This window comes from Macaca mulatta, chromosome 14, assembly GCF_049350105.2.
Source record: "Macaca mulatta isolate MMU2019108-1 chromosome 14, T2T-MMU8v2.0, whole genome shotgun sequence".
In the NCBI taxonomy this organism is placed as follows: Eukaryota; Metazoa; Chordata; class Mammalia; order Primates; family Cercopithecidae; genus Macaca; species Macaca mulatta.
Window position 1 is genome coordinate 111991512 of NC_133419.1, and position 71821 is coordinate 112063332.

Below are 71821 nucleotides of genomic sequence, written 5' to 3' on the forward strand. Positions count from 1 at the left end.
AATTGATTCTGACGTACTAATAGGATTAGGGACCTCAGCTATACATCATGTATTTATGTTTTAGACATAATAAATAGGCAAACCAATTGTATTAAAGTGACATTAATAGTGATTCCTATTCCTAATTGAAAACATTTTCCTAGAACTTTTATCTCCACCTGAAAGATAAAAATCATGTGCCCATAACCTAAGTATTACAGGCATAGTACCTACTGGCAAATATAGGCTTTTGCATACATACATATAGACATACATATTATTTTTAAAATCTAACTCTAAATTAAAAAGGATGGAAAATTCCATTGTTAATCATAAAAGAAATAAGAGATTCCTTGTTTTCATAATAAACTTTTAAGAGAGTTTGTTCCTAATGGAAACTCATTCGTGGGGAATCAAAATCTTCATGGAAGGGGAAAAGTACCTTCATATATCATCTACATTGAGGATGCAAATTGTAGAGAAACACACACCAAAGGATTTGCATTTAATCAAATCTAGAGCAAGACATTTCAGAAGCATCACTACCGTGTGTAGAAGGCTTTCCCACCAGGGTCAGGCTGAGCTTTCTAGGAGACCAGGACCCCTTACCAAGGAGTGAACACCACTCACAAGAAATTCTGCACTGCTGTTAAGAAGAAAATCCACCAGAAACATCCAGAATGGAAAGTGGTAAGTCAACGTCAAATTATCATAATTTTAAAAAACTTTAATCCTAATTTTTATTTTTGATAACACAAAGCCATAACATAAAACAAAGATTAAGGAGAAATCTCCTAACTCTGGCCTAGAACATATAAAAATATAAAACACAGATCAAGGACTAGCTATTTAGAACTCTTGGTAACATTTTCCTCATTCTAGTTACATTTAATTACTAACTGTTAGATTTTGTTTTGCTTCATAGAGTTTACAGAGATATTCTGAAAGATCAACTCAATTGAACATTATTTTCATAAAATGAGGACTTGAATATCAAAGCATTCTTTTCAATATATAGTGAAATTTTATGTTAACAATTTTCAGTAAGCTCTCAACTATAAAGTGCAGAAGAATAATTCACATTCATATAGAACCTGAAACATCTTTTATTCATGCATCTTGCTTTAGACTTTTAAGACTAAGAAGCAAGGTCATTCTATTTACATATGCTAAGGAAGAGTCTGAGCTGTTATTTCATGAATTCAGACTGCATATAGATCTTTCCCTGGTTGTTCATTCTGGGATACAAATGTGAATGGTCAACAGAGAGCAAAGCCCACCTGTTCAGGAACAAATTTAAGATTGAAAAAGTCAGCTCTTTAAATGTTAACAAATGATGACAGTGGGAACATTTCAAATATGCCTTGTAAAGTACCTTAAAAGAAAAATTAATATTTTTTAAATGCCATAATTCTTCAAAGTCTGAACTCAAAAGATAAGAAGATAGAAAGAGCCCTAAGAGTATGTATCTTCTGCAGCATAAAATTGGTTATTAGCTGTGGCAATTTTTAAAAATTAATAAATTGTATTATGTATACTTGAGATTCACAGCGTTATCATATACACACAGATAGTAAAGATGGTTACTATAGTGAAACAGATGAATACATCTATCATGTCACTTAGTTACTTTTTTGTGACAAGAGCATCTAAAATCTACTTACTTACAAAAATCCCTAATGCACTGCAATGTGGTTAACGATAGTCCTTATGTTGTACATTATATCTCTAGACTTTCATCCTACATATTGGCTACTTTGTATTTTCTGATCTACATCTCATTTCCTCCCCCACCCCAATCCTACCTATGGTGACCAGTTTTATTCTTTATATATTTGACCTTTTTTTCCCCCTAGATTCCACATGCAATATTTTTCTTTCCGTGTCTGGCTTGTTTCACTTAGCATAATGTCCTCCACTTCCAACCAAGTTGTGGCACATAACAGGATCTCCTTCTTTTTAAGTCTGAATTTTATATATTCATACACACACACACACACACACACACACACACACACACACACACAGAGAGAGAGAGAGAGAGACATCATATTTCTTTATTCTTCCATCAACAGATGGCTGTTTAGGTTGTCTCCGTATCTTGGTTATTGTGAATAATGCTGCAACGAACATTGGAGTACAGCTTTTTTTACAAGGTGTTAATCACACCTTCTTTGGGTATTGGATTCAGCTATGAAGGTATATTAGGAGGGGTTTGTGGATACCTATGGTGTGGGCAAATCAAACGTCAAAAAATCCTAATATGTTAACTGATTTGACCTTGCATCTTTAAAAGTTAGTCTTTATTTAAGTTTAAGACTTCATAAATAGGCCGGGTGCGGTGGCTCATGCCTGTAATCTCAGCACTTTGGGAGGCTGAGGTGGGTGGATCATGAGGTCAAGAGAGTGAAAACATCCTGGCCAACATGGTGAAATGCCGTCTCTACTAAAAACACAAAAATTAGGTGTGGTGGCACACGCCTGTAGTCCCAGCTACTTGGGAGGCTGAGGCAGGAGAATCGCTTGAACCCAGGAGGTGGAGGTTGCAGTGAACTGAGATCGTGCCACTGCACTCCAGCCTGGTGACAGAGCTAGATTCCATCTCAAAACAAAGTAAAAACAAAAACAAACCAAAAAAAAAGATTTCATAATGTGTATTATTTTCTGCTTAATAAGGGATGCCCCCAGCACCAGACCTGGTACCTGAGCCAGACGCTGACCCAACACACTATATTGCCATTGCACTGTCCAGGACCTGATTCTTGGCATTTCCCTGACAGGCAGAGAATGGTCAAACATAGATCCATCCACCAATGACCCATTCAGGATTTTAATTCTACTCTGTCTTGAATGACAGTGTAGCTACATTCCAGTGTCACGAGGGACTATAATTCAGAGAGACATTCTCTACCATCTTAATTATGTCATTGTCCATCACGTAACTCAGAATATAAATTTTTTATTTCTAAAGTTATGGGATGATTTTGCTTTTTCTTTCTTTTTCTTTGTTTGAACTATCTCTTTATTCCTTTACACAAAGTCACAAACTCCTACTTAAAAATATTAAATAATTTAAAAACAGTAACAGGTACCTCAGAGAATGTCATCAAAAACAGTAAAATAAGAAGGTGCCTTAAGTTCCATAAGTGTATTTGATAATTAATAACTAAAACAGTTTAAAAATCACCTGCATTTTAAATGATAAATTGATTTCAGAATATGTGTTTGATTTGATGGAGAAAATGTTTAATTTTGAAAAACAATCTTAAGGTAACATCACCATTAAATCTACTATGGACCAAATTCTTCATCATTAAAGTAAATGAGAAGAAGGAGATGACGTGACTGAGACAATTTGCTGCATGGACACAAACACAGTCCTACACTGCAAAAAAACAAAAACAAAAACATCCTTTTCCAAATTCTGAAGGATGAGTTGATTCCTATTAAATTTGCCTGTGCTTTCTTTCCGGAAGCACATGTCTTTGTTTTCTTAACAACTGACCTGAATGTAAGTTTGTATCTAGAGTATTTGAATAAAAACTCTTAAGCTCTCCTGGTGTATGCAGGTGTGGATTCTTTAAATAGACACAATGCAGAAGGGAAAAAAATGTTTCGAAGTAGGAATCCTGGTAAAATTTTTAAACTCTAAATATCATTCCTCTCCAAAAAAAAAAAAAAAAGGTGGGAGGTAGGATAGATTATGAAACTTTCAGAATTCTCAAAAACATGAAGAATACTCAGCATGATATTTTAAAGAATTTGTACCAGTTTCCATTGCTTTGTTCAAATTTACTTTAATTCACCTTTTGTGCTTTTGCAAAATGTAAGCACTCACTTACCTATACCCCTGCTTCAGAGCTCAGTTATCCCATCAGTCCTGGTTTGTTACTACCCAAACTCCCATGAAACCCCAGAGAAAGATTTCACCCTCACCTCTTAGGAAACTGCTCTTTCCCATTTTTCTAAAGACCTTCACCTTTCCAGACTCCACGGTCTTTCTTACCTTCTTTTTCCTCAACTTCTCTAAGGCATTTCTTTTATTTCATAAATATTTATTGAGCACCTACTAAATACCAGATACTTGACACCACTGATTATTCCTTTCTCTCTAATGCTCTTTCTTTCATTTTCCTGATGCTACTACTCTGGTACATTCCTACATTTCTGGTCTCTCCTCCCTGCACACCTCCCCCTTGAAGTCTTTCTCTGTCCCCTCTCTTCCCCTGGGCAGCAGAATGGTAGCATTTCCCAAGGCTTGAGGCTTGAATTTCTACTCTTCTCTTGCTACAAAGTCTTCCTTGGAGAACTTTACTTTCTTAGCTTCAATTACCATAATTCTAAAGATGCTTCTTAGATGTACACTTTTTACCAGGTCCAGGTTCTCATATCTCCAGGATATTTTTATTTTTTATTTTTTCATGTCACCACAACCTCAAAGTCAACATATTAAAAACTGCATTCTTCTTCCCCTGTCAAAACTGACTCTTTCCCCGACCTTCTTGACTTCTTTTATTCATCATAGTGCTGTTTTTTGGTGTGTGTGTGCATGTGTGCGCACGTGTGTGCAAGCGTGCGCATGTGCATATGCCTGCGTGTGTGCACGTGTGTGCACATGTGTGTGCATGTGTGTGCACGTGTCTGCACGCGCGTGTGTGCATGCATGTGTGTGCGCATGTGTGTGCGTGTGTGTGCATATGTGCGTGCACGTGTGCGTGTGTGTGCATGTGCACATGTGTGCACATACACGTGTGTGCATGCATGTGTGTGCGTATCCATGTGCGTGTTTGTGTGTGCATGTGTGTGCATAGGTGTGTGTGCATGTGCGTATGTGTGCTCGTGTGTGTGTGGTGTGTGGTATGTGCACGTGCGTGTGTGTGTGTGCGTATATGTGTTTGCGTGAATGGTGTGTGTGCGTGTGTGTGCATGTGTGTGCATGTGTGTGTGTTCGTGTGTGTGCATGTGTTGTGTGTGGTGTGTGCACATGCGTGTGTGTGTGTGTGTGTGTGGTGTGTGTGCGTGCATGTGTGTGTTTGCGTGCGTGGTGTGTGTGCATGTGTGTGGTGTGTGTGCATGTGTGTGTTTGCGTGCATGGTGTGTGTGCATGTGTGTGGTGTGTGTGCGTGTGTGGTGTGTGCATGCGTGTGTACGTGTGTGCATGCGTGTGTGTTTGCATGCGTGGTGTGTGTGCGTGTGTGTGGTGTGTGTGCATGTGTGTTTGAGTGGTAGTGTGTGTGCGTGTGTGTGGTGCATGTGTGTGTGCGTGTGTCTTTTCCCTTGAAAGGTCTCTTAAATATGTCCTTTCCTTGTCATTTCCAGTGTTTCTGGCTAGCCTCCGTTTTACCATTTCCCACCCTCTCGGTTTTCTCATCGCCAGCCCATTCTAGAATCTACCCTCAGACTGAACTTCCAAAAAATGTAAGAGCCATAATACTCTCCTGTCCAAAAAATTCAGTGGTTTCCGTACCTTACAACATAAACTGTAAATTTTTGCAGCCAACTTTTTAGACCTTTAAGATGTCCATTATTTTCAACCAAAAACAAATGTTTTCAACAAATATTTACAGAAAGCTTCCTGTGTTCCAGGCACTAGCACTTGGGATGCATCCATGAGTAAAAACAGGCAAAACCCCCACTTCGTGGAGCTTACATTCTAGCAAGAAGCAGACAGACAATAATAAATGTGCTCCATAAGGAAACAACATAGGACATAATAGAGTGGCAAGTGCAGCATAGACAGAAAAACTAGAGTAGAGTAAGGGGATCAGTAATATTTTCTGGGGAGGATGCAATTTCAAGTATGTTCTCCTTGAGAAGATGACATTTGAGCCAAGACTTGAAGGAGACAAAAGCATTTAACCATGTGGATAATGGGGAATAGAGTACTCCAGACAGTAGAGACAGCCAGTGCAGAAGTCTTAAGGCAGAAGTGTGCTTGGGGCACTTCAGAAACGCTGGGGTACAGTAAGCAAGGAGATGAGTCTTAGGAGATGAAACCCTGTTTCAGGGAACAGGGTCATGTAAAGTCATTATGAGGACTTTGGTTCTTCCTGTGAGTGTCACGGTGGACCACTGTAGGGTTTAGAGCAGAGCAGTGACACAATTGAACTTGCTTTTTCCAAAGATCACCCTGTCTACTGTGTTGCAACTAGACCAGGGCAGGGTGGAGGTGGAAGCAGGAAAACCAGTTGGAAGGCTGCTGCATTATTGTAGAAATTGCAGTGGGTGGAGCCTGGATATTAGCAGAGGAGTAAAGAAAAGTCAGCAGACTCTAGATGTATTTTGTAGGTAGCACCATCAGGAATTGCTAAAGAATAGACTGTGAAAGATGAGAGAGAGGAGCCTAGAATGACTCTATAGCTTTGGGACTGAGTGACTCCAAAGATGGGCTGCCATCAACTGAGACAGGAAAAGTTTCAGATAAAACAAATGTGGAAAGGAAGAATGGAGTTCATATTTGGACATGTGGAGTTTGAGATGTCTACTAGACATCCAAGCATAGATGGATATCCAAGACCAAAGTCCATGTCTGGGCTGGAGATACCCATTTGAAATGCAATTACATCTATATGGCACTTAAATCTAGTATCTCCAACTGTACTCATTCCTTACCCCTGCACACATCTTTTCTGCTTTCTGCCTCTTTGTTCTTGCTCACCGATGCCTGCTGTCTACCAGGCTGTTCTCCTTCCTCCTAACCTGTCCACATGCTTCTCAATCCAACCTAAGTCGCATCACTTCCCACAAAACTTTCATCAACAATCCAAAGTGTACTCTTCCCCCTCCCCTGCTCTTTCACACGTGAATGTCTGATTTCTCTCACTAAAATAAGATCTCTTTGAGGACATCTGCTATATGTTCTAAAGTTATTTTGCATCCCCTGTGGCATATAGCCCCATGCTTTGCACTAAGTCGGTGCCAACTGGTACATAAGACTGATTGTTTTATGACAAAACTTCAGAAGTTTTCATCTGGATATTTGCCATCTCATGAACTTTATTCCTCTATTAATCACCATGTGGTTATTTGTTAAACTTATTTAGAATAGGTGTATTTCCCCTAGGCTTTTTGGCATACACATAAAGTATAGATTGCTAATTCAGATTAAAATCATCAATTAAAAAGCACTTAAAAAAAAAAAAAAACCAAAGCAGAGACAGTCTGCAAATACACAAAGGATCCAGCCTGGACCTTCTCAACTCCCAGGCCCTCCTCCTTCCCAGAGCTGTCTAAGTCCACACCAACCTCAGTAAGTCAGATACTCCCCCTCTTGCTCAGCCAGGACTGTGTAGATTAGAGTTGACCACCCCACCTCCAGAGGAACCTTCTAAAGGCCTAACTCATATGTATATCTGTGGTTCTCCAACGTCAGAGAGCATCAGAATCACCTGGAAGGCTAGGCCCCACCCTAGGGTTTCTGATTCGGTACATTTGGAGTAGGGTCTGAGAATTTGCATTTCTAGCTAGTTCCTAGTCAATGCTGATGCTGCTGGTCCAGGGATCACATTTGAGAATGACCAATGTATATTCTTTGACTTGTCTGTCTGGCTTTGACCCCTGCCTGGTTCTGCCTGGTTTGGAGTTGCTCTCCTACACCAGCCTGCTTGATGTGCACTAGAGCTGTCGTAGTCACTGGCTGTACCACCACCCCCCCACACACCCTGACTTTCTGTACTTCAGTCTCAGAAGTTGAGGGTCAATTTGTGCCCTTGGCCTTAATTTCTTTCTGCCTTTTCAAGACCTCTTTCCATCATTCTGTCTCTCTTTTCTAAGCCATTAGTCTTCCCTCTGTCCTGTTTAAATATTTTCAACTCTCTCTCACTCATAAATGCATCAATAGATATAAGAACATAAGCAAACCTCTCCTTGACACCATAATTCTCTCTAATTATCACTCAATCTCTTGTTTCCCTTTCTCATTCAAACTTCAAGAAGAAATAGTCTCCCTTTCCTGTGTCTACCTCCTCCATTGACATTATTATCTGCCTTCCAGCCATCCCACACTTCTGAATTACTCTTGGTAAGCTCAATGCCAACCACTGAATTGAAAGCAAGAGATGTTTTTCTGTCCTTATCTTCCTGAACTACTCTGTTGCCTCTGACTTTTTTTTGTTTCTTTCTTGAAATCTCTTCCCCAGATTTCTAGGATGCCTTATTCCCCTGGTTTTTCCTGTTTCTTCTCCAATTAGTCTTCCCATATCTTCTTCATAGGGTTCTCCTCTCCTCCTCTGACAACCATTCAAATGTGACTGTTCCCCAGGCTTCCATCTTTAATCATTTAGTCCAGAGCTTCCAAACCTGTGTGTTGGAAATCAGTGTTATAGGCATTACAAAGATACTGATCCTCTCAGCTCTTGGAAGTAGACTGGCCTGTTTACCCCAGTATGCCAGGTGCTCATTATTCTTTTCTATGTGTGCCACCATGTGACTTTATCTTTCAATCACTCCCCCAACGGATTTCATCCTCTTTCTTGGTTTCATTACCATCCACATCACGATGGTTCTGAAACTTACGTACTGAGAGCAATTCCATGGTGCAAACTTGAGCTTCACCTTTGAATCTTCTTCTCTCTCATGTTTAAATAATGTTCAAACCTGTCTGATCCTTGCCCTCCCATCCACCACTACTCAGACCCCATTAGCTCTTGCCTGGATTATTCTAGAACACTCCTGACTGATCTTCCTGCAGCTTTGTGATTCTCAAAACCACCTTTCTCTCAGCTGCCAGAAAAGTTGATCTAAAATGCAAATGAAACCAACATCACTCTCTTAAAAGCCCCCAATGGCACATTGCCTACAGGATGCATTCCAAACTTTTCCCTATACCAGAAACATCATAATTGACCCCAGCCTGACTTCCTGCCACTTCCTCTTTCTGTCCTTGCCTCCAGGACTTTGCCCGTGCTGTCTTCCTGCCTATTTTGCCATCACCACACACACCCTACCTTGCTTTAAACCCCAACTCAGGTATCACCTTGCCTTCGCTGAGTCTCTCTCCCCCCTACAAGGAAGTGATGCATTCTGGGTTCCTCTGACTATCCTAGGTATATTTCTGTTCTTGCAGTTAGCACGTTTGCCTCACAATTATTTTATTTTAAAGTATTTCTCTCCCCACTAGACAGCCATGTTCTTTTGTATCCCCAGTTCTGACACACCGAAAACACTCAATCAATAATCGATAAATCAATGTGGCCTTAGGCTTTTCCAAAGTAGAGCATCACACACAATTCTAGAAGCAACATTTAGATTCCTTTGGAACAATCATAAGGTCAGTAAGATTTAAATTTGAAGCTGATTTCAAAGAAGTATTTCAAGCTTCTTTAATTATAACATATATAGACCAAATTCCATCAAAATTAGACCCAAATGATGATTCAAATAACTTTGTTTTGCTGAAATAAGGCTGCATATGCTTTACTTGAATTAAATAATACATTGTCTTGGAACCTGGATTTGTTTTTCTTCTTCATTTTGTATTGGTGTTTTATATGAAGCTTGTTAGTTTTCGAGGAATTTTCACATGTATGTCCTATTTTTGCCTTCTGATCCTCTGAAGACAGCTAAGAAGAGGTGATCATACCCATTTTACACATGAGGAAAATGGAACTGAGAGATTATTATTGTTCCAAGTTAGTGACTAATGTGTAGTTGTGATTACCAGCAACCTCTTTTCTCCAATGCACCATACTACCTCTGGTTGTAGCTTTCATTTCTTCCTTCCTTCCTTCCTTCCTTCCTTTCATTCTTTTTACAATGCAATTTGACTCATAAATGAAATATATTCTAGACTATCTACAAATTCAGCCAGATTAGAGATTAATTTAGGTTATGTGGCTCATACATACATTTGTTTTTATATTCTGCCACACACACTGATGCTGAATTCTGTACCAGCTGAATTTGCTGGTAAGCCAGCAACACCTCAACTATAATGGATTTAATTTTAATTAAATGGAAGTTATTTAACCTACTACAGAACAACAATTATAGAGTTAGAAAACATCTTAGAATTCCTCTAGTAGAACCACTAATTTGGTGCATAAATGCTTTCTAGAATAGGCCAAACAAAAGATTCTCTTATTATTTCCTCACCATCCTCAGTAATAAGGTTCTCACTATGCCTAGAAGCAATGTTGTCAATTTTAGAACTTTGGGGAAATGTTTTTCTCTATAGTCTGTTACCTGTCTGTAATTCCCCCATGATGAAAACAGCAAATTTTTCTGGTTGTTGATACTACAAACTGACCTAAGTCTGGATTCCAGTTCCATTGCTTATAAGCAGCTATGAGACCTTGCAAATAATTTAGTCCCAGACCTTAGTTTCCCCATCTGTAAAACAGATCAAATGAAGTAATACATGTAAATTGCCAAGCACTACAACGTCTTCAGTAAGTGAATATAGTAAGTGCTCAATAAATATCTGTTAAATGAATGAATGATTCCTTATTTATCCTCTGCCTTATTTCAAAGCAGTAACTCCTCATGTTGAATCACCGATTTTCAAAAACAAAGCATATTTATTTCGTGCAGTAAACCAATAACAAACAACTTTCTTCTTAAGAACATAATCTTCTTAAAATTCCCGTTGACCTGCTCACTCCCATCAGGTATAATAGAGCAGGAATACTGTTATGCTGTAACCTGAATCATACAAATCTAACTTCTACCTCATGCATTTAGAAGCATCATTCCAAGTTGCAGCCAATCCTTGGTCTTGTGATTAAAGCACAAATTGTAAACCTTGACAGAGTAAATCTTGACAAATCAGAGTACAAGGAAAGGACTTTGAAGAGCTGTTGTGTAGATGATGGAACGGTGTTTCTGTCACTTGTAGAGCTTAGATGAGTCTCTATCAAAGACCAGGAGACAGGGCTCTATTGAAGCCACTCTATCAAAGCCACTTCAAATCCAAGAATTCTAGCATTCTATCAAGAAAATGACATCACAATGATCAGCCCCTAAATATGTCCTATGGGAGGTTAACCTAATGATTCCATCCACATTTGTTGTGACTATTCCATTTGCTTAAGTCCCAGGAGACCACAGCAAACGAGTGTATCAAGGCGTGAGAGTGAAGCATACAGTCAAAGATCTCCTGGCTGAAAAACGATCCAGGCAAACAAGTAACTCAAGACTTAATGTAAGTCCCAATTTAACACATTCTGAGGTGCTTGCAGGTTCTCTCTCCTCTCCCTTTATCCACACACCAATCCCCCACTTTCTGGGTCTGATATTCTCAAAGCAAAGCCTTCCTTTAACTGGCACGCAGTACACAATCGCCCCATGACTGACGATCTCTCTCTCACTTAGTGGTGCCAGCATTTACACCTTAACTTACACTCCCTTTACTTCAATCTCATCCTAGTCTACTTTATGCTGGTTTTCATGCCCTTTTTGAAAGAGTTTTCATGTCTTTATTCATCTGCTATTGACTATATGCCCTTAGAAACAGAATTCCTATTCCCTTATAACTGGATGTCACATAAATCACAGTCAATAAATGCTGGTGCTCCTCCTGACTGAGAAGCCTGTGGAGTGGAGGAACACCAGTAGAGAGGGGCCCTGGCCCTTGCCGGGAACCAGTCATGTGGCCCTGGGAAAGTCACTTTACTCTTCTGGGCCCAATATGAAATGAGTTAGGCAAAATGACCTCCGGGGTCCCTTCCAGCTATAAATATCTCTAACTGTTATTAAAATTATGGCATGTCTGTTAGCAGCCAGCAGGAACACCAGGAGCTCTGGGATCTTACTGGCTGGCTACTGTGGTTCACAGCAATTGAAAGATGTTGTGTCCTGACTTTTTCATTTCCCCAACCCATGGATTACCAACAAGGGCTTGGTTGGTGGGAATAATACTCACCTTCATCCACATAATTGTTATTCTAAACCCAACAGAGATAACTTTAAAAAAAAAATCTCTGTAACATGCCAAATCAGATTTTTAAATCCTAGTAGGAGACGTTCTGAGTCTAAAATCTTTATCTGCCATCCGTGTCCTTATAAATAGTTCTACTGTATACCCCAAATGTTTAAGTAGTTACATCAGATCTCAGAAATGATTTTAGAATGGCAATATCATTTGGTCACCAAGATCAACATATAAACACCTATTCTATCAAGTAAAATATAATCACGTGAATGTCAGGCATCTGTTGGCACCAGCTGGGTGCAGGGCATGAGAGCCGATGACCAGAAATAAATGAGGCAACCATGTCCAGTACCTAGTGCAGGGGCTGATACACAGCAGGTACTGGCTCTTCCAGCATGTCTGCTGAGAATGTTGGCACCATGTTCAACTCTGCTCCAAAATCAAACTCCTGGGACATGCTTCAAATGAACGTTCAATTTCCTCCCATCCAGGAACAGCTTTTATTGCATATTTTATGTTATCCTTTTTTTTTTTTTTTTTTTTTTTTTTTGAGACGGAGTCTCACACTGTTGCCTGTTGCCCAGGCTGGTGTGCCCTGGTGCGATCTCAGCTCACTGCAACCGCCGCCTTCCAGGGTCAAGCGATTCAAGCGATTCTCCTGCCTCAGCCTCCCAAGTAGCTGGGATTACAGGCGCCTGCCATCACGCCCGGCTAATTTTGTTTTTTTGTATTTTTAGTAGAGACGGGGTTTCACTATGTTGGCCGGGGTATCAAACTCCTGACCTCGTGATCCACCTGCCTCAGCCTCTCAAAGTGCTGGGATTAGAGGCGTGACCCAACACGTCCGGCCATTATCCTTTCTTTTAAGTCACCACCTCTCTTCTAGTTAAACAAATGGAGTTTATCTGCCACAGAGAAATCTGAAAAATTGGCTCCTTGTCTGCTCCCAGTTCAGTGCTTCTCACAGTGCCTGCTCAGAATGACCTGGGGTGTGTGATAAAAATATCAATACAGCAGGGCACAGTGTCTCATGCCTGTAATCCCAGCACTTTGGGAGATTGAGGCAGGCAGATCACTTGAGGTCAGGAGTTCCAGACCAGCCTGGCCAACATGGTGAAACCCCATCTCTACTAAAAATACAGAAATTAGCCGGGTGTGGTGGTTCGTGCCTGTAATGTCAGCTACTCAGGAGGCTGAGGTGGGAGAATCATTTGAACCTGGGAGGCAGAGGTTGCAGTGAGCTGAGTTCATGTCACTGCACTCCAGCCTGGGCAACACAGTGAGACTCTGTCTCAAAAACAGTAATAATAATAAAAATAAAATATCAATCCAAATCTAGTCTCTTAGACTAGAGAGAGAGAGAAGGAATTCAGAATCTACTTAAAATGAACCATAGCTTCAAGTGGAATCATATGGGTTACTTGACCACAGTAACTGCCACTAACATGAGACAGCAACTAAATTATGAAAGTTGATGAAAGTTTCAGGCAAACTATCAACTGGAAAGACAAGAGTTGCACATAAGGGTAACATCCATCACCAAGGAACAAACATGGCGTCTGCCCAGGGTGAATGAGTGTGTAATTCACACCTTGTATCATCAATGCCTATATACAAATGATAAGGCACCATACCAGAGTTAGAGAAAAAGGAAATTTCCATTAAAGGGCATGAAAGCGTATACCCAAATGGTGGACATACTTTTTCTCTTTAAAATTTACCAAATATGACTTCTTGCTCAAGATCTGTGGCTATCAAGTCACAGGTTTTGTTTCCTTTCTTTATTTTTTGGTGAGTTTTTACTTTTTATAAAATGAGACACTTGAAACATAATTCATAATAAATCATATTATTTTATTTCATTTTAAAATACAGATCCCTGGACCTGTCCCATGTCTACTATTATTGGGTTGGAGCCAAGCCGTGGTCATTGTATCATTTTTTTACAAGCTCCTTGGGTGGTGCCTTTGCACATCACTGTTTGAGAACTTTGCCATAGAGCAAAGAGCAAGTGTCTAAGCCTCACATGTCACAGCCAAGGTTTTTATCTCTCTTCAGATAAGAACTTGCTGAGCTCTTGCTATTGACCCAGTGACACTGGGTCTCTTACAGAGAAAGTGGATACAAGAAACATATATAATACATAGTTCATGCCACTGAACACCAAATAACCTGGTGGAAAGAAAAAATACTTACATATTTGAAAAATACAAGAACTTAGCAACCAAGCAGCCCTCGACTGAATGCTGAAGACAAAATACCAGGCAGCATAGCCATATAATATGATGACTATAATAACATTTATGTAAGGACAGTTTAAAGTGCACTTTCTCATGTGTTGTTGCATTTGATAGACACACTTAACCCTCTGATTGATATTTACACAGTTTCCCAGTTTACAGATGAGTGCTTTGAGAACAAGAAAAGGGAAGTAATATTTCAAAGCTGCACAATTTACAAGTAACAGATGGCTCCTAATTCCACATTCCTTTTTTTTTTTTTTTTTTTTCTGAGACAGAGTCTCGCTCTGTCGGCCAGTCTGGAGTGCAGTGGCACAATCTCAGCTCACTGTAACCTCCACCTCCTGGGCTCAAGCAATTCTCCTGCCTCAGCCTCCCGATTAGCTGGGATTACAGGCATGTGCCACCACACCCGGCTAATTTTTGTATTTTCAGTAGAGACAGGGTTTCACCATGTTGGCCAAGCTGGTCTCGAACTCCTGACCTCAGGTAATCCACCCACCTAAGCCTCCCAAAGTGCTGGGATTACAGGCGTGAGCCACCGCACGCGGCCCACATTCCATATTTAAAGGGAACAGCCAATGGGGACTAGAGTAGAATAATCTCTGATACATGCAAACAAAGAGGTTTTTTGAAAAGAAAATATACCATGTAGAGACAACTTCTAGAACAACAAAAGTATGCACTGGCTCTAACCATGGTAGATATTCTCAGGCATCCAGTGCATAGATGGTATGAACTCACCCTTAACTTCCTGCCCCCATCATATTATCCAGCATCTCAACACTAGTAGCTTACACTCATCCTCACTTCACTGACTTTTTAAATTCAGATAATTAAATGCATAAAGTCCCAAAATGCGGTTATTTGGACTTTAGACATTTGCATGAATTGCCCTTACTGTCCACTTACTGATGTTTCATCCTCTCAACCACTACTCTAGAATATCTGTAAATCTCAAGGATATCATATACATTAGTCATCCACTCTCGAGGGCCTATTTCTGTCCCTGTTGCAAATGCAACCCAATAAGAAAGAATCATGGAACATCATGTTATGGGAGACACTGTGGGGCTCTGATTCGATGGCTCATACTGAGACCACCTCCCCTCTTTCATACCAATGCACTAGGACACAATGACTCTCATATCTCGAGCAAGTTCAGTCAGAGAAGTTATTCATTAGACATGCTCAAAATTTGTAGCTAACAGCATGAGTAATGACCAGTCAGAGGCCCTACCATACGGTTTACCATAAGCACATCGTGGTAGGTTAAAAAATGGAGCCCCAAAGATCCCATGTCAAATCCCTGGGACCAGTGGGTTCTGCTTTATATGGCAGAATTTGTGGTTAAGTGAAGTATCTTTAGAAGAGGCCCTTACCTGGCATTATTTAAGTGAGTTCTCAGTATAATCACATGTATCCACAAGTATCCTCCCTCACAAGGGGGAGTTTTGAGAGAGAAGCACACACCAGGGAGAAGATACACAAAGGCAATGTGACCACTTAAGCAAAGATTGGAGTGATGAGGCCACAGTCAAGGAATATCTACCAGCAGCCACCAGAAGCTTGAAAAGGCAAAGGTAAATTCTCCTCTAGAGTCTGATGGGCTCACAGCCCTGCTAACACCTTGATTTTGGACAGAATTCCAGAATTATGAGAGAATCAATGCTGCTAGTTTTAACCCATCCTGATTGTGATAATTTGTTACAGCAGTCCTAGAAAACTAATACTCACATATTCTGAAAACTATGTCCCCCACCCCTCTGGATAGGCGTACTTCAGGAGGTATCTATTTGATGCCCCAGTTGCTGCTCTTTTATTGGTGATGACACTGATAAACTTATACAAGACTCTGTTGATCCATTTTTACCGCAGTTTCCCTCATGAACATCTGTTTTTGATACCATGAAATGTTTCTCACATCTTTGCAGTAGGAACAAGAAAAAATATCCCTTGCATCAAAAGAGACTTTCACCAAAGACTAGAAATTAAAACCACTTCTATACATTTTAGCTATAATTCTGTGGTTTCACAACTATTGCTATGTATGTCTATTTTTAAATAATGGTTTTTCTTTTTTCTTTCTCGAATTTTTCTGTTATTCTTTACCACACTACTAGATCTTCTACTAAGATATATAAATGTGAGCCATTCACCACCATCTAGTGCCAAATACACACACACACACACACACACACACATAAAGTTCTGATTGCTGCATTTTTTCAACTACACCATTTCAATTGAGTTCTATAAAAGCTAATCATTGAATTATTTTCAAATAACATCATAAAATTCAATAACCTCTTTATTATATGTAGAAAAAAAAGCAATAAGCCTAATAGCCACAATTTTTCAGTTTTGTTTTGAAAGTTGGTGAGTGATTTTTCAGACCATTGTTCCTTTTAATCAAGTTTTTCTTAAGCTATCTTATGGATTTATTTAAAATTGTTGAATATACATCAGCTGGCATGAGGGGAAAATACGTAAAACCTGCTGTGTAGAAAAGGAAATCAGCTTGGAACTGAAACTGTTGGGGAGATGGGGAAGTGCCGTGTGGTATAGGAGATGTTAAGATTGAGCCTAGGAATCAGGGTTTGATGTTCCATTTATTTTGTTGATTTATGGACAAACTAACAGCTCTCTTGCTCTTCTCATTCATCAAAATGCTATAGCCAGGAACAATAAGAAAATAGACACGAAAGTTCCTTTAAGTTAATATCCTACATAAACCTAAGGAAAAATAAATGAAGATTTCTGGCTCTGTTTTTATAAGGTCTGAATTGAGGAGAATGTTAAGGAGAAATATCCCAAGTGAGAAATAGATTTGGATTATAACAGCCTTGATTTTTACATGCTCTACATATAGAAACCAAAAGTGAACTATTTCCACACAACGTGACTCTTGCATGCCAATCTCAAGTTTTTGCTTTTCAAATCAGAATGACTTACAGTTATTTTCTTTCTGTACATTATCCTAAATTCTTACATTTAAATTTGCTTCTAAAATCTTGACATCAAGGGCATAGAGGATAAAGCAATATGGTCAGCTGGGTTTCTCAGTTACTAATCTTTCCTAATTATTTTGGAGGGTTAATATTACAAGCAATGGAAAGAAGTATGACAATAGTACGTATTTAATGGGAAATTTTGGAGGAACAGAAGGTGAATAGGCACCATTCGGTGTGTTTATAACATAGAGCAATTGCCATAAAGTTGGGCAGACTCTAACTGTACAACAGATGTGCATTGTCTGTCTTAGTCCCTAAAACCAGCTGTCCTTCCAGCAGGACTGCTAGTTGGACCTTTGTTTAGTTCCACATTCAGCTGCTGCTTTGCTATACCAATCGTGTGCACAATTCAGTTACCACCAAGTGTAAACATTGTGATGTCCAGATCTGGGATTTGCATTTGGACTTTTTGTGAAGTATTAGGAGGGAAAAATACATGCAATTGGAAGCTGTATATTCTATAATCTTAAAGTTTCTTTGATTTCCCTGAAACTTTGGGTAACACATCTCTCCTCTACCAAAAGAGAAGCTGCTCCTTCTTTAGTCTGTTTGAACCCCTCCTTCTGGCTGCAAATGGTCTTGGGTAATTCCCTTCTCTTCTCTGAGCCTCAGTGTCCCTGTCTATAAAAGCAGAGAGTTGGGTCACGTGTCTAAGATTTCCCTAGTTTCTGTATTTATTTTTTTCAAATAAATTTTACTGTGTATAACTGATGTTTGCAACATGACCCTTATGGGATACATATATGTAGCAAAATTGCCACTATAGTGAAGCAAATTAATATATCCCCTATCTCATCAGCCTTGATTTATATATACTATACAAGTACAGACCAAAATTTAACTATTCCCAAGTGGTCTGTTTTTTTCATTCCAACCTCAAGTGTTCGCTTTTCGAATCATTATTACTTAGCGTTACTTAGTTACTTTTTGTGGCAAAAGCTGCTAAAGTCTACTTATTTAACAAAAATCCCTAACAATTCAACTTTATTAACTGTAGTCCTCATGTTGTACCTTTTATCTCTAGACTTGTTCATCCTACATAGCAGCTACTTTGTAGCTTCTGAGCTACATCTCAGTATTCGCTTTTGAGACTTAAATTTTTTAATGTTTATTCCATTTATTTATCTTTGTTATTTTCATTATTCATACTTCAAATATTTCCATTTCTTTAAATATTTAAATCCTAATCTCATTGTTTAGGATTTAAAATAGACCTGAGTCTCAGACAACTAGCTTTTACCCTATTTGAAGCACGTCTGAGCTGACGTTTCAGATTACTCTGTTGTCTAGGAACCTACAGCACTTAGGTTTACTGAAGTTCATTTTTTTTTTTCCTTTTTTGAGATAGAGTCTCACTCTGTCATCCAGGCTGGAGTGCAGTGGCGCGATCTTGGCTCACTGCAACCTCCGCCTCCTGGGTTCCAGCGATTCTTCTGCCCCCGCCTCCTGAGTAGCTGAGAATACAGGCAAGTGCCACCATGCCCAGCTAATTTTTGTATTTTTAGTAGAGATGGGATTTCACCATATTTGCCAGGCTGGTCTCGAACTCCTGACCTCGTGATCTGCCCACCTCGGCCTCCCAAAGTGCTGGGATTACAGGCGGGAGCCACTATGCCCAGACTGAAGTTCATATTCTAAGACATAGAAAGCACACAAGTGAAGACTTTGGGCTCTAGATCCAGATGACCTGAATTCAAATCCCCGCTCTGCCATTTGCCAACTGTGTGGTAACAGTAAAGTTATTTAACCTAGCTGCTAAAGGAAGATAATAACATCTACCTTGCAAGGTTATCCTAAGGATTACACTTAATATTTGCCAAGGGGTTGGCACATGGTAGGTACTCAATCAATGCCATTGCTATTAAACACTCAACTGCATGTGAGGAGTGATGTTTGTTAGAATTCAAAACAATATAAGAATTTCATTGCCCTTAAGAAATGTACTGTTTAGTTGGGGGTAAGAAATTGTAAGTGATTAAAAATAGAAAGATGGCTTTGCTCCAAGTGCCAAAAGAGTTGAGTGTGACCATTAGTAAACATGAGGGAGGTACAGAGGAGGGAGAGCAAAGCATGAAGCAGGAAGGTAGAAAAAGACTTATTGGCCAGGTGCAGTGGCTCACGCCTATAATCACAGCACCTTGGGAAGCCGAGGCAGGCAGATCACTTGAGGTCAGGAGTTTGACACCAGCCTGGCCAACATGGTGAAACCCCATCCCTACTAAAAATACAAAAAGTAGCCGGGCATGGTGGGGTGCGCCTGTAATCCCAGCTACTCAGGAGGCTGAGGCACAAGAATCGCTTGAACCTGGGAGGTGGAGTTTGCAGTGAGGCGAGATTGCACCACTGCACTCCAGACTGGGCGATAGAGCAAGACTCATGAAGGAAGGAAGGAAGGAAGGAAGGAAGGAAGGAAGGAAGGAAGGAAGGAAGGAAGGAAGGAAGGAAGGAGGGAGGGAGGGAGGGAGGGAGGGAGGGAGGGAGGCAAGACAGAGAGGAAGGAAGGAAGGAAGGAAGGAAGGAAGGAAGGAAGGAAGGAAGGAAGGAAGGGAGGAAAGATGGAAGGAAGGAAGGAAAGAAGGAAGGAAGGAAGGAAAGAAGGAAGGAAGGAAAGAAGGAAGGAAGGAAAGAAGGAAGGAAGGAAAGAAGGAAGGAAGGAAAGAAGGAAGGAAGAAAGGAAAGAGAAAGAAAGAAAAAAGAAAGAGAGAAAGAAAGGGAAAGAAAGAGAGAAGGAAGGAAAAGAAAAGAGAAGGAAGGAAGGAAAAGAAAGAGAAAGAAAGAAGAGAAAAGAAAGAAAGAAAGAAAGAAAAGAAAGAAAGAAAGAAAGAAAGAGAAAGAAAGAAAGAAGAAAGAAAAGAAAAAAGAAAAGAGAGAAAAGAGAAAAAGACTTCTTGGAGGAAAGTATGCCACGAGCTAAGCTTTCAAGGAAGAAGATGGCCCAGGTGAGCTGTAAGCAGGAGTAGAATCCAGGCAGAACACACGGAATGGGCAAAGGCAAGGGGAAAGGAAGCGTTCCCTGTAACATGCAGTGGGTGAACCAATTTTGTCTAGAGGACAGAGAAGTGAAAGAGGAGGTTGGGAGGCCTGCACAATCCTTCAAAATTCAGATCTCTTCTTGCCTGTTAAGATCTCCTAGACATTCCCCTCTGCTCCCAAAGCCTCCAGCATATTTTTCTGCTAAAATATTCTTACATTACACTGTTACTTCTTGTTTTCTTAAATCTCTCGCCCAACTGGCTAACATCTTGCTATTTCTGTTTGTTTCTTTCGGAGCCTCCAGCCCAGGAAGAATGACAGTGTGGTAAAGTACTTAAGTGCCTGAATATCAGAGTCAGACAGACTGAGGTTCTGACTCTTGTGTGTGAAATTGATCTCACTTCTCTGGGCCTCAGTTTCTTCCTCTGTAAATGGGAACGGTGCTAGCTACCATGGAAGGTGTTGTGAGAGTGAAATTTGATAATGTCTACAAAGCACCTGGTACAGCACATGGCATGCTGTAAATGCTCAGCCAATGGCAACTTTTATGGTTTTTACAGTATCTGGTACATAGCGGTACTTGATCAATGTTTCAGCAAAGGTGTGCCACACTAAGGTAGATAGGCCCTGCATTATGAGGAGCTCTGGATAGCAGCCTTGAAAGTTAGATCCTCACGTCATCACTACTACTACTTTTAATATAATATAAATAAGTTAAATCATTAGAAAGGCTGCTGGGTAACTTTTGTAGGTTTGAAAACTTTATTCTTAGGAATTAAAAAAAAAAAAACAGTGGAAGCAATAGTTACCCACCTTCATGACATGCTGACTGAGATATGCCACTGTCCTCCATTCTTCCAGTCAAGAAGGCTAGAGTTGAAACTCCAACCTGGTGCATTTCATTAAGATAATTTCAACTGCTCCCATTCTGTAGTCCTAAATGTCCGAAAACTCAGTCAGTCTAGGATAACAAACCTATCATTATGCTTATCCGTCTCGAACTGCCATTTGAAAAAAACAGCTTCAAATGACAAGAAGGAAGAAATGAAAGTCTGAATATTTTGATCAGGATTTGCCACCGATTTGCTGACCTAACAAAGGATGTGACTTTCTGAAGCCTACATTTCCTGAATTTAAAAGAATCTTCTGAGTGGTGCAGATGGGAGAGGGTCAGTATTCAGTGTTCTCCGTGTGTTTCCCCCACTGGGTACAGCTGTTTCTCCTCCTGACTCAGTAGGTTTTCTCAGAGCTCTGAATGTGTCCCACCCAGTGGCACCCCTACCCCCAACCCCCAAGGCCAACCTGAACCCCCTCTGCAATCTGAAAAAGATAAATTCCCTTTTCTCTAGTTCGACAGAAGTTTTGCAATCTGAGTTAGCCAGGAATACAGAGAATAGAAAAACACATAAAGCAGAAGAATGATTGTGTAGCCTCCAAAAGTTCTGATGCTAACGTTAATATTGGGTCAAAGATGGGCATGGGGGGGTACAATTGAGTTGATGTTTATTACTGAGTTCTCTTCCCACCTGTGCAGTTCTCTCTGGGATAAATAATAATGAATAATAACAATAACTATCACTTACCACTGGGCTATGAAATAGGAACTTTACAAATAATTTCATTGATCTATTTAAAAATATATTTCATTTATCAACACAAGCACGACAGCTTTCAGAGGGTGGTACCCATATCTATTTTTGAGATCAGAAAAATAAGAATCAGGTAGAAAGTAGTGGGGCTTAGATTTGGAACTAGGTTTGTGGGACTCCAGGTCTTCACTTCACCCATCCTACTGCTCTCTTACATTATGATTCCAGCCCAAGGATGGGCGAGCTTTGGAGTGGTCACTCTGCTTCAGGCCCTCCTGCTCAGCTCTCAAGTCATCCTCCAGATTTCGTGTGTGATGTGTGGCTTCAGTTATGACTTTTGCTCCCTCTCAGGAACACATTTGTCTTCCCAGTCAGCCCTACAATGTGCCTGTAGACTGTTCAAGAGATGAGGCCATACCCAGCCCAAACCAGCACCAGGACCTTCTTTTCCTATGATACTCAGACATCTTAGAAGACACTAGACCCAAGAAGTTTTCAATTTCCTTATAGAATTTACCTCCAGTTCTGTTCCAGAACCTGCTTTCTGTCCCAGAAACAGCTGCACCTAGCGGGGGGATCACACGGAGAACACTGAATATAGTCCCTCTTGGTCATTCCTCATCACTCCTGGACCCCCTGGCCTCATGGGGCTCTGTGTGGCACCTGGCCCTCTCTGTATGAGAGGAAATCGCTTCCTGAACAGGAGTCAGACTGGGCCATCCTGACCTTGCAGAAGCCTCTTTTCTGTTCTCTAGAACCTCTGAGGTCTACTCTCATGACCCATTTCTCTCTGAGTTTTTCTTCTTACCTGAAGCTTACTCCCCTGGCATGTCTTTGGATTTCTTTTCTGAATATTGCCAAGTTATTTGAGAGGCTGGCATCCATGGCTCACTCATGGGACTGGATGCAGAATGCCACTTCTACCTTAGAAGGCAGAGACAATATCAGCCCCCTTTTGTGGGCTGGAAGAGATTCCTGAACCCAGTGAAAAATAGAGTTTACCAGCTCAATTTACCTGCTGTCTCTGGTGACCCATCCCTTCAATGCTCTCCTAGCCCCCGTGGTGTCTGGAATTCTCTCATAGTCGTACACACTATGGAACCTTACATATATTCTCAATAAATATAACAGCTGATAAGGAAAGATGAGAATAATTTCCTTAAGGCTTTACCTTCTTATGAAAGTTTGAGAAAAGATGGGAAGAGGAAGCCCAGCAATGCTCTCATTTCCTAGATACTAAGCCAACTTTTAGTATTCCATGCTAGAAACAGATAGAACCCTTTACTAATGTAGAAATCTAATACCATACTACTTCTCTTTGTCATTCTAATGGTGGTGCTAAACAACAATGAAAATGCCAGAAGAAGTCAAATACAAGTAAAAGCAAAGAGTTGATCATACATAAATCCAAGGAGGAAATCACAGCCTCTGCAGCCATCAGCATGTTGTCACATCTGAGAACATAACACATGGATAGTATATTGAATCTGTGGTTGGACAAAGGATAAGCTTTGGACCGAGGCATCCCGAGCTCTGCAGGCATGAGTGCAAAACAGTTAGCACAACTGCAATTACAGGAAATACTCACGGTCTTCTTTGATTTCTTAAAATTTACCGTAGAAATTATTTTTCACCTCTTCAACTCATCACCTGAACCCACCCTACAACATGTTTTGATTTTAGTAAGATTGTTGTGTTTGCCTGGGCATAGCAAATGGGCATCAGGTGGCCCAAAGTGTATTTTCTTGGTTATTGCTATATTTTTCTTTTTTTTTCTTTTTTTTTTTCCTTTTTTTTTTTTTGAGACAGAGTCTTGCTCTGTCACCCAGGCTGGAGTGCAGTGGTGCGATCTCGGCCCACTGCAACCTCCATCTCCTGGGTTCAAGTAATTCTCCTGTCTCAGGCTCCCAAGTAGCTAGGATTACAGGCACACGCCACCATGCCTGGCTATGTTTTTTTGTTTTTTTGTTTTTTTGTTTGTTTGTTGTATTTTTAGTAGAGATGGGGTTTTGCTGTATTGGTCAGGCTGGTCTTGAACTCCCGACCTCAGGTGATCCACCCGCCTCAGCCTCCCAAAATGCTGGGATTACAGGCATGAGCCACCATACCCGGCCTGCTTTATTTTTCTTATCTTCTCTTAGCTTTTTATTTCTTTCCATATTATCTTTATTTTTCTTAAATTTTTAGAAACACCTGTTGTTCTCTTTGTTTGACTGCTAAGGCTCCTAAGAAACCTGCAATTTTTCTTTAATAAATATATCTTATTTATCCTTGCTACTTTTTCATGAATGCCAGCAGAATAATCTATTTCTCATTTGAAATTTTGCAAGGTTATTGATAAAGGGAATCAGTGTTCGCCCTGGGAACATCTCCCCGTACCTTTTACTCCATCTCTTAGCACAGTGCTTTGCATATTGCTTGTTAACATGGCCAGCTAACCCCCTCCACAAGCCTACAAATAATGTAAAAAGGAAAAAAAGAAACATTTTCTGAGCAGGCAGTGTCTAGTAAACTCAAAACACCAATGTTTGAATACAGAGGTACACACTATATTCTTGGCATTCATTTGAATGAATGCTTTACTAAGGCTTTCTAAATGGCCCATTGTCTGACTTTAATTAGCCCACTGTCCTGCCCTGTTTAGAGATCTGAACCACATTCCCAGTGCTTTCTGTGTTCCCCACCCAACCACCTGCTCCTTCACAATCACAGAAATTTTAAAAATAATAATAAAGGCAAACCTTTTGCAAGCAACTTATTTTTTCAGCTGCTGTATTGGTTCTGCAGGCTTTTTTTTAATGTCATAAAATTTAAAATAATTCCTGGTGGTGAATTCTTTCATGCAGCTTGCAAAAATAATCAGTTTTTGCAGCGGAACAGCCGCAGCAAGTCCATCTGGCAGGGCTGAAGTTCTGCAGATTCTGTTCTGACCAAAGTGCCTCTCAGTGACTCCTGTTGTTCCAACTTAGCTACATAAATACAAATAGCATTCCAAAAGCATGCCAAGATCCAGGGGTAAAAAATGTGTTTCATTTTGTAACTTAGGCAACAGAAATCACTTTCTCATAGAGACAGCCTGGACATTATTTTGTGCCAAGCAGGAGAGTTTTAACAGTAAAACTTTAAGAAACCATATGAAAATGGGAATTCTGCAACCATCTGACCTTTCCAAATGACATAAAATAGTTTATATCCTCGCAATTGAAGACACTTGACATCACAGTTTTCAAAAGATTTGAGATTTACAATAAATATATGACCTAAAGTCTATTTATTAATTTTTGTCAAATAGTTGCCTTAATTACAAAAGAAATTCAATGTAAAATTTCAGGCAGAACAAGAGTTAAAGTGAAAAGCAGAGGCTCACTAAAGTCTTCCCTGTCCCTAGTTCTCTTGTTCTACATCCCAAGGGCCACCCCAGTGAGTGTCACGTAAATTCTTCCAGAAAACTTGCTATGGCATTTTATTAAAGAGAAATTAAGTTGTCGCACCAACAAATTAATGAATATCAAAATTTGTTAGATAATTACATGCACTATTCCAAAAATGCATAAATTAATGTTTTTGTGGCAAAATCCCTTCCTGGGAGAGAATTTAAACATGGTTTTTAGTCTTCATTTTACCTCTATACATTTGAAAACCTTGAGCAAATCACTTAATCTTTTTATGTCAGTAACAGCCCCTACTGTCACCTGAGGCTGGTGATAATGGAGACAGGGTGCACAAAACCAGATGAACTCTTTCTTTGTAAGATAAATCCCCTATAACCTAGGCTTTGTAGACACAGGTAAATGCTTTTGAGGATATATATTTCAATATTCCCTCCTCAGTCAAAAATTCTTCTTGGCCTTAGAATTAGGCCTATACCATGTCCCATCAAATTAAATCATATAAAAAGTAGGGTTTTTTCCTTTGTAAATATGTCAGTATGAGGAAGACCTGCCAGCCACCTCTCATACAGGTATCAGCAGGAAGGTTGGTGATAACAAAGAAAAGAGGAAGAGAGCCCCGGAAATTGTGCAGCATCCAGGACAGGTGGCCAGCAGTCCTTAGCACCTATGGGAAAGTAGCAGCCCTTGTTGATAATCCTCTAAAAGGATGCCAAATAGAGGTGGATAGAAATGGCACCTGCTGGCCTTTTGAAATCCCAGCCCTACTGAGGGCCATCAGACCCTCATCACTGGGTTCTATTCACCTACAATAGCCCATGCGCTCACCCCACCAGTCATTTCCAACCTGTCATTTTAGCACCCGATTAAATTCCCTCGAGCATCATTTTCACCATGTCTATACTGCTAAGACAGTTCTGGGCCGGGCGCGGTGGCTCACGCCTATAATCTCAACACTTTGGGAGGCCGAGGCGGGTGGATCAGGAGTTTGAGACCAGCCTGGCCAACATGGTGAAACCCCATCTCTACTAAAAATATGAAAATTAGTTGGACATAGTGGTGGGTGCCTGTAATTCCAGCTACTCAAGAGGTTGTGGCGGGAGAATCACTTGAACCCGGGAGGCAGAGGTTGCAGTGAGCCAGGATCGTGCCTCGAGCTGGGCTCAAGGGATCCTCCTGCCTCCACCTCCCAAAGTGCTGGGATTACAAGCATGAACCACTGTGCCCAGCACAGAAAAGGCCTGGCGCGATGGCTCACACCTGTAATCCCAACCCTTTGGGAGGCCAAGGTGGGTGGATCACCTAGGATCAGGAGTTCTAGACCAGCCTGACCAACATGGTGAAACCCCGTCTCTGCTAAATACAAAAAAAAATTAGCCGGGCATGGTTAATGGTGCCTATAATCCCAGCTACTTGGGAGGCTGAGGCTAGAGAATCGCTTGAACCCAGGAGGCAGTGGTTGCAGTGAGCCGAGATTGTGCCATTGCACTCCAGCCTGGGCAACAAGAGTGAAATTCCGTCTAAAAAAAAAAAGAAGAAGAAGAAGAACTTTATAACCTGGTTCCTGAATCTTCCTCCAGCTTCTCTTCAGCTTTCTTGTCGTCACACTTCCTGCCCACATTTCCAGGTATGTGACATGCAGCTCCTCACATTTGAGCCTTTATTTCTCTCTCCAGCAACAATACCCCTTAAACTAATTTCCCTTTCTCTAGCCTTCAAACCCAGGCTCAGATATCACCTATGTTTTGATGTACTAAATCACATTCCCCCAAGACAGTAAATCACCCCATCACCTCCCAACCTTCATCCCTGCCCCCACCCCCATACCTGCACTAAATCACATTTAGAATTCAGGCTATGTCACTTAGCAGTCTTGTGAGCTTGGACAAATCCTTCAGAAGTATCTATTAGTTTTCTAATCAATAAGTTAGGGATTGTAACTTATAACAATCTATCTCATTGGTTAATGGTGATGATCTAATGAAATAATGCATGTAAATCATCTCACACTCTGCAGAGTACGTAAAGAACCCAGACATTAGTTGTCACTAAAAATTATCACACAGACAAACTAACATATGTAAAGTGCCTGACACAGAGTCCGGCAGGAAGTAGGCACCAGGAAATGCTAGTCTTCTCAACCACAGCCCTTATTTCTATTATTGCACTAATTACATATATATTTATGCACCTGTTTTTGCTATGAAACTGTGTGCTGTCAAGAATAGAATCTATGTTTTACTCCTCTTTGTATTTCTGGAAACTACCACAATCCTGGTGCAGAGTAGGCACAGAATAAATTTTAATAGAATGAATGAAATGAAACTTCTGCTCTAGACAAGCCAACTTGCTCATTATTTCCTGAAGAAGAGCTGTGCTTTGCCACCTTGTGTTTGGTTCACAAAATTCCTCCTTCCTGGGAGCTTCCTTTCTCCTCTCTGCATCCTCTCATCCTTCAGCACCCAATTCAAATCCTCCACACATTGACTTGCCCCTTTTCTGACGCATAGTAGAGGCTTACATCTGTAGTTGATATTGATTATAGATTATTTTTCTTCTTTACAATTACAGATTATTTTTCTTATTTACAATATATAACTCAGGTAAGTGGCCTATAAATCAAAACCTGTTTCAAACTTTGCCAACGTAATACGATTTATAAGAATATGTTTGAGATAGTTTAGCCTACACACAATATTTCACACCAACCGAAATGCCCCTGGTTCTACCATACACTTTTCCTGTTAACTAAGACATGTAAATCTCTGTACCCGTATTTTTTTCCTGGCGAGATGTTCCAACATAACATCAGTGCCCATTTAAAGACTAACTGTGTTAACATCCGGCATTAACCTTCCTTTAATTCCGAAGTTGGAGGAAAACCATATGACCTGTGGTGGATCTAAATGTAGACATTAAAATGTGGTGTCAGAATGTTGAATATAATATCATCAGCTCCACCTGTCTCACAACCATAGAAATGATGACAATGAAAATATAAATGTATAAAATACTATGAATGTCTCAAAGAGAGATACCATCTATTCACAAGTGGCTATGATTATTATTACTTAAGCATGAGTAGCAATATTTTTAAGTTTGAAGACTCATTTTCTAAACTAAATTTTATCTCAATTTGAATTAAGAAATAAAAGTATACGTGTAGTCCCAGCTACTCGGGAGGCTGAGGCAGGAGAATGGCGTAAACCCGGGAGGCGGAACTTGCAGTGAGCTGAGATCCGGCCATTGCACTCCAGCCTGGGCGACAGAGCCAGACTCCGTCTCAAAAAAAAAAGTATACGGCAGCATGAACATGGCATGCTAGTCAGACATCACCTCCTTAGTACATTTCAATATGTCCTTCAACTAGGTTGACACCTAAAAATATTATAGGATCATAAAATGACTATAAATGTACTCAAGGGAAACTCCTAATCTTATCACTTTATTACCTTGGTGACCTATTAGTTCAAATTAACTCATTTTCATGGAGGGGCTTTGGGGGCAGCTGTGAGGCTGCCGTGTTAGCTGCAGGAAGTTGCAGGCTGGCAAATTTCATTCAAATATAAACCTCTAAATTTGGCTAGCTGGCATTGCAGGATCCTGTTGTTTGCAGTATGCAAAATCAAAATTATATACCATCTCGCTTGGTCAAAAGTTATGGGCTCTTCAATATTAATTTCAATGTTACTTCTGGAGGATTTGCAGGATAAGAGACAACTGTGTGAATACAATATATTGAACCAAGCAAAAAAATGGAAGATTTCCCTTCACATAGGAAATGACAATGACTGCACATGCTGAAAGACCCTGTTTCAGGCTTTTCTCTCCTGACTGGTGACATCTGGAAATGGGATGGAGAAGCAAGTGGCAGCTCTGATATCTTCCCAGTGACCTTCTTCCCAAACCCATGCAGGCCCTTTAGGAGTCTTCTAAGGTCTGTGATACCAACTGAAGAGGTCCATTATCATTGACGTTTGTGTTTATCCATCAAAATATTTCCCAGGTCACCACAGAGCGGGCAGCACTAATTATAGCTATAAACTGACTAGTCTGATGAGAATGTTTTACATCATGATTGTGGTGGTAGGTCACAAGTGTTCATCAAATTTTGCCAAAATTCATCAAATTGTACCCTTAAATTTTGTGAATTTTATTATATGTAAATTATATCTCAATAAAGCTGACCCCTTCAAAAGTAGAATGTCACTCAAAGGATTAAGGATGTGTATGTGTGTGTGTGCGTGTGTGTGTGTGTGAAAGAAAGAGAGAGACAGATAGACAGACAGACAGGAAAGTATCCCACCCAATCTTCCTTGTGAGCTTTTATATAATTATATGATCTCTCTGGATGTCCGTAAGTCTCCATTATACTAAATTTTTTCAAACTAGGATGCTTTTCTATTTTTAACTGTTGAATTACTAAAATGCTTCCAAAGCAGACTGGTGTGGTGGTTAAGACACAGGCTCGGATATCAGAAAGACTCTTGTCTAATTCCATCCACTACTACCATCGCCACAACCAATCCTCTCCTAGAAGGGAAATCAGGTTATTCTCTCTATGCTTAGCTTCCCTCATTGGCAAAATGAGAATAATATTACTGATCTTCTGGGGTGGTCATGAGAATTAAATGAGATGATACAGATAGCACAGTTGACCATAGCAATGGCTCACAGTGTGTTTATGAAATTACTATAAGTAAGTGCTTATGAATTACTTCTGTTATAATTTAGATCTCTGCTGGAAAATGTTGGAAGTCATGGAAAAATAAAAGCTTTTGTGCTGTGTTAAAACCAGGACGGTATCTACATCTGGGCTCAATATTTACAGATTCATTTCTGGTATGGGGGTGAGAAGAGCTCTCCCACAACAAAACTGTATCTTGCATAATACAAATTTTAGTGAGTTGTTGAGCTAGCAGAAAGTAAGAGAAATCTCCAATGGGGGTAGGGGCAGGAGTTGGCATAGGAGATTGAAAAAGGGTTTGAGCAGAAAGTAAAGCACTGAATGATGAGAAGGTGATCCTGCCAAAAAGACAGGTTTCGTGAGGACAGGTGTCCAATTGGCTTTACCTGTGAAGACTGGTCCTTGATCTGTTGCCAAGATTGGGAGGCTGAACCTTGGACTCCAGGATTAATGTGGGGAACCTGGAAGGCAGCCGGCTCCCCATAGATATAAACATAAATCTTCTAGAGGAAAGCAGCCTCAATTCAGGACCCCAGATCTCCACAGATTAGGTCAATAAGATGTGAGTTTCAATCAAAGATCACCCGTGCATAAGAAAGCAAACCACTGTGAATGAGTCCACACAAACAATAGACAATAAATTTAAATTCCCAGAACTTTCATGTGTTAGAATTACCGAATACAAAATACATAATACTTAATACATAATGAGCACTCAACAAGAGGCTATCAAAAATTACCAAATAGATTCTAAAAATCAAATGGAATTTATAGAAATGAAAAAATATAAAATCATGGATATAAAAACTCAATGTGTGAGTTAAACAACAAATTAACTACAGTTGAATAAAGAATTAGTGAACTGAAAACACATCTGAAGAAATCTATGCCAATCTCTACCAAAATATAGAACAAAGAATCACAGACACAGAAAAAATAAATAGAGGTTAAGGGATTTTGAGGATAATAGTAAAAGTTCTAACATGTATCTAAACAGAGTCCCAGGAGGAGAGAACAGTCATAATAAAGACAAGACAATATTTGAAGAGATGATGGTTGACATTTTTTCAGAATTTATGAAAGACATGAATCACTAGATACATGAAGCCCATTCTATATCAAGCAAGATAAATAAAAAGAAATCTACCTCTAGATAAAATGAGGTGAACTTGAAGAACCTCGAAGAGCAAGGAAGTATATTGGGAACAGTCAGAAATAAAGAAAAGATTGTCACAAGGAATAACTGAAAGACCAATAGCAGACACTGGCTGGGCACGGTGGCTCACGCCTGTAATCCCAGCACTTTGGGAGGCCAAGGCGGCTGGATCACAAGATCAAGAGAGCGAGACCATCCTGGGCAACATGGTGAAACCCCGTCTCTACTTAAAAAGAAAAAAATTACAAAAATTAGCTGGACATAGTGGCACATGCCTGTAGTACTCGGGAGGCTGAGGCAGAAGAATCGCTTGAACCCGGAAGGTGGAGGTTGCTGTGAGCCGAGATCGCACCACTGCACTCCAGCCCAGGTGACAGTGCGAGATTCCATCACACACACATACACACACACACACTATATATATATATATAATATATATACACACATATATGAGATCTTCAAAGTGCTAAGAAAAAAAAAAGAAAAACCTATAAAGTTAAAATCGTAAATCCAGCGGTATTATCTTTCAAGTACAAGGTCAAAAGAAATAATATTTTCAGATAAATAGAAATTGAAACAGTTTACTTTCAACACCACTGACACTTAAGGGATTTTTCAAAAAAATTACTTCAGAAGAAGGAAATGAACCTAGAAAGAAAGTCTGGGAAAGGAATAAGCAAAGCAAACGGTAGACATTTGAACCTTAATTCAAATTAGTAAATCTAATACAGAATTACTGAATTAAATGATGATACTGATGTCTAATTTGTGGCAGCTTAATAACAAGAAACAAGCTAAAAGAAAAGAGAATAGCACACACGTAAATTAGAAGAGGGACAGTTCTTATATCTCAATTGCAGGGTTAAGATATTGTTTGCAGGTTTGTTAAATATGTATGGTAAAATTGTAAGGGTAATCATAAAGAATGAAAATAGAGTGTACAATTTCCACAGCAGGTAGAGAACAAAATCATACAGGAGACAAGAGTACAAAAAGCTTCATCAAGTAATAAATAAAATCAACTAGACCTTTAATTGTGAAATCTTTGTAGAGTCCTCTGGTATAAAAATTGGGCCGGGGAGGAGTCGGTACTGTCAGTTCCACAGTAATAATTAAGCCTGGGCAGAAGATGGAGAAGGCATCATAGAAGATGCTGGAGATTGTGGGCAGTGGAGGAGAAAGACAGAAAAACTTTTAGAGCAGAGATGTCAAAAGGAGAAGGGGTTTTGTCAGCCACGATGACATAGACTGGGCTCTCTCCCTTCCTGGGGCAGAGGCAGGAGGCAGAGCCATTCCAGCTGATAGATAAATGGCTAACATACTGAGGGCAAATAGGGTGCTGATGCCGATGCTCATTAGATTGGGCGGGTGTGCAGCTGTGTCTCACAGGGGCCTTGATACTGGCCCCAGCCTTGGCCAGAGCAGTTTAAGGGAAGCAGGCAGGAAGAGAAGGTAGGAGAAGAACAATGGGACATCTCTGTGGGCAGTACCCAGGACAGCTACCACCCCCTTGCCACATCCTACTTAACCTGGAAGGAGGCTGAGGCTGAAGCCAGAAGGCATATGCGTTGGCACAGGTCTTCAAGGAAAGACCCAGCCACACCACAAAGCTGAAAACGGGAGGGTAACACTGGATAACATGGGCGCCTGCAACATGGGAATATGTGCCCAAATACAAATGCATGTATGGTTTAATCACTGCCCCTTTCCTTCTCAGAGAAATATTAGGGGACCCACTTCTGACCATTACATGCCCAAGAGTTCCCTTCTGCCACTTAAAAGTGTTAAAGTATTAATCAGGAAAACCCAGAAATCAAAAGGTTTGGAGAAACATACCACAGATTTGAAGGAACCAAAAAATGCATAATAGTAATAATAACTAAGGCATATATGCTGTTTACCCTGTGGCAGACACTATTCTAAGTGCTCGATGTAATCATCTCATTTAATCTTCAGGTGCCCAAGATCCCACAGCTAATAAGAGGTAGAGCTGGGATTCAAACATAGTCATTCTGGTTCCAGAGGCTTTACTCTTAATTAGCATGCTGCTTCTGAGTTGTTGGAGGATATTTTGCCTGGAGAAGTTTGAATTCGAGGTTGATACTACAGATTGCAATTGCATGTTTGTATTCCCCTAAAATTCAGATGTTGAGGTGCTAATCCCCAATGTGATGGCATTTGGAGGAGGGGCCTTTGGGAGGTAATTAGGTAATAGATCTTGCAGGTGAATCTCTCTAATGGGATTAGTGTCCTTATAAGAAGAGACATCAGAGAGATTATCTCTCTCTCTCTTTCTCTTTCTCTTCCTCTTCTCTTCTTTCCCTTTCTCTTTCTCTTTCTCTTTCTCTTTCTCTTTCTCTTTCTCTTCTCTTTCTCTTTCTCTTTCTTTCTCTTCTCTTTCTCTCCCTGCCATGTGAACACACAGTGAGAAGCCAGCTTTCTGCAAAGCAGAAAGAGGGCCCTCACTGAAAACTACACCATGATCTCAGACTTCCAGTCTCGTGAACTGTGAGAAATAATTAATTGTTGTTTAAGCCACCTAGGATAGTATTTTTCATAGGCTTGTCTTCAAATATTTGAAGGGCTGTGTATGCAAAAAGTGTTAAACTTATTCTATAAGGACCAAAGGGATTAGAACTAGGAAAACAATTCTTTCCAGCCAACTTTGTAATTGGTAAAGATTCCTAAAGAAGAAATGGGTTTCCTCAGAAGGTGCTAAGTTCTCTGTCCCTGGATATTAGATGCACCTGGTGTTAGTAATATGGAGAGAATTCAATCATTAAATGAGACTCTATAAAATTTCTTCCAACTCTTGAAAGTCTATAGAATCATTAGAGTCGCTGCAAAAGAACTCAGATTCAACGAACTGGGTGTTGAGGATTCTTAACTTCCATAGAAGCTACACCCTCTCCCCTTACTTTGCTCCAGGACATCTTGGAGCCATTATTTGAATATTTTAAGACTCTACACACCTAGATACTCTTCCTTCAGAGGTCCGCTTAGGCACTGTGTCCTGCAAATGTGTCTCCCACCCCATTCCTAACACCAGTTTAGGTGCCCCCATCACCCCATCTTTCCCTGGCCCTGCCACTTCTCATACTACACCAAATATTCTGTTTTGTCATCAGTCACCCCTGTATTGATTTCTTAGGGCTGCAATAACAAGTTACCACAAATGGGATGACTTACAGCAACAGAAATGTATCATCTCATAGCTCTAGAGGCTAGAAGTCCAAAATCAAGGTGTCAGCAGGACCATGCTCTCTCTGGAGCCTCTGGGGAGAATCCTTCTTGCCTTTTCCTACCTGGCAATTGTGGCTGGTGATCCTCGATGTTCCTTGGCTTGAGGTTGTATTACTCAAACTGCTGCCTTTGTCTTCACATGACATTGTCCCATCTGCATCTGTGTCTTTGTGTGTCCCTCTCCTCTTCCTTTAAGGACATCAGTCACATGAGATTTAGGACACACCCTAATTTAGTATGACCTCTTAATTTAAGTAGTTACATCTTTAATAGCCCTATTAGCAAATACCGTCACATTCACAGGTATCAAGGATTAATATATCAATATATCTTCGGGTGGATCATGCCTGAAATTCCAGCACTTTGGGAGGCCGAAACAGGTAGATCACCTGAGGTCAGGAGTTCAAGACCAGCCCGGCCAACATGGTGAAAACCATCTCTACTAAAAATGCAAAAATTAGCCAGGTGTGGTGGCTCATGCCTGCAATGCCAGATACTAAGAAAACTGAGGCAGTAGAAACACTTGAATCCGGGAGGTGGAGGTTGCAGTGAGCTGAGATCATGCCATGGGTGACAGAGTGAGATTCCATCTCAAAAAAGTATATATACATATCTTTTGGAGAGGGCACATAATTTGACCCACCACGTTCCCCAACCTCCCCTACTCTCTAGCCTGTGGGTTCTTTGAAGATTGTGTCTTCATTCCACATATTTTTCTTAAGTCTATTATGACCTACACCCTGTTCCAGGAACTGAGGGCGCATCCCAGTCAAGGTGCTTACACTTAGTGGAGCTTCCTTCTCCACATGGATTCAGACAGTAAAAGGTGGCCCTTCAGTGCTGAAGCCCAACACTAAGTGCATGTGTGTATGCACATACACACATACAGTAGGCGCCCCTTAGCCATGGTTTCCCTTTCTGAGGTTTCAGCTACTCATGGTTAACTGCAGTCTGAACACACTAAATGCAGACCTCTAGATATAAACAATTCCTAAATCTTAAATGGCATGCCTTTCTCAGTGGTGTGATGAAATTTCATTCAGTCCCACTCCATGCTGCCCAGGACTTGAATCCTACCTTTGTCCAGCCAATCCACACTGTCTACACCACCTGCCCATTAGTGTCTCAGTAGCCAACTCAATGATTGGATCACCTGTCACTGTATGGCAGTGCTTGTGTTCAAGTCACCCTTATTGTATTGCATAATGGCCCTAAAGCACAAGAGTAGCGATGCTGGCAATTTAGATATGCCAAGAAGCCAGAATGTGCTCCCTTTAAATGAAAAGGTAAACGTTCTCAACTTAATAAGGAAAGAAAAACAAATGTATGCTGAGGTCAGACATCGGTATGGTAAGAACAAATCTTCTGTCTATGAAATTGTGAAGAACGAAAAAGAAATTCATGATAGTTTTGCTGTTGCACCTCCAACTGCAAAACTGTGGCCACAGTGCATGATAAATTCTTAGCTAAGATGGAAAAGGCATTGAGTTTGTGGGTGGAGGACATGAACAGAAACGTGTTCCGACTGATGGCAATCAGGTGTGGTACTATCCTCAGTTTTAGGAACCCACTGAGAAGTCTTGGAATATATCCCTCGAGGGTAAGGGGAGGCTACTGCATATGCATATATATAGTCACTTAATATATATTTGATGAGGGAATGTTAACTGGAACAGTAGAAAATGGAGGATAAATTATTCCATTTTATCCAGTCAGTGCTTTCTGGCATGTTTATCAAAATGTAAAAGTGTGGTTTCTCTTTGTCCCTTGTAAAACTTTGTTCTATGGTACTTGAATTCTTATTCTCAGTTGACCTAACGGTCAACCCAACTCCCCAGATAATATTTCTGAATATCATAAAACCAAGTTTATAAGGGGTAGTCCTAATTTTTATTAAAGTCAAACTTACAACTAAAGAAAACATGTGAATTCTGTTTACCTTCCAGGGCAGCGTCAGCTCCTCTCAGTCTCCATTTGTGCAGATGCCAGGTGAGTACTTCAATTCAATAAGCAATTATTCCCTTTGGAATTTAAATCAAACATCTGGGCTTCCATTCTTTCATAACGACCTTACAGCACTTCCAAAACTCTGCTCCTTTAAAATAGTTTTGCCTAAAATACAAAATCAGCGAAGAACAGAACTCATTCATTCAGTCATTTCTGAATTCAAAATTCATTTTGTCTTGAAAGCAGCCCTTTGATCCCAAGCTTTTGGGGCAAAGGCAATATAAATTATGCCCTTGATACAGTTTTAAAATGTCTAAAGTTCTGACACCATGATCTGAGAGATGAGGCATCTGCTTTCAAACAGAAAGAGGAAAGCGGCCTGCGAGCAGAGGGAGCCAGGCACTTGGTTCACCATTTTGAATTCATTTCAATGCCTGTGTCTCATTAAATACTCCTGTGGGGATGTAAAAAGGGAATTCCTAATAATAGTGTTGGACATTCTCATATACACACACACACACAGGCAAAGACAATCTCATCTAGTTCAACTCAGAAGCGGCACAGTCCCTAATAGTTTTATCACCTTCAAAGCTGGAGAAGGGAAAGGAATAAGAGCAATGGAGGATCCCGAATATTTAAATGCCTGTATGTTGTTTCCCAATCATATATACTGCCATTGAAATTTGGTTGCATCTCCTGCCTTCTACAGAAAAAAAAAAAAAAAAAAAAAAAACAATTCTATAGCTTCTCTTTATCTAGAAATTATCCTTTCTCTTTGTACAGAGAAAATCCATGCTAAGAGAGCAGATGCTTTTTTCTTTGTGGTTGTTTTGATTTGGAAATTGGGAGTATAGATGAGAGCCTGGAAACCTTGTTTTCATATTCTCAACCTTAACCACTCTCATAAACATAAATTCATTGTATGAAACAGAACCTTATATTAAGGTTCAGTTGCACAGATTTTTTTCCCAGGGAAGTATGCTTATAATGAAAACCCTAACTGCAGTTTTCAAATACATGAGCAGGTTAGAAGTTATAGAAGGTAAGAGGAAAGTGAAGTGAGTAGAATCGTGCTATAGGTTTTGATGGGGAATTTTGATTTCTTCTTCTGGATGAATAAATTCACATGCCATTCTTGAACACAATGTTATACTACTAGGTTTAAAGAAAATGTATAAGGCATGAGCTCTGCCCCCTTGGGCTTGCAGGTTGGCTGGAAAGATCATTGTGACTCAGGTGAAAGAGGAATGAGCATAATATAAAGTTCCACGTCCTGTGGAATGGGCTGGAATTCTGGGTCTATAGAGTCAGAAGCTCAGAAGTGGTCTGCTGTGGTTGGGGTAAGGTAAGAAAGGCACATACATCTTTTGCCAAGCTCAGCCTTTTTGTGACCTGTGACCTAACGGTGTTAGTGTTAGCATTAGATCACACCCAAGGCCAGCTGGAACAATTAAACCGTAAGTTTTATAGACCTCAAGTCTATGCCCTCAAACATGTTCTGAATGATCATGTGTTTTCTGCTACAACTGAGCTATTGTTGAGCAAACACATCTTTTTCTTTGGAAACCATTTCACTGCTGCGTTTACCTTAAATGAAGCTCTTATCAGTTTCTGTCCCTCCCTCTCTCCACCAACGGAAAATTTTATTTATTTATTTTTTTGAGACGGACTCTCGCTCTGTCACCCAGACTGAAGTGCAGTGGTGCCATCCCGGTTCACTGCAACCTCCACCTACCTCCCGGTTCAAGCGACTCTCCTGCCTCAGCCTCCCGAGTAGCCGGGACTCCAGTAGCTGGGATAACAGGCACGGTGGCCCAGCTGATAAGTATTGTTTTTAGTAGAGACACGGTTTCACCATGTTGACCAGGATGGTCTCAATCTCTTGACCTCGTGATCCGCCAGCCTCGGCCTCCCAAAGTGCCATGATTACTGGCGTGAGCCACCCCTCCCGGCCCACCAACAGACACTTCCTGTACCAGGCACTGTCTTCCTAAACTTGCAGGGCCCTGGTGAGTTGAGGGAAGGAATCCGTGAGGCCACAAGAGGGCAGCAAATAACATGAAACTCATCAAAGCCCTGCAACTACAGGCCTCTAAAACTGGCTTCTGTGTAGCCATCTAACCCTTTTAAAGCAAGTCATTTATTGATGTCTGCCAGGTGTGCGACCCAGTGTAAGGTCAATGTGCGAAGAATTAAAGACAGAGTACAGCCTGCCTCTGATTTGAGGTGGGGTTATATGTGTCACCTTATCCAGAGATAGTGATCTCAGGTAACAGGCCAGGAGCAGCCTCTTGTTAACAGTTCTATGTATATGGAGAGGTAGCTCCGATGTTGTGAAAAAGATGCTTCCTTGGTTAAAATGTGAATGCCAAGAGACTCTTTTATTTCTCTCTTCCTAGCACAGCCCTGGGGCACCTGGAAGGTACTCAGTAAGTGTGAATGAACGAACAGATACCGTACTGTCTAAAATGAACTCACCCCTAAAGGCGATAACGTTTTCAAACATCAGTTATTTGGGCTAATGCAGGAATATTTCACGCTTTTCAAGACATTTCTCTATTTCCATGTTAGCGCTGGAGTCAGGCACGCGTTAGTAACATCATTTTCCAGGCAGAGACTCAGCTGCAACTGAGGCCGTGACTGCCCTGGGTGGGAGGAACTTTCTGCCCATGTGTTTTTCATTTGGCAACAGGTTCGCCGGTCACGTCAGGTTACTACGGTGTCAGAAGATCTTTCTTATCTGACTCAGACTTCCACAACAGTAAACAGTTTTCAAATGACGTCTACACCTCCAGCGTGGGGAAGCCGTTTCCCTGTGAGTCCTCCGCAGGGCAGAGCCATGCGGCCCTCCTGGAGCCCTATTTCCCCCCGGAGCCCTATGGAGACTACCGGCCTCCGGCGCTGACGCCCAATGCGGGCTCTCTGTTCAGCGCCTCGACCCTGCCGCCGCTCCTGCCGCCGCCCTTCCCCGGAGACCCCACTCACTTCCTGTTTGTGAGTATGCAGAGGCCTCCTGTGAGGGAGTAAAAGAGGGGCGAGGCTCACCCTCTGGCCCAGCTGCTGTGCTTGGCATCCAGGTTGAAGCCAGGTCTGGCACACCCTGGAGACTCCTGAGGCTGCTTTGCAGCTGCCTGGAGACGCCAGGACACCCTCTGAGGGAGCCTTGTTCAAGCATCCCTGTTAGCCATGACAGCCAGGAGGGTCTAAGCAGGGCTTGGAACCGGGAGGAATGTACAGCAGGATTTATATCCATTTTGTTAATGCTCTGCGGATACTGTCTGATGTTCCCCCACCCTGTTAGTGCCAGTCATTATCATTCCTGCAGCCCCTAAGGAAGGAACACTGAAGCTGCATCTCAGACCTGCTAGGCAGTAATGAGATGGCTGCTAATCTCCCAAGGATGGTACATAGGGCTCCTCTTTCTTTCCAAGTCCCCTGCCTCCCCTTCCCCACATTTTTAGCCTAAAAATCCTTGTTCTCTCTCAATCCTTCCAAACAGGTGAGTTCATAAAGATCTGAAGAATGCTAATGCTCATAGAGAATCATAATGGTTTCTACCACAAAGGAATGAATCTCTAAAGACAGCATTTTAGACAAAAGGGAGAGAATGAGAATTCACATTATTAAGTATATTCTGTGCCAGAAAATGTGATGTGTTCATTCAATACTTGCAACAACTCAGGATATATTTATGAAAGCCCCATTTTACAGATGAGCAATGTTGGGCTCAGAGTCAAGAGGAGCCATGAATGAATCCAAATCTTTCTAGCTCCAAACTTAAGGGATTCCTACCTCTTTCCTCCTGCCTTACTGAGGACAGAGTGGGCTTCTTAGTCCCCTCCAAAGCTCACCATGGAGTTGAAGGTCTACTGCAAGGAGTGGGCCAAGCGCTGACCTTCCCCACTGTATAAAGGGCATTCTAGGACCCAGACTAATGGGAGACCCAAAAAGAATCCAAGCAGCGTGCATTGTACACAGTAAAATGTTGCATGGATGTGCATTTTATTAGTCTCACATTTCACTCATTTAATGTTGTCTTCCAGGAAAAGGAATCTCAATATCTATAGCAAATCTAATTCTAGAGTAGGAAGGGAGGAAAACTTTACTGCTAGTGTCAAAAGCCAGAGAGAAGAGCAGCCTGAGAGCCAGGCTTCAGACAGCAGAGAGAGGGGATGAAGGCTGCCCTGAGGTCACAGTCTGGCAGCACGCAATGTATCATCAGAGTGTCACCTAGAGAATAACCTCTGTGGCCTTTCCATTCTCCTCAGAGGGACTCTTGGGAGCAGACGTTGCCTGACGGTCTCAGCCAGCCCGACCCTGTGTCTGCCGATGCCCTGCAGACCTTGCCACCCAGCACGAGTTGCCTCTCCCAGCTTGAGTCTGGGAGCACCGCCCAGCACAGGGGCTCCAGCTGGGGGACCTCCCTGGCTGGGGCTCAGTCCTACTCGCTGCATGCTCTGGAAGATCTGCACCACACTCCGGGGTACCCCACCCCACCTCCTTACCCCTTCACCCCTTTCATGACGGTGTCAAACGACCTACCACCCAAGGTGGGGCCACTCTCCCCAGATGAGGAAGCAGACACCTGTTCCCTCCATGACCCTTCCCCTTGGGCGAAAGAAGATGGGAGCATCGCCTGGGGGTCATATGAATGCCGCAGAGCTTATTGAGGGGGAGGGCCAAAGGACTTCTGGGTTTTTCTTCAACTTGAGGTGTATTCCGAAGATTGTTTTAGGTGTGTCAGCTCATTCAGGACTGGATCTTCAGAATAAGCCACAATGCCGCCCTTTGTTAGTGGATGAGGGCATTTATTTGTAATCTTCTCCACCGTAGCCCCACTGAAATAAAACAGAACGTTAATTAAATGTATCACAGACCGTATTCTAGTAAGAGGTCTTTTTGGAACTGTTGTAATCCATTACGTTCTGAATCTTCTGTTATCTTTGAAGTATCATTTTTGGCACTGATTTTTTTTTCCTAAATTACATTAAAAAGTTTATGCAGATCATAAAAAATACTGATTTTCCTGTCAAATGTTTCTTAGTTATAAACTATGTGTATTCTTCAGTAAAAGACACTAGATAGGATATAATATAGATATGAACACATAAAACAAAACTCGTTCTATAGCATGTGACTTGAAAGAGTGAAGTGTTTTATATACATATATTTATGCCTTATTATAGTGATTTGTAAAAGCCCAGTTAAAAAAAAAAAGGCATAATCTAAAAATATGTTATTGTCCATAAAATAGGATGAGATCAGGAGACTACAGCTTTGTAAATAACAAAGTTATTTTTTGAGTCTATCCTAAAGCCCAGGATGTCCCCAAATTAGTTCAATCCAAAAAAGTCCAAAAATTTTCTTTGATCAATCATGGCCTTAATTAAACCAGACATTGTCTCTCTGATGGAGTAAACCTACAGTTATCAGCATGAATGAGTAAAATAGGCATTCTGTAATCAAATGGAAATTTATGCTTTTTTTTTTTTATTTTTGAGACAGGGTCTCACTGTCACCCAGACTGGAGTGTAGTGGTGCAATCATGGCTCACTGCAGCCTCAACCTCCTGGGCTCAAGCAATCCTCCTACCTCAGCCTCCCAAGTAGCTGGGACCCAGGTGTATGCCACCATGCCCAGCTAGTGTTTTCATTTTTTACTTTTTTTTTTTTTTTTTTTTTTTTAGTTTTTGTAGAGACAATGTCTTACTATGTTGCCCAGGCTGGTCTCGAATTCTTGACTTCAATCTATCCACCCACCGTGACCTCCCAAAGTGTTAGGATTACAGGTGTGAGCCACCACAACCAACCAAACTCATACCTTTTAAAGAAAATACAGAAAATAGGACTAAGCTGTTTGCAAGAAACAGACCACAAAACACCAAGAAGCAAAGGGGCTTTGGAGAAGGACATATCGCCACGTGATCGCCTTCTCCAAAGAGAAGGACATATCATGCCAATAGCCAATAGCTTGACAAACAGCCAATAGCTTGACAAACAGCACCTCCTATTTGGTGGCTTACTGGTCGGAAATGTACAGCTCTTACTATGTGTCAATGAAGATATTGACATCTGAAGCATGAATCTGTCCACATTTGATTGGTGTGGGTGCCTTTACTAATTGGGTTCCCAGCATAATTCCAGCATGCCTATCTGTGGCCAAGCTCATCATACATGCCGAGTATACACTGAGACTTTGCAGATGCATGAGTGGAGGCTCCCGGGTTGTACCTGCACCCTTCTTCCAAGGTTCCTACCACCTGTCTTTCTGCACTTCATTCTCATATCTTTTCCACCCTCTGGTCCCTCCTGATCCAATGCCATTTCTCTCCATCTTCTGGAGGCCAAGGCCTTCATTTTCCCTCTCGTTGCCCAAAGCCCCTGAACACAATGTCCATCACATCCTCTGTGACTGTCCCATACTCTACCTCAGCAAGGTAGAAGCCCAGACATTCCAATAAGGGGATTAATTCACACTTACAAGCAAATAATTTATATTCCTTTTTTTCCAGGCCTTCAGGGTATTTTCTGGTTAAGCAAACACTCTTCTAGTTTATAGAGTGCCACCAGAAATGCTTGGGTAGTGAGCTTTCCTTCACCTCAACCTTTCGGCTCCCTCCAGGCAGAGCATTCTTCAGGGAACAGATCAAGAGTGAACGCATGGGGCCCTCTACTCCTAGGCAGCACTGCCAGGACCCCTGCCCCACTTCCTTCCCCTCCACCAGCTCCTTTGGGCAGCCTGAACTTTGCTTTGCTTAGTGCTTGCTCTTCATTGAAAAGTGGCAACGTTCACTGTGCAAGAAAGGAACTGTTCTTTCCTAAATCCAGCATGACTGCAACCTCAGTCCTGGTTCCCAATATGGCTGGCAGAACCATCTGTCACTCAGCAGTTACTGATACCTGAAGAGCAGGCCTGTGCATCAGAAAGAAGACATGTGGCCCTCTCTGCAGGTATAGAGGTCTTCACAAGGGCCTCAGAGTCATTTTCCTAGATTGGCGTCATAAAGTTTAAAATAATTTGTCCTCTACTGCTTACCATTTGTTACTGGGTATCAATGACATGGTAATGGATGTGTAAATCATAAATATGGGTCCACATGACTTTAACTTTCATGTGATTTATGACACTGAATATTTTGCTTGTTCATGCGTTCCTTCATCTCCTAACAACTTGAAGATGCACTGGCTCTCAGACAAAGACAGCTCAACAACCAGACCTTGGAACAGAGGGAAATACAGGGAGCATGATGATGTTTACATTCTTCTTAAAACTTCCAATCCCTTTCATAGCATTTGACTAAATTAACTTATAAAAAAGAGACACACCCAGGCCCACGTATGCCTGCTAGTGTCCACTTCAGTTATCTAGTCTAAAAGGGGTCGGGGGAGTAGAGCTGGTGCTAATAATTCCAAATAATAAATGATCTTTAAGAATTCTGCTTAGTTTGACATGTGTCTCTGTATTACATATATTTTAATTTGATTCTGTTTTATTGTTCAAGGAATACTTTGTTAAAGGGTGAAATCAAGCTACAAAATTATGACAGGAAAATTAATTCTATTTCCTTATCCCATCCCATTTTCCTTTCAAGTACTCTGTTTTCTTTCCTTTCGTTCTTTCTTTCTTTTTTTTTTTTTTTTTTTTTTTTTTTTTTTGAGACAGTCTCACTCTGTCACCCAGGCTGGAGGGTGGAGACCAGTGACACAATCTTGGCTCACTGCAACCTCCACCTCCCAGGTTCAAGCCATTCTCCTGCTTCAGCCACCTGAATAGCTGGGATTACAGGCATGTACCACCACACCTGGCTATTTTTTGTATTTTTAGTAGAGATGGGGTTTCGTCATGTTGGCCAGGCTGGTCTGGAACTCCGAGCCCCAAGTGGTCCGCCAATGTTGGCCTCCCAAAGTGCTGGGATTACAGGCGTGAGCCACCACACCCAGCCAATTTTCTACAACATGTGGGGACTAACCGCACCTTTTCATAACAATGCGTCATGCCAACATTCAAAAATAGGTGCATTCTTCCCTCCCTCACCTTCCTTAAACCTGCTCTTCACTGACTTACAACCTTCCCGAGAAAGTCAGAGAAAATTAAAGAGCTCCGGTTCAACACTCCATCTCTTTCAGGTCTTGTAAGGACACAGAATATATTTAAGATTTAAAGTAATCAGAGATGGTATGTCAATTTCAAACCACTAAAGAAAGCTGACTAGATGGTAATGCCAAAAAGAAATCGAGCACAATTTGCCCATGCAAAAGCTGCAATATAGACAATCATGCCATGAACCACACGCAGTATGTAGTTGAAGGCATTTGCATTCCTCTTACAATATTATACAAACCCCAAAAAGGGAGAGAAGAAAACTACATCTTTACCTCATTTATTTAATAAATGATTTCAAGTGATCATTATGACTTGCTATAGCTCGGTTAATAATACAATATCACGGTACTATTGGGGTAGGGGGAAAAGACAGAAGTACTCTAAAAGAAACTGCACAAAGGGAAAATAATTACTAATGCCAATAGTAAAATATACATTGACATACATATATACATATGTATACACATGTGTAAAAGTATTATAGTATCTTTGTGATCAGTTTTTCAATATTTAAATATCTAAATAGTATAGTCATAGGAATAAAACATCAGTTATATTTAAAGTACCAAAATAACGATTGATGTCTGAGGTTTAAGTCACATTACATTATAGTGATTCTACCAACCACACCCAAATTATACTCTTTACTTAAGGCTCCATCATTGGGTTCTGTCTACAGTATCCTCTCTATGCAAAACAATGTTACACTGTTCATCTCACACACCATAGACTCTAGAGAGGTTAAGTGCAAAATCACATACTCTAGACAAAGAGTGGTTCTCCAGCTAAAGAGACTCATGGGGAGGACTAATGAATGGCTCACCTCTGTCCCAGCACCTGGCTCAGGGCCTAGAACATTGTAGACGCTCAGTAAATTTTTTTTAGATTGAACTAAAATTATACCATAAAGATGAATAACTTTCTAGCCCTTAGTTCTGTGGGTGACAGCTATCTGAAACCAGTGTCTGAGAGGATTCTCACAATGTTTAGCATCTAACATTAGACATACTCTCTCCAAATTCAGACAGTAGGTGGATATTGGGCTTCAGTGGCAATATATTTAAGATGACTGGTTTAGTATTTTTAGATTTCTTTATGAAGTAAAATTACCGAAACTTTGAAATAGCGCAGAAAAAATGTTGATATATTCATTTACTATATACATGTACTATGATCTGTTGCTAAGAAATCTTATAAATAAAAGTTATTCAATGTTTGATCATTATCCCTGGTGTGATTAAAACAAGTATGATAAATAAATCAGGAACTAGAATCCTCAAAGGTCAAGCTAAATAAACATTAAAATCTTCTATAGTTATTTGCAAATGATGACATTATATTATATTTGATTTTTGATACGGAAGTATCCTCTGACAAGGTGTGGCAGTTCACGATGCCTGTAATCCCAGCACTTTGGGAGGCCAAGGCAGGAGGTTTGCTCAAGCCCAGGAGGTCAAGGCTGCAGTGAACCATCATTGCACCACTGCACTCCAGCCTGGGAGACAGAGTGAGACCCTGTCTCAAAAAAGAAAAAAAAAAAAAAAGAAATATCCTCTAATTATAACCTCTGATAAATTATATATGTGGATTTGCAATATGCAATGTCTTTGTTAGTACAATTTAAAAAAAGAAGAACAGTAAAAAATGTTAGAAGTTCCAAGAGGAAAAAAATGTAGACCAAACATACAATATCTAGGAATTAGCTCTTTTGGATTAGGAAAATTGATAGATGTCCCTGCTAAACTTCTCCCTAAGAAAATATCTTAAGAGTAGTAATCCAAAAGTTTTAATGGTTTTAATAAGTTAATTTAGTCATAAATGAAAGATGACTCAACTGTTTTATTTCTTAAGCTTGATAATATAGTCATAGACTTTCATCATGGTATTCTTTATATGTTTTTGTATGCCTTAAATGTTACACAGTAAAAACATTTTAAGTAATAGAAGAGGAATTCTTCAAGCAGTGTGTGATGGTGTTTTTCTTAGTTAAAGGATGAATTATCAAATGCTTGCTCCCCATGGAAGCCTCTTAAGGAAAAGTTAAAACTTTGAATATGTCTTATGGGAAGAGACTAATGTAGCACAAATCATTAAAAAACCTTCACCTAATAGTCTTTCTGGTCATTGTCATATATGGACCAAATGTTCACTCTAGGGCCCAAAAAGCATTTGTTTCCTGCATGTATTCAATCTTCTGGAACTTGGTATTTCCCACAAAGTTCGATAACAGGGTCCTAAAGTCAAGGCGACAAAAGAACTTTGCATTAATAAAGACAATTTTGAGCTGTAGTCAAATTTGGAGGGAATAAACTATCCCTTTTCCTTATACTGAAAGTCTTTTAATATGCATGTGCCTAAGTTGAATAAAATCTCCTACATTGTGGGGGTAACAATGCTCTGCAGTGTCATTTGCATACAAAAGACTGCCAAAATTTCTCAGTCAAAATATTCAGTTTAAAACTTTGAAAAGAAATCTAATCTATTCCCATCACTTTGGGTGCCAACTGGGTATAAGAAGGTCGAGGTCAAATACAGGATTTCTGAGGTCAAAGGCAAGGATGGTCAGAGATCTGAAAAACAGTGATATGTGAAGAGCTAGAGAAACTGAATGAGGAGTCTCAAAAAGAGAAGGCTTGGGGTGGAGATGGGATGGGCATAACTTCTTCAGGCTTAGTACTGGACCTGGTCAGAGTAGCTCATCAGTTTATGGTTGTTGAATGAATGAATGAATGAATGAACCAATTAATGAACTAAACAAACTCACAATAGAAAAGCAGCAGTACAGAAGTAGGAGAAAAGAATAATTGATAGCAGAAATCAAGGCTTACTTATTTTTGTACTCCTGGTACTTGATACTATGCCTAGGACATAGTTGGTGCCCAATTAATATACGATTGGATTATAGCGTAATCACGGACCACTACATGTAAAGCAGTCCAATAGTGGAACAGGCTGCCTCACAAATAGTGAGCTCTCATTTCCTCTACACAGATTCTACTATGGGCCAGGATCTCAGCCAAGCAATGGAGCCAGAGGCTGGACAGACACAAGCAGAGATTTTGGAAAAAGACTCTGAGTCCCTCTCAGCACTTCAAAGATCCCTTCCAACACCCAAACATCAAAACCTTATGTTATATTGCCAAGCGAGGGTGCCTATGAATGCCTGTTGAAACCCCACAACAATTACTTCAGTCATTTATTAAAACCCCAAAGAGACTACCAGAACTTCAGGGCAAACATCCTAGGGGTAGCAATGCCCCCAGCAAGAGGGAAGAGTTCTCAGTCTAAGAGGCACAAACTGTAATCAGTGTAATTAACAGCTTACCCTCACTTCTAGTCAGGCGTTTCTTCAAGGTTCTAGAGTTTCCAGTCCTTACAGAACATTCTCAAGTCAGCAAGCTACACTGTCTTAGTCTCCTCGTACAAACTGATGGTAAAACAGATAGCACCCCAAAATATTTCCACATGCACAAACAACCTTGAAACGTGTGTTCGCATATCTTACAAGCAGGTATTTTTCCAATGCCATTCGCAGCCTATTAGTGGGTCATTAAATTAACTTAGTGACTCCCAGCCAACATATATTTTCCATAAATAGGATGAAATGGAAAAGGTGGACTAGAATAGAAAATATCAGACTGCCTCACATACATAGGTATACATTGTTTCGTGAAAAGTTTGTTTTAGAAATACAAATGTTGTTATAGATACACATGAACGTGTAAAATGGATTTCTTATTGTAGGTTAAAGTCCAAAAAGTTTAAAAGCTTCTGGTAGGAAAGATCAGGAAGACAACATCAATAGTTAAGAGCAAAGGCCGGGCGTGGTGGCTCACGCCTATAATCCCAGTACTTTGGGAGACCGAGGCAGGCAGATCACGAGGTCAAGAGATCGAGACCATCCTGGCCAACATGGTGAAACCTCCTCTCTACTAAAAATACAAAAATTAGCTCGGCGTGGTGGCACACGCCTGTAGTCCCAGCTACTCAGGAGGCTGAGGCAGGGGAATCACTTGAACCCGGGAGGCAGAGGTTGCAGTGAGCTGAGATCATGCCACTGCACTCCAGCCTGGTGACAGAGTGAGATTCTGTCTCAAAAAAAAAAAAAAAGCCAGGGCTTTGGAGTTAAGCCTATCAAAGTCTGAATCCTAATTCTGCTACTGATATGTTCAATGATCTTGGCATGCCACTTATTCCTCTGAGCCTGTCCTCACCTGTGGAATGCAAATGCTATACAATATAGCACCTAATGTCCAGTAAACAATAATGGGTCTCCTGTGAAGTCTCCTATGAAGAACAGCCAATGCTGTGGGAATCTGGGGTCTCAGGGTTGCTCTGGGCCTGATCATCCACTCAGATCTGTAAGGAGGATTCTCAGGATCCATTTAGAAAGATTCTCCCTTACTTCCACAAGCATGGCCTTTGGCTCTTAAATACCTGTGCTGGAGTTTTGTAATTATAGAAACAACAGGAACCAAAACTCATTAATGTCGGGCTACAAACCAGAGGGAAGCTTCTTTCTCAAACAGGGCTCAGGCCTAGACAAATCCAGTTTTCCGAAATTGCTAGCCCGCAACAGCACTGAGATGGCCATCCCAGAAACAAGGTCAACACAGAAGCACCCAGACAGGCTGCTGGAGGTTGGGACAAAGAGATCCTTGCTGTCCCTACAGATCTCCTGACTTCCAAGGAGCTCCCCTCATACCCAGCCTGGCCTGCCTTCTCTACAGGGTAGCCGATCGTCAGCATCATCTTCAATGGTGTTGCCAAGAGCACTCAATGCTCCTGACATCCCTGTCCATCTCCACATGAGAGGAGAGGTTAGGAAGGAGATGAAGCCTGAAAGCCTTGGGAGGACAGCCCAGCACAGAGGAACACAGACACACGTGAAGCCAGGGAGTAAACCAGTAGGGCAGACAAGAAATGGAAGAAAGTAGCGACAGGAAGAGAGACAAAGAAATACGGAAAGAAATAAACAATAATGCAACAACAAAAAAAGAGAAGGTTTTTAAAAGCAAACCAAAAAATAAGAGTATAACAAAAAGGAGGAGAGCAGCAAAGAAAAGAAGTAATGGAAGAAGCTATGAGGACAAGAGACCATCCCTAGATTCCAAGCTGCTTGGTTCACTGTTCCTTCAGAGGGGGTGATGCCCAGGCACAGTGGGGAAGAAGGTATGCAGGGAGGGGAGGTGCTATCTCCATTCCCACTGTCCTTCCCCTCCTCAGGACTGGTCCATCAGGGAAACCAAGGACACAGGCTCAGGGGCATTTGTAGAAAGAAGCTCCGGAAGTTGTCAGATTTCAATACATCCATCCTGCCCTCTACTGCCAGGTGCCACCTCAGGTGTTCCCAGGCCTGCTCCTCTCCCCTAGAGATGTGGCTTCAGCTGCCAAGCAATTCCTATCAGTCTCATCATTCTCAGGTGTCTTTTCCCTAAGCTCTGTGTGCTTCCCTCTGTACTTGACACTTTTGGGGGCACCCCAATCTTTTTCTAGAGGCATTTGGGGCTAAACTACACTTTTTGCATTTCTGAGAACTCAGAGAACAAAGAGCAGAGGCCTAAAAACCATGGCCTGGTCTGGAATCCTGTAAATATCTTGGTTATTTGCAAAGGGAATCCCACCGTGCCTCTCTGTCTTCTCTTGCTGTCCCCTTCTGTGGAGGGGGTGGGTGGCTATGAGAGGACTTGGCCTGGCACCCTCTCCCTCTGTGGACCATTCCTGTCTCCTCACCTTCCAAATCACATGGAAGAGGCACAGTAAGTACTCACAGAAGGTGACCCAGTAGAATCCCAAGTCATTAGTGAGGGGCTTAGGCCTGGACCAAGGGGAAGCTTGATTCCAAGTCCCTCCCCCTTCTCACACGAAGGGAAGAAGGCTTGAACCCAAGTTCACATCCTTCCAGTTAAAATGAGCAGGAGCCAAACCTGTCACTGTTTCCTAACATGTGCTCCCACAGCAAAAAAGCAGGGGTGGCTCTAGAGGGAGAAAAAGCAAAGAGGGCACTTCACAGTGCAGTAGTGAAACCCAGAGTCACAAAGTCTCCAGAGGACGAGGCTCCTGGCATCCCCAGCTCTGTGCGGAGGAGCAAAGGGTCTTAATGGGCAGTCATTCCGAGCTGAAACCCCAGAGTGTCGGGCCCAGAAAGAGCAGGATGAAAGGGGTAGGGAAGCCCCCTGGTAGCCAGGAGGAGTCAGAAAAATAGGAGATGCAGAGCGAAGGCCTCTGCTAGGCTGCTGGCCTCCCACCTGGGCCCAGAGTGACCTCTTGCTGTGCCACACCCACTAGCTGCCATGTTCACTCCCCAAAACCTGGGATTTTCCCTCAAAACACAGATGGGGGATGCGGGAATCAGTCTGGTCAGCCAGTCTGGCTCTGGTTTTCATGGCCAGGGCAGCCTAAGTCACTCATGGCTCCCTAGCTGCCCTGAAGGCTGAAATACAGAGCATCTTTGAGGACATCTGCTCTATCTGTGGGAAGGAGGACAAAATGCTCAAAATGTAATAAAAGGAAGGGCCAGGACCCAAAGGGGTCTCACTCCCTGTTTCTCTGGACTCTCTGTGGGGTGCCTGTGTGCAGGATTTCTGCAGAAGATAGTCCATTTTGTTAAGCCTTTGAATATTCAAATTGAAAGTATCGCGCAATCATTGATTGTCAAATCATGGGTTTCTAGAGGTTTTAAATACTTGGCATGAGGGGGGAAAAACTCAAACCTATACCCGAAGGTATAAAACATTAATTCTGTTTGTCTCCTGCTCCAGGGACCTGGGTGCAGCCGGATGCTTTGTGAAACTTTAAAAATGTTGCATCTCTGCTTCTCTCCCTGCCCAGGAGCCCTCCCAGGCGCTGAGTCCCTGCAGCTGCAGCATCCAGCCACCGACCCAGCTCCTGCTGACCACGATGTCGGGTAACTCGGCTGCTTCTCCTGGGGTAGGGTCAGGCGGGCCAGGGGCATTTCAATCCGGGTGTGTTTCCACAGCTTTTCCTACATAGAACACAGAGGCACAAAGTCAAGGCATGCGAGTAAAGGCCGGGGATCCGGAGAGGGCGCGGGCCACGCTGTGGCTGCTCCCACTCAGCGCCTGTCCCGGAGGGCAGAGGCCCAGAGGCCGAGTTGGCCGCTCCGGACGTCCGCGTACCCCAGGCCCCCGCCCGCCCTACCACGTATCCACTGTTGTGTCCTGGGACATCGCGGCGCGGACCCTGCGCGCCCAGAAGCGGCGACTGGGGGAGCTAGAGGCTCACAGTGAACCTGGGACCGGGATAGAGCGCGCCGGCTGCAATGAGCCTAGCAGTGGCGGTCCCTGCGCGGACCCGAGGGACGCCCGCCCGCGGAGTCCGGAGCCGATCGAGGAACAGGGTGGTGGGGCTGCGGTAGGCTGGAGCGCGGAGAGAGCGCGGCGCTTGGGCCCTGCGGGCTGGGCACGGGATTCCCTGGGTCCGGGCTAGGAAGAGTGCAATCCCCTTTCCTAGGGAGACCCTGGCTCCTGGAATCCGGCTTGAGGGGGAACCCTGCTGTCCAGCTGCGGTCCCCGCAGTGACCAGGCGAGGCGCTGGCATCCTGGCACTATCGCCAGGCGCCCAGGCTGAACGCGCGACCACCCTCGGCCGCCGCACCCAGCTCCTCCCCGCGGATTCCTGGACGCTCACTGCAGGGTCGTGGTCAGGGCCGGAGCCACCCAGGACTCCTGCGGCCACCTCCACCTTGAAAGCTCGCCCGGCCGGCTTGGCCAAACAGCTGGTCCCCAACCTACTCACTGCGGCTCTTCGGGACCCGGGGCCGAGGCTGCCCCTGCACCCGGCGCGCAGGGGTCCCTCCCAGCGAACCCCTCTGGCGCGCGCCCGCCAGCTCCCGCAAGCTGGGGCAGTCCGACCGGGCCCCGCCAGCCCGGGGGCGGCCCCTAGCGAAGGGTGGCCTCCCGGCCGAGTGCAGGGTCATCGGGAGCCCCGGACGGCTTTTCCCAGCTCGCGCTGCGCGGACTCGCCCCGGAGCCTCAATGCGCCTCGGAGAAACGCCTGCCCCAGAAAGGGAGGGGGTGGGGAGAGAAGGGAAGAAGGGGAGAGCACGAGCGGGGGCGAAGGAGGGAGGAGGGCAAGATGGAGCGCGAAAAAGGCGGAGAAAAGGGGAGAGGGAGAGCGCGCAGAAGGAAAAGACAGAAGGGAGAGAGGGAGGGAGTTCCTCGGGCCTGGCCCCTTTACTAGGGTCAGTCTGGCAAGTCACTCGCCGGCCCAGGACTGGGCTGGCCAACCCTCACCGCTTGCTCCAGGGCTGGCTTCCAGACCAAGGGCACACAGAGGTCGGAGACTCTACAGAAGCCATACCTGGCCAGGTGGAGAAGGAGGGGACTCGGGACTTCCACGCTAGTGGGAACAGCACAGTGGGGAGAGCTACATCAAACGCCATAATCGGAGGAAGCCCCCTGCCCCAGGCCTGGCCCCTCCCCAGGTCCATAATACACTCTCTCAGCGGGCTGGGTCTGAAAGCCTAGGTTCCCCCGGCCTAGCCAGAGTGGTGGGCTCCACTGCACAGGTCTCCACATTCCAGAGCAGAAAAACCTGTATGCTATTGGCCTAGGACTGAGGCCTAGCCAGGGGTGGGTGGCCTCACAAATTTCCATGGGTTCTGTTCCCACTGGGGCCCTGAAACCTGTTCAGCCACTCTTCATTCTTTCGAGTCTGAGATGTTTGGGTTTTTACCGTCCTTTGACATTTTTTGTGTGTGTTCTCCGAACTTAGAAACTTGACTTTGGGTGCTATTGCCTATAAAAGGGTCCCCCACTCTGCACCCTGGCACCCAGACCTTGGACTCGACCACTGACTCAGTTGCCTTTCTCCAGAAAAACCGAAGGTGTATCAAGGTGTCCGAGTGAAGATCACAGTGAAGGAGCTGCTGCAGCAAAGACGGGCACACCAGGCGGCCTCCGGGGGAACCGTAAGCATAAGCCCTTCCCTCACTGGGCAGCCCATGCCAGGCCTCTTTCAACCCTGTGTCTGCAAGGTGTGGAGGCCACCCAAGGCCCCACGCACTCACCATCCCCAGACCTGGCCTTTCTCTGCTGTTCCTATGACTTCTGTAGCCAGATGCATCCCAATCGGAAAGCTACAGAGGACAGCTGGGGCATGTCGTGGGTCTCAGGATTTGGGGGAGCCCATCCATCCCCCATGAATGAAAGTAAAGTATAAAAAGTGTGTTGGTCCTCTGCAGGGGGAGGAGCGGCCAGCAGGTAAGTAGACATCGTTTTGTTAGGAAGACAGTGTATGGGAATGTACAGCCCTTGCAGACCCATAGAAAATCTCTCCCAGAAATTCACCTCATTTTAGGGGCCCCTTCCAGGATAGCAACTGTGTAGAACATCCTCCCTTCCCTCCTCATTGTTCTGGAACTCACCCTCTGAGATTATTTATCTGTAAATCATCAGTCACCCAAAGTATCTAGCAGAAAAGGGCCCTGTCTCTGCAGAAAAGACAGCTGGAGTACAGGACCACTTCCTTAAAATGTATCAACACCTTAAGCAGTTCCAGGTTATTACAAAATTGAACTGAGCAATGACTGCTCAGTTATGAACTGACACTTTATACACCATCCTTTGGTGTATCCTTACTGCCAAAGGCACTCAGGGCAGCAGCAGAACCAAATAAACTAGGTGAGATTATTGCCCAAGAGAGGGCAGCTCATCCCTAAAAAGCCTCCATCATACAATTGCTTGGGGGTTGGTTTGGGTGTGAATGTAGTAGGATCTGACAGCTGGGGCTCGTATTGCCTGTTAGGATTGGTCCTTCTCCAGCTCATTGGTATCGGCCCCACAACAGTTTTTGTGCCTGATACTGTTCATGTGCAATGCATGACTTCATGAAATAGGCCTTTGACAGTTGAACTTCATGAAATGGGAGGGGGCAAATGATGTAGGGGAGGTAAACACAGTTTCCAGAACCAGATGGACTGGGCTCAGGTCTCAGCTCCTCCATGGTGTGTATCCTCAAGCAAATTACCCAGTCTCTCTTGCCTCTGTTTATTCGTCTTCAAATTGGGGATGATAGGATTTTGTGAGGGTTAATCGAGTTATTGCATACAAAGCCGTTAGAAGAATGCTTTCCACATAGTGAGTGCTCAATAAATGTTAGTGGTCATTATTTGAGAAATAATAATATTATTTGGGGAAAGCAACTAAAATAAAATTCCAACCAAGGATTGAAAGCCAGCTCTTTGGTAATGTTCATTCATACCCTTTGCTCAGAGTTTAGAGTTCAGATGTGAGCCAGCTGCAATTTGGCATATACAGCACATGCAGCTGGAAAAGCTAGGACCTCCATGTGCAGAATTTCAGGTAACACATTAACACTCCCTTATGTTTCTAGAGGACTTCACAGTGGTTCTTCTTTTAAAGCACTTTGGCACAGCCACTATTTCATTTAGTTTTTATAACAGCCAGCAGAGGTAAGTAGATCAGAGATCCGTCCTTCGATTACAGGTAAAATTCAAAACCTTGAAGTTGCTCGTGGCGACGCTAAAAGTAGGACTAAGGCCTTATTCTTAGTGTAATATAAAAACCCTTCCGTTGGCTCTTTACTCTCTAAATTCATCATTCTGCAGATCTGACCATACTAAGCAGGAGTCTGACAGCCTCAACCCCTTCAGTTCAGAGATGGTTAATTAATAAAACCAGGTACAAGGGAACTGGAAAATGCTTCTGGAGAAAAACGTCATCAAGACATTCATAATAAAATGTAATGTTTCCCTAAGGAGCTTTGGTCCTTGGTAGAGTTCTGCTCTAAAATGTAACGTTTCCTTAAGGAGCTTTGCTACTTGGTAGAGTTCTGCTCAGCTGCACCTGGGGAGCCCCTTGTGAGTGTGGCACTTGCTGCTGGGCCCTTACAGATGGGTCTGGCCACTGTTCCCTTCTTAGCTCACTACAGGAGCTAAAGCAAGGGTAAGACATTTCACTTGTGTATCTGACCGGTTTCTTATTTAAATTTTTCTGAATTCCCTCCTGAGAAATAAAGCAGGACTTCTGAACCAGTGTCTTATAGGAACAGCAGAGTAAAGCCTGCTCTCCTTTGCTTCCCAGAAGACTGCATCAGCCCAGGGCCTCGCAAGCAAGTAGGAGTAACACGCATATAATTTAATTACAACAGCCAGATGTAACATCCCTCACTGGAAGCCATCGGAAGGATCTGGGATTCTAAGGAAGCTGTGAGAGCGCACTTAGTAGGCAAGGGTAGCAGATACCAGGGGATGATGTGTGCCTGCTCCTTAGTGTAGGCCTTTCTGGTATAACAGAGATGATCCCCAGTTTGTTCATTTGTTGAAGGATGCCTCTGGGGAACTTTAAGCCAAGGAAAGAGTTAATTATATCAAATACTACAAAGCAGCAAGAAATCTATCTTAATTTTTTATAAAGTCAGAGTAGTATCCACAATTTGAAATTTTAAGAAGGCAATCATGAATGGAAGTTATAGGTTGAGACAGATATTCAGTAAAGAACTCAAATATTCTTCAAGCAGTGCCAGAAGAAACTGTGTGTATGCCGGATTGGAACACTTGATTTTAAAAAACTTATTTCAGCCAGATCAATTTGCAAACATGTGCATGTGCACACACACACAGACACACACACACTTGCCTTCGGGGTAAAAGGAAACTTGAGTTAGTCATTATCAAAAGATATCATTTACCTTTCTTTTTTTAAATCCTTAATTTTTTAAACAGTCTTGATGTGTTTTTATACATTGTAGATTGTGAATTTTTGTGCTGTTTGAAATCTAAGACAGAGTTGCCTTTCTTTGTATTCTTGGAGCAAAGTAGAAAGCGAACCCATGACTCGAAAGATAATATCAAGTAGGATATTGTAAACACACCTCAGGGAGATAACATGGGGAGGAGGCAGACAAACAGGCCAATCGGGGGAGAAATGGGGTTAAGGAAAGCTCTACAATGAGGCAGATTTTTTTAATACACACTCCTTCCAAGTCCTTCAGCTCAAGCTGCAGCCAAATATTTGCATAAAGAGCTGGTAAAGGATTCCAGCTTCCTGGTTCATGACATTACAGCACAGATCATTTTCAAAATTAATGCTGCCTCCTGTTTCAGCAGTGGCTGCCTGCACAGCTCTCCCTGTGGCTCACGGTATGGGAGTGAGTATCCCCTGTAACCCAAAAGAGGTGTGGTGAGCTCGGCTTCCCAGCACAGAATCACAGAGCAACGCAGGTCCCTTTAAACTTTAAAGCCACCACCTGAAATTTAAAAAAAAAAAAAAAAAAAAAACCTAAATTACTCAGTATAATTATCAATTCAACTGAAAAATGCAGGCTGCTTTACTTTACATAGTTAAAAAGAGCAGTCTCATAAACTTTCAAGTATTTAAATACAGTAGTTTAAATAATAGCAAGTTTTATAGAAAATAGCACAAAACATACAAAGTACTGGAATAATTCCTGACCATTAACTAGAATGTAAGTAGGTTCCAACTCACCAACTATAGCTTTAAGAAAATATTTTCTATTTTAATATTTCGTGTATACAAGAACATGTGAATATTTTTAGCTACTCAGGATTAAAATTAGGAATTGTGTTCTTTGGGGAAACGAATCCCTAAGGCTAAGTAGCCAGATGATATACAAAAATGTTGAGAAAAATAATTGACTAAGCCGTAGACAGTTGGGGTTAAATAAATGTTAGTCCTTATTAATTTTAAATCAAATAGTTTAATAGGAAGCCTTTTGCTGCATTTTCTCAAACTGTTACGTTTTTGCCACATAAAATTATTTCCATTAATTTTTTAGTCAAAATTAATCATTTTTAAAATTTAAGTTGAAGAATCTGATATCAGGGAAAAACTCCCCAAACAAGCAAACATAAATACTGAATCTAAATAAAACATAACATTGGTTGTATTTAAAAAGGCAACTTTTTCTGAGAAGGAGGAATCTGGCTTACCTTATAGCAGAAACATAGTTCTCATCAAAATGTCTTAGCTTACCCTTTAGAACTTTTCTTTCAGCCTGCTTCACGGTGATATTCTTGCTTTGACAGCGGTCCGGAGGCAGCAGTGTCCACCTTTCAGATCCAGTTGCACCATCTTCTGCAGGTCAGTACAGCCAGCATTACAGTTCCCTCAAACACTCTTTCAAAAGTCCATCTCGAAAGTCTTTCAGTGCTTGATTCAGGGGTTAAGATAGGCACCACTATTTAATTGGAATCCAACCAATCAGAAGGTGAAAAAGGCCACAGTCACTCCACATGCAAGCCCAGCAAGAAAACAAGCGCAAATGTTGTCTTCATTTCTGAACTCTCTACTCTCTGCTATATTGTCCCAAGAGTTTGTTCTTCACATTTATTCCAGTTCCTCATCGCCAAGTAACTAAACTGAACTGCAAAATCAGAATTGTTCTCAGGAACTTATCTTTTTTTAGTGCACTGTTAGATGGCATACAGAACATCCCGAGGCACTCAAATAATGCCTTTGCTCTGTTCCTTTAGTTTCCAGCCGACAGGGGCTTCCCTCCCCTTCTCTCTTCCCAGAAAGCAGTTCAAACAAGTGTAGGTTTTCTCAGCCCAATAAGAATAACTCAATTACATAAACACTCCTACCTCTGCTACTCAACAGCTAAGAGTTTAAGGAGGTCGTATTCAAGGAAACCTCTGCCTATGGCCGCTCCCCACTAAATGTGTCACTGTAGCTTCACTCTAAAGAACTTGAGACCTCAAGAAGAACCCAGTGTCCTTTAGTCCCTTTGATGAGAACACTCTAATCCTCTCTTCTTCCAGCATTTACAGATAATTATCACAAATTGGGCCTATTAATAATAAAATGGAAAAGGAGTAATGTTTGCTGATTATTCTTGTTTGACATTTAACAACTTACTTTGATCACATTATGATGTTAGCGTGTCCACTGAGAAAACATTTTTGCTTTTTGTAATTTCAAGCCAGTAGTGCTAATTGGTACTCTATGCTCCTGGTTTCCATGATTATCATTTGCATTATCATTTAAATCACTTCTCAAAATTCTCTCCTCCAAACTTAAGTTACTGAGTAAGAGTGAAAAGTTCAGAAAAGCAATCACCCTAAGTCAAGAGAATTATTTCCCATAGCATCAAAAGTTTTCTCAAAGCCTCAACAACTCTGTCAGTTACTTCTGAGAGGTTTACATGAACTGCCGGTAGGGGCTGGATGTCCACGGTTTTATAGTCCAAGAAAGGGGAAGCTTGAGCAATTATTTGACTGTGACACTTGGACACAGATTGGGTCACCATCCTTTTATTTTTGCCCTAACCACTTTTACAACCAATTTCCACATTATTAACCACATTGATTTCCCTAGAGCTTGAATTAGCTAGGACAACTAAAAAGTCAAAATTGCATTCCTGTTTACTTTTCTGGCCTCGTTAAGCCCTTTTCCCCCTAGACATAGTAAATATTCAGAGTATAGATCTCCATTCAAATCTGTGTTTTGCAATTTTTATGCAAAAACCTGTCTTTTTCCTTTCTCTTCTAGGACTATATTTTGAACCTGAACCAATTTCTTCCACGCCCACTTATTTTCAACGGGGAGAATTTTCCAGTTGTGTTTCATGTGAAGAAAACTCAAGCTGCCTTGACCAGATCTTTGATTCCTACCTTCAGACAGAGATGCACCCGGAGCCTTTGCTCAATTCCACACAAAGTGCTCCGCACCATTTCCCAGACAGCTTCCAGGCCACCCCTTTCTGCTTTAACCAGAGCCTGGTAATTTATCTCAGTTTTTTATATACCTGATTGTTGCTAACTATGGGGTAATAGTGCTTTATGAGTTTGCACCGCCTCTTGGGAAATCATACAAAAACTATCAGCAAGGAAATCATCCAAGGAAACAGGCAGAGAAGAATTTAAAAGTCAATGTATAGAAGTAGCCACACACTGCAGGGCATAAACCTTTGGATACACAGATAATTCAGATTTCCCAAGATTTAGATTTTTAGGCCACCAAGTAAGTTGGTGTGTAGCAATAAAAAGAGGTTCCTGGCAATATTCATTTAATGTTTTTTAAACTGTGAAGTCAAGACACCTACTAATTGGAAGTCAGTGGTTTAAACAATGGCTCTTAGATTTTTTGATGGAATTTTGAGTTCTTGGAAATGGAATTAAGGCTGTGTATATATGGTACCAAACTTCATTTCGTTAGGGGGAGGTTTTGCTTTGTTTTGTCGTTGAACTGGCTCTACTAACTGATTGTTTTAGTCTGCTATAAGCACAATAACTCATTTGGGTCTGAGATGGCTAGTAAAAATGAAGCCGTAATCTTTGAAAAAAATTAAATTGGTTGTTCTTGGTGGATCTCAAATGTTTGAAAATGTGTTATCCTGCAAAATGAAGTAAGGTTTCTATTAGTGGAAACTAGTTATTTTAGTTGTCTTTTAGAGACTCACAGGGTTTTTTTGTAAACCTTAAGTTATAAGGTTTTCTTTTTTAAGGAACGTAAATACTTTTTGCTTTTGGGTTGTCAAAAGTCTGTGTGGGCATCAGACTAAATTTCAGAGGGGATAGGAAATTAACTCTGTAGAATATGCGCATTGTCATGGGGCAAATATGGGGCCCCAGTGAGCCAGTTCCTTCCCAGCCTCCAAGTTAGGTTTTCTCAGTAGCAATTGCAGACTTGCTTAAGAGAAAACAGACAGTAGTAGCTCTCATTCCAGGGAACAAGACTTTAGTGGCGGGACAGGTAGTGACTCATCTTGGCGTGTCCCAGGGATACTCTAAGATCCTTGAGGATCCAAGTTATGCCTTTGCATGATCACCTGATTCTCCATGGTGAGGGTAAGGAGAAACATCCAGGGTGCCACCTGCAGCTTAGACTGTGGCCTACAGCAGGATTTGATGTGCAGGTGACTTGAAGCACAGTGGGATTTTGTGGTTTCAGAACAGAGCACCCTCTAAAGTAGGATTATAACAAAGGAAGCCAGTGAAGCAAGGCAATTTATTGTTGGGAAAGAAATAGGTAACTATAGATTGTGGTGTCATGAAATCGTGTAGTCAGCAAATAAAATTACTTCTGCAGACTTGGTTTGGGTGTTGTTTGCTTTGGTTTGGTTTTTTACCCCTCATTTTCTCACTCTGCATTGGTAAACCCACACTGTTCAGTTCTTTTGATCCTGTCTAAGTTATTAAGCTTTTTGTTTCTTGGTTGTCATTTCTCTAGATCCCGGGATCACCTTCAAATTCCTCCACTCTCTCTGGCTCCTTAGACTACAGTTACTCACCAGCTCAGCTGCATTCATATGCTCCAGAGAATTACAATTCCCCTGCTTCTCTGGACACCAGAACCTGTGGCTACCCCCCAGAAGACCATTCCTACCACCAGTTGCCCTCACATGCCCAGTACAGCTGCTTCTCCTCGGCCACCGCCTCCCTCTGCTACTGCGCATCGTGTGAGGCAGAGGACTTGGATGCTCTCCAGGCGGCAGAGTACTTCTACCCGAGCACAAACTGTGTGGACTTTGCCCCCTCAGCAGCCGCCACCAGTGATTTCTATAAGAGGGAAACAAACTGTGACATCTGCTATAGTTAATAGAAATTACAGTAATTCAGAACATGGCACGGGTATATCTATTTTTCTACCACGTCTAGATGACAGTGCAAAATATGCAACTTGGTAACACAATATCCGAAGCACAGTTTACATGTCACTATTTCCAATTTTCTGATGCTAGGCATTCATATTAAGTCCTCAAACCCGGTCATCGTGCCACTCCTACTTTGTATGCTCATAGTTTAAATTTTTATAGGAAACTTTCAATTGTTTTACCTGTTTGTGTAATGAACAAATGCTCTCTCCTTCTTTTTTTACTAATAAATAATTTTGTATTACTAACTGTTGGATTTTTTTTAATTGATTTGAACATTATCCATTAATTCTGGAAATTGCTAATTACTCTCAAATGGTTTAATCTTATGGATTCGTGAATTCAAAATTATTTTTATTTGAGCCAGGCGCAGTGGCTCACACCTGTAATCCCAACACTTTGGGAGGCTAAAGAGAGAGGGTCACCTGAGATCAGGAGTTCGAGACCAGCCTAGCCAACATGGAGAAATCCTGTCTCTACTAAAAATACAAAAAAAAAAAAAAAATTAGCCAGGTGTGGTGGTGCACTCCTGTAATCCCAGCTACTCAGGAGTCTGAAACAGGAGAATCACTTGAACCCGGGTGGCGGAGGTTGCAGTGAGCCGAGATTGCGCCACTTCACTCCAGGCTGGACGACAGAGCAAGACTCCATATATATATATATTCATTTAAAACACAGTGGGATACCTTGACTTCCATGGCATGGAGGGTAGGCACAGCTAGGATGGTGGAAAAGGAAAACCCTGCCTCACCTCCAGATGAGGGGCACCTCTTACAGCAATATCAGGAAAATACATTTATGAACCATTAGTTTCTCTTATCTAACATTAGTCAATGAAGTATTAGGATAACCAAAAAGCACATGCTGCCTACAGCTATGTTAGCCTGTAGATCATTCTTTTTCCTTTCCAAAGCAATGCTTTGAGTTGCTTTCTGAGCAAATAGATCATCTTCTTTTTCTTGACAGATGCCATATAGTTAATGCAGCCCAAAGTTGAGAAGTCATTATTTTCTATTTCTGAACTTTTGGCTTTAGCTTCTTAAAAATACATCACTCATGCTTACACATTGATTTATAGGATTGACTATGTTGTTTACACTTGAATTTTAGCATTTACTTCCTCTGATTAATCTATTTGAAGAAGCCCAGCTGTCTTTCAAGGTAAAGAGGAGTTATTAATCTACCTATGCTGGACTAGACTGTTGAATCTTGTTTGCTGAGGGCATTAAGGCACAGGACTTAATCCCTGAAGTGAAGTCTGAAGAGCCTTTGCCATGCCTCAAGTTCCAGAACAATGGCAGCAATACTGGTACCTTCAGCACTGGCCACAGGTACCATTTTCTGAGCACGTCCTATGTGCCAGAATTATCTATGAGTACTCTCACTCATTATCTAATTTAATCTTCACAACACTGACAGCAAAATGAGGAGTCTGAGGTTCAGAGAAGTTAGTTCACCTGTCCAGTGTCACCCAGCCAGTAGGCACCCAAGCTTGGGTCGGAAAGATAGCAAAGCCCTGTTCCTTCCCCTCCAGGGCTGAGAAGTTTGAGTCACCATTTGTCAAAGACCATTCAGCAACCCGGGGCACCATTAAATGCCAACTTCCTCAAATACACAGAGGTGTATCCCAAAACCAATTGAGTCAGACCTTGCCAAAAGGGCCGGATTGTCCATAGGACACAGAGATGCCCGGCACAAGAGCTCTCAGACTATAGGTTCTATACTTTGGGGACTCAGGAAGAAGCTGACTCACTGCCACTTCAGTGGGTTTCTTCCTATCTGGAGACAAATATGCTTTGGAAATGTCACCATCTGACCGTCCTCCCTGGGGACTCAACCAAGGCTTGGGCAAATAGGACAAGTTGCAGCCTGCCTCATGGGATAATCGTGCCAGGGAAATAGAACAATTGCTGCCTTTCTGAGATGCCAGTAAAACTAGATTTTTAATGGCTTGAAACTAGCCTCTTGTCAACAAGTATCTATTCACACAGACCAAAGACCCTTCATACTGTCCACCCACCACCTCACCCCCAGCAGGTGTTCCCAAGATATAGACAGCAGAGAATCCAAAGATGTCCAGTGGTTGGCACCAACATACCCCTTTTCTAGATGTCATTCTTTTTTTATTCGCCATGTCAGTCCTCTGGCGCCTGAATCAATTCTCTTGCAGCTTAAACAGAGAGCATTTTTCTACCTCCTTAGGACTTACTCTTTCCTCGCACGCTCCTAGTTTTTCCCTAAATCTAATGCAGAAAAGGATTCATAGAGGCATGTGGGTCAAGGGCGAGCGAGCACAGCTCCTGTGCATCACGATGTGTAACTCCACCTTAAAACTGTCATTAAGAACTTGCTAGAAATTTGGGCCAATGGGTCACCGAGTGCATTCCCAAGTGGGTGGACACTGCTCACTCAGTCTCTAGCTGCTGCAGCTGACACAGAACAGCTCAGGAGCCCTGTAGCCCCAGGCCACACATCCATCAGCAGCATGTTTCATCAACATATACCGTGGCATCTGGTAAAACCCGGGTGCTTATACCTCCGCGTGAGAAAGAGCAATTCAGTAAATCTGGAGTGGACCCAGGCATCTGCATGTTCTAAATGTACCTAAGTTGATACTTTTTGGTTTTTTGTTTGTTTGGGGTGTGTGTGTGCGTGTGCGCGCACACGTATGTATGTATGTGTGTGATGGAGTCTCACTTGGTCACCCAGGCTGGAGTACAGTGGCCCAATCTCGGCTCACTGCAACCCCCACCTCGTGGGTTGAAGCAATTTTCCTGCCTCAGCCTCTCCAGTAACTGGGATTACAGGTGCATGCCTGGCTAATTTTTGTGTTTTTAGTAGAGACGGGGTATCACCATGTTGGCCAGGCTGGTCTCGAACTTCCGACCTCAGGTGATCCACCTGCCTCGGCCTCCCAAAGTGCTGGGATTACAGACATGAGCCACTGTGCCTGGCCTAAACATACATAAGTTGATGCTAATAGAGATGACCTTCTGTTTACACTTGAAAAACACTGACGTAGTCAATGTCCGAATTATTTACTTGAAGGACCAGTAGCACAATAATAATAGCTTTACATGGATTAAGCTCTTTCTATGGGCCAGTGCTGTAGAGATTATCTCACTTAATCCTCAAAAAAATCACACGAGATGTATGTTATTATTGTCCTCATTTTTACAGATGATGAAGCTGAAGTTTGGAGAGATATGATAACTTGCCCAATGTCACAGTACTGATATACCAGGGGAAGAGTTCTCTGACTCAGGTGATCCAATGTTACTGTCTGAACTGCCAATAGCGTCAGTATACTTTCCATGCGTTATACATGGAAGAATAATCTTCTCGAGAATTTTATCTTTTGCCTTAAATGTCACAGGTATATCTACAGCCAGTTCCTCATACCACAGATGCATTTGATAATATTATAAATGGAAGTTAACATGAAGGAATATATTTTGTTATTCAGAACCATTATCGAAATCAATAATCCAAAATGTGAATTTATTGCTTACTGTATGCAAGACTGATATTACATGTTACATGCCTTCAAAATGCAAAACCAAAGGTTAAAAGGGGATGTGATTTTTTAAATTTTAAAATTATGAGGACTTCAGGTAGGATGGGCATGGACTGATTTTAAAATTCTTAGAAAACTTTAGTTAGGAGTCAACTCTTGAAGCTCGAGAGAGAGGAGACAAAGCTGAAGGTAGTAAACATTTGGAAACTGTTATCTCAAGCAATTGCCAGAGCATGACACCTTGGCAGCTGGCCTAAACCAGCAGGTGAACACTTGGGAGCAAGGTATAGACAGATAAGGATAACTGAAATGATGGAGTCAGGGAGGGGAGGCTACCCATGGATAAAAAATGGTTTTAAAAATCACTCTTTAAAAGACTCTAGAACGATGAAGGTTGAAAAGGATTAGGATCAAAGCCAATGAAATTGTGAATAATTAGATGAAAGTAAACATGAACCTACCATTATTTCCCAATCCTCACAACCTGCATAACTAACCCCATAGCAACCCACTGGTGAGGCTTTTCTGAGAAGCCCCCCGTATAGCTCTCCCCTCCTCCTACAGGTGACAGTATGGAGATGCCCTACTAATAGCATTATTTGGTCAGTGGGGTATCTCAGAACCCTGGGGGCTAGATTTCAGGGTGGCCAGAGGGTGGCCACCCAGTGCCAGGTGGCTCTGTGCTTTAAGGCAGAGTAATTGACCTCATTTTTAATGCTTCTATAGGCCTCTGGGAAAGATGTAGAGGCTGGAAGATGAACAAACCTGAGACAACACAGCTTTGCATGGTAATAAAGCACCAAACTCATTGAAGACAGGAACCTGTGTCCATTGGGTCACACTTCAGAAAAGTTTATTTTGCTTAATATGGATAGAGAACATACAGTCGTTATTGGAGAAATATGGAAGCGTGTGTGTGTGTGTATGTGTGTGTGTGATCTTTTTCAGTCTTTTTCAGACAAACAAATGCTGAGAGAATTTGCCACTACCAAGCCAGCACTACAAGAACAGCTAAAAGGAGCTCTAAATCTGGAAACAAATCCTGGAAACACACCAAAACAGAACCTCTTTAAAGCATAAATCTCACAGGACCTATGAAACGAAAGTACAATAAAAAAAAATCTAGATATATAGGTAACAAAATCACAGTAAATGGAATGGTACTTCACATCTCAATACTAACATTGAATGTAAATGGCCTATATGCTCCACCTAAAAGATACAGAATTACAGAATGGATAAGAATTAACCAACCAACTATCTGCTGCCTTCAAGAGACTTACATAACACATAAGAACTCACATAAACTTAAGGAAAAGGGGTGGAAAAAACATTCCATGCAAATGGACACCAAAAGTGAGCAGGATTAGCTATTCTTATGACAGACAAAACAAATTTTAAAGCAACAGCAGTTAAAAAAAGACCAAGAGGGACATTATATAATGAAAACAGATCTTGTCCAACAGGAAAATATCACAATCCTAAATATATATATACAGCTAACACTGGAGCTCCCAAATTTATAAAACAATTACTAATAGATCTAAGATATGAGATAGACAGCAACACAATAATAGTAGGACTTCAATACTCCACTTACAGCACTAGACAGGCCATCAAGACAGAAAGTCAACAAAGAAACAATGTATTTAAACTATACCCTGAAAGAAATGGACTTAACAGATACTTACAGACCATTCTACCCAACAATTGCATAATATACATTCAATTCAACAGTGCATAGAACTTTCTTCAAGATAGACCATATGATAGACCACAAAACAAGCCTCAATAAATTTAAGAAAATTTAAATTATATCAAGCACTCTCTCAGACTACAGTGGAATAAAACTGGAAATCAACTTCAGAAGGAACCTTCAAAACCATGCAAATCCATGGAAATTAAATAACCTGATACTGAATGATTATTAGGTCAAAAATGAAAACAAGATGGAAATTTAAAAATTCTTTGAAGTAAACCACAATAGTGACACAACCTATCAAAACCTCTGGGATACAGCAAAAGCAGTGCTAAGAGGAAAGTTCGTAGCCCTAAACACCTAAATCAAAAAGTCTGAGAGAGGACCAAAAATCTAAGGTCACACCTCAAGGAACTAGAGAAACAAGAACAAACCAAACCCAAACCCAGCAGAAGAAAGAAAATAACCAAGATCAGAGCAGAACTAAATGAAGTTGAAACAAACAAACAAAAAAATACAAACGATAAATGAAACAAAAACTGGTTCTTTGAAAAGATAAATAAAATTAATAGATCGTTAGCAAGATTAACCAAGAAAAGAAGAGAGAAAATCCAAATAAGTTCAATTAGAAATGAAGCAGGAAATATTACAAATGACACCACAGAAATACAAAACATCATTCAAGGCTACTATGAACACCTTTATGCACATAAACTAGAAAACTTAGAGAAGATGGATAAATTCCTGGAAATATACACCCTTCCTAGCTTAAATCAGGAAGAATAAGATACCTTGAGCAGATCAATAGCAAGCAGAGAGATTGAAATGGAAATTTAAAACTTACCAACAAAAAAAAGTCCAGGACCAGAAAGATTCACAGCAGAATTCTACCAGACATTCAAAGAAGAATTGGGAGCAATCCTATTGACACTATTCCACAAGATAGAGAAGAGGGAACCCTCCCTAAATCATTCTATGAAACCAGTATCACTCTAATACCAAAACTAGGAAAGGGCATAACCAAAAAAGAAAACTACAGAGCAATATCCCTGATGAACACAGATGCTAAAATCTTTAACAAAATACTAGCTAATCAAATCTAACTACATATTGAAAAGGTAATCCACCATGATTAAGTGGGTTTCATAACAGGGATGCAGGGATGATTTTAACATATGTAAGTCAATAAATGTGATACACCACATAAACAAAATCAAAAACAAAAACCACATGATTATCTCAATAGATGCAGAAAAAGCATTTGACAAAATCCACCATCATTTTATGAATAAAACTCTCAGCAAAATCATCATACAAGGGAGATACCTCAATGTAATAAAAGCCATCTATGACAAATCCACAGCCAACATAAGACTGCATGTGGAAAACTTGAAAGCATTCCCTCTGAGAACTGGAACAAGGCAAGGATGCCCACTCTCATCAGTCCTTTTCAGCATAGTACTGGAAGTCCTGACCAGAGCAATCAGACAAGAGAAAGAAATAAACGGCATCCAAATAAGTGAAGAGGAAGTCAAACTGTTGCTGTTTCTTGGTGATATGATTGTTTACTTAGAAAACCCTAAAGACTCCTCCAGAAAGTTCATAGAATTGATAAAATAATTCAGGAAAGTTTCTAAATACAAAGTTAATGTCTACAAATCAGTAGCTCTTTTATACACCAACAGTGACCAAGCTGAGAATCAAATCAAGAACTCAATACCTTTTATAAGAGCTACAAAAATAAACTAAAATACTTAGGAATATACCCAACCAAGGAGGTGAAAGAACTCTGCAAAGAAAACTACAAAACGCTGCAGAAAGAAATCATAGATGACACAAACAAACGGAAACACATTCCATATTCATGGATGGTAGAATCCATATTGTGAAAATGATCATACTGCAAAAGCAATCTATAAATTCAATGCAATTCCCATTAAAATAACATCACCATTCTTCACAGACTTAGAAAAAACAACCCTAAAATTCATATGGAACCAAAAAAGAGCCCACATAGCCAAAGTAAGACTAAGCAAAAAGAACAAATCTGGAATCATCACACTACCTGATTTCAAACTATACTATGAGGCCATAGTCACCAAAACAGCATGGTACTGGTATAAAAATAGGCATGTAGACCAATGAAACAGAATAGAGAACCCAGAAATAAATGCAAATACAGTCAACTGATCTTCGACAAAGCAAACAAAAACAGAAAGTGGAGAAAGGACACCCTACTCAACAAACAGTGCTGGGATAATTGGCAAGCCACATGTAGGAGACTGAAACTGGTTCCTCATCTCTCACCTTTTACAAAAATCAACTCTAGATCAATCAAGGACTTAAATCTAAGACCTGAAATGATAAAAATTCCAGAAGATAACATTGGAAAACCCCATCTAGACTTTGGCTTGCACGAGGATTTCACGACCAAGAACCCAAAAACAAAGGCAATAAAAACAAAGATAAATAGCTGGGACTTAGTTAAACTAAAGAGCTTTTGCACAGCAGAAGAAACAGTCAGCAGAGTAAACAAACAACCCACAGAGTGGGAGAAAATCTTCACAATGTACACATCTGACAAAGGACTAATATCCAGAATCCACAATGAACTCAAACAAATTAGCAAGAAAAAACAAACAACCCCATCAAAAAGTGGGCTAAGGACATGAATAGCCAAAAAATGAGCTAAGATATACAAATAGCCAACAAACATGAAAATATGCTCAACATCAGTAATGATCAGGGAAATGCAAATCAAAACCACAATGTGATACCACCTTAATCCTGCAAGAATGGTCATAATCAAAAAATCAAAAAATAATAGATGTTGGCATGGATGCGGTGAACAAGGAACACTTATACACTGCTGGTGGGAATGTGAACTAGTACAACCACTATGGAAAACAGTGTGGAGATTCCTTAAAGAACTAAAAGGAGAACCACCATTTTATCCAGCAATCCCACCTCTGGGTATCTACTCAGAGAAAAATAACTCATTATACGAAAAAGATACTTGCATACAAAATGTTTACAGCAGCACAATTCGCAATTGCAAAAATGTGAAACCAACCCAAATCAATCAAGTGGATAAAGGAACTGTGGGGTGTGTGTGTGTGTGTGTGTGTGTGTGTGTGTGTGTGTATGATGAAATAATACTTAGCCATAAAAAGCAATGAATTAATGGCATTCGCAGCTACCTGGATGAGATTGGAGGCTATTATTCTAAGTGAAGTAACTCAGGAATGGAAAACTAAACATAGTATGTTCTCACGCATAAGTGGGAGCTAAACTATGAGGATGCAAAGTCATAAGAATAACACAATGGACTTGGAGAACTAAGGGGAAAGGATGGGAAGGGGATGAGGGCTGAAAGAATGCAAATTGGGTGCAGTGTATACTGCTTGGGTGATGGGTGCACCAAAATCTCACAAATCACCCCTAAAGAACTTATACATGTAACCAAACACCACCTGTTCCCCAATAACCTATGGAAATAAAAACTAATTTTAAAAAAAGAAAAGAAAAATTTCTTTTTCTTAACATGGATAGAGAACATACAATTGTTATTTGAGAAATATGGAGGTGTGTGTGTGTGTGTGTGTGTGTGTGTGTGTGTGTGTGTTCCACTAGTTACCACCTGGATAATCAGGAGGAAAGAGGAGACATCAGCTCCTTAACCTGTCACAACAGGACCTGGAATGCCAAAGCTCACCTGGGACAGTCCTAGTGAAGCCACCACTTTCCCTCCTCCATTGTGTAATTCTTGGTTGATTATCTCAGATTTTGAGAGGAGTTCCTTTGTGGGTTACTGAAATTCTAGGATTATCCTGATGAACGAAAGGGGTGAATCCTGGAAATAGATCAATTTGGGGATAGACATCACTTTCCCTAAAGGGGGATGGGGTAAAGAATTTCACTGTGGCTGTACAAAGAAAGGAGTTCTCTGAAAGGAGAACTTATCAGAGGACATGGAGCTGAATGAGGAATTGGAGTGCATCCTCAAATGGGCTCGCTGTGATTCTGGTATACCATAATGCTTTCGGTGGAAGTATAGAGAATAAAGTGAAGAAACTGCAAAGGGGAGCATGGCCTGCCCAGTTCCTCCCTCTCTGCTGAGAATCATATGGAGCTGGTAGCATCTTATTGCAGGGAGTTGCAATCGAGGGATCATAGGAAGTGGTTGGCAGCCAGTGAGGGGTGGGTGGCCCATGGAGAAGGTCGGAGTCATGGCAAAGAGCATCCATTGAGAAGATGCACCTCCAGGACACAGCTAGAGGATGACACTGCTTGGGAGTGAAAGAGGCTAGAGCTTGGATCACTCAAAGAAGGGGTAACTGTAGGACAAATTCAAGGAAGTTTTTATACAGCAGGTAATAAACTTAACATCTTACCCCTGCACACTGAACATGTAAATAGTTTCAAGAAGGGTTTAGATAAATTTGACTGATAATATTTTAGGGCTGGAAAGGGATCTAGAGATCGCCTAGTTCAGTAGTTATCAACCATGGCTGCACATTGCAATCACTTGAGGAGGTTTTAAAAACATTGACGTCCAAGTCCCAGACCAATGAATCACAACCTTTGGGATGGAACTTGGGCATTAGGGTTTTTTTTAACTTTTTATTTTAAAATTGTAGGAAGTTGCAAAAATCATACATACAGTCTCATGTACCCTTCACCTAACTTCCCCCAATGGTGATTATCATCTTAAATATATGGAAGACAATACCAAAATCAGGAAGTTGACGTTGGTACAATGCTATTAACTAGACTACAGACTATTCATTTTTCACCATTTTTACATGCATGCATTTATGTGTTGTAGGGGTATGTGTCTCTATGCAATAAAAATTAGTATTTTTCCCAAACTCTGCAGAGGACCCTAATTCACATTAAAGGTTGAGGACTAGGGGTCTAGTCCAGCCAATCCTCAGTTCACAGGTGAGGAAACTGAGTCCAGAGTGGCAAAGTGACCTGCCCAAGGACACAATCATCTTTTGGAGGGAAGGCAGTGGACTTTCTTAGTCCAGTGCTCTTTGCTATATATTAAGTTACCTCTGCTCCTTTATGGGTTACAGATCACTAATGTGCTACTGAAGAAGAGCTGATTTCTTGGGGCAGAGTCAGGAGGTGGAAGGGGAGTGTGCCAATTTTTTAGGTTGCCTTAATTAAAAGACAAACACAAAAACACAACTTTTGGTAGTCTTCTAACATTATCAGGTTATTGAAAGACATTTCTAAAATAAATTCATAAAAAGCATGGGCCCTGGTCAACGGTAAGCACCCTCCTCCCCAACTCCCACAACAATATTCATTAGTATTATCAGAGAATTCTGGCCTAGAGGGATCACGTGTTGGGCATCCTGTCGAAATTATTTTATTCTTTGGCTTTCTCCCCCTGTGGCTCCTTTTATTTGCTCCATGTTGCAAAGGGACTTCTAGCAGCTGAGGTCAGCCCCTTGATCGTCACTCCATGGAATGAGGAGCCATGGTCAGGCTTGTTAATATGACCTCCTGCCATGCTGGTCCTGGGAATATTCCTCCCTCTCCACTGGCAGCATGCAGCCAGGCAAGTGCGAGAACTGACTTACTCTCTGTGGGACTTAATGTCTTCATTTGATGTGCTGTCCCAGCCTGAACAAGACACGGAAATGTTTCTTCCTTCTACAACAGCCCTCTGTTGAAAGCAGCACATCCAGGGAAGTATGTGGAAGGGCTCAATGGCTCCAGCCCAACCCCATCTCAGCCTAAATACTTCACCTGTCTCTGGAAATCCTTCTGTCTGAGGCATTTGAACCAGAGCAACTCCATCTT

At 41.7% G+C, this 71821-nt stretch overlaps 2 protein-coding genes and 2 long non-coding RNA genes across 12 annotated transcripts in view; 2 read left to right on the forward strand and 2 right to left on the reverse strand.

Annotated features, from left to right (window-relative positions):
- Positions 1–532: 532 nt before the first annotated feature.
- POU2AF2 (POU class 2 homeobox associating factor 2) lies at positions 533–41101 on the forward strand. The gene is made up of 5 exons (XM_001099372.5): positions 533–669; positions 11010–11119; positions 36086–36128; positions 38779–39080; positions 40355–41101. The coding sequence occupies exons 1-5, from the start codon at positions 660–662 to the stop codon at positions 40754–40756; spliced, it is 867 nt and encodes a 288-aa protein (XP_001099372.3). The 5' UTR covers positions 533–659; the 3' UTR covers positions 40757–41101.
- Positions 41102–44450: 3349 nt separating this feature from the next.
- LOC144334457 (uncharacterized) lies at positions 44451–52084 on the reverse strand. Of its 2 annotated transcripts, none has more exons than XR_013404282.1 (2): positions 51948–52084; positions 44451–51174 (listed from the first exon to the last, which is right to left on the reverse strand). It is a non-coding gene; the product is annotated as an uncharacterized LOC144334457 (long non-coding RNA). The 2 variants fall into 2 exon arrangements; XR_013404283.1 differs by having other exon boundaries at positions 51944–52081.
- On the forward strand, positions 50994–61033 carry POU2AF3 (POU class 2 homeobox associating factor 3). Of its 6 annotated transcripts, none has more exons than XR_013404278.1 (6): positions 51790–52635; positions 53027–53121; positions 55256–55395; positions 57220–57274; positions 58685–58914; positions 60365–61033. XR_013404278.1 is itself a non-coding variant. In XM_077964263.1 (6 exons), the coding sequence occupies exons 1-6, from the start codon at positions 52187–52189 to the stop codon at positions 60731–60733; spliced, it is 1230 nt and encodes a 409-aa protein (XP_077820389.1). In that variant the 5' UTR covers positions 51790–52186; the 3' UTR covers positions 60734–61033. The 6 variants fall into 6 exon arrangements, 4 of the variants coding, with proteins under 4 accessions (XP_077820390.1, XP_014971123.3, XP_077820389.1 ...); XR_003722743.2 differs by having other exon boundaries at positions 55256–55380; XM_077964263.1 differs by having other exon boundaries at positions 55256–55287.
- The window catches only part of LOC144334456 (uncharacterized), a 27036-nt gene continuing 11332 nt past the window's right edge, over positions 56118–71821 (reverse strand). The window contains exons 1-3 of one of the 3 annotated variants that reach the window (XR_013404280.1): positions 58807–58917; positions 57167–57343; positions 56118–56420 (exon numbers count right to left, since the gene is read on the reverse strand). This is a non-coding gene — a long non-coding RNA (uncharacterized LOC144334456). Of the gene's footprint in view, positions 56421–57166; positions 57372–58806; positions 58918–71821 lie in introns of those variants that run through there. The other 2 variants (XR_013404279.1, XR_013404281.1) reach the window with 2 other exon arrangements.

What these genes read in the sequence shown, in the direction of transcription:
- POU2AF2 (XM_001099372.5), top strand. An exon ending in TCCATTTGTGCAGATGCCAG is followed by an intron (nt 36,129 to 38,778) that starts GTGAGTACTTCA and finishes ATTTGGCAACAG; the next exon opens with GTTCGCCGGTCACGTCAGGT. An exon ending in ACCCCACTCACTTCCTGTTT is followed by an intron (nt 39,081 to 40,354) that starts GTGAGTATGCAG and finishes CATTCTCCTCAG; the next exon opens with AGGGACTCTTGGGAGCAGAC.
- POU2AF3 (XM_077964263.1), top strand. Translation starts at nt 52,187, where the DNA reads ATGCGCCTCGGAGAAACGCCTGCCCCAGAAAGGGAGGGGGTGGGGAGA. An exon ending in GCCCAGGGCCTCGCAAGCAA is followed by an intron (nt 55,288 to 57,219) that starts GTAGGAGTAACA and finishes TTGCTTTGACAG; the next exon opens with CGGTCCGGAGGCAGCAGTGT. An exon ending in AGTTGCACCATCTTCTGCAG is followed by an intron (nt 57,275 to 58,684) that starts GTCAGTACAGCC and finishes TTTCTCTTCTAG; the next exon opens with GACTATATTTTGAACCTGAA.